Here is a 71,805-nt window from a genome sequence, read left to right as displayed (position 1 = left end):
CTTTTATTGTATAAAGGTTGCAAAATTTTATATTGATGATGGGTAAAGACTTTGAAATAGTTTTAAGGTTCAATTGGATTAACTGAATGAGACATAGATTTATGATATTTTGCCTAAGTAAAAATAGAACAAAAAATCGCTTAGACTCAATTATATTTTCACTCAAGTGAAGGAATTTTCGCTCAAGTGAAAATAGTACTCAAGCTAAGCCTAGAGTCGGCTTTAATTTCGCTCAAGCAAAAATAGTATTGCAACTAAGCCTAATATCCGCCCAATTTTCGCTTACACGAAAGTTGTATTGCAATTGAACCTGGTCTCGACCTTGTTTTCTCTCAAGCCCAAACCATTTTCACTCAAACTAAAAAAAAGACTGTTTGATGGTTGTTTATTGCTTTAATTAAATTATATGTAAACTTTAATTATATATGTATTTAAAGCATTGGTTTATGTGTTTATGTGATTTTTTTTTGGATATTTTCTAATTGTGTTAAAACTCCAAATTTCTATGTGATTAAATGGTATATTGATGTGTGATATAAAATATGAATCATGTGAAAATGTGATCGAGACATAGTATTTTCAAGAAAGGACATATCATATTGATATTGTTAGGATGTGCATTGATTAGAGATTTGTCTACAAGGAGGTATCCTAGTTCTACAGGTATATAGGAATCATATAGATAAAGATTATTAGGTGTTAAGAGTTGAAGGAAGTTCATACGATTCAGTCTGTGATTTTGAAAAAATACTCAGTCTGACATATCATATGAATTAACTCTGTCATATGAGGTGATTTGATTCATATGTACATGTAATTGTGTTTAGAGATATCACAACGGGTAGTAAGACATGTGCAAGTCTCTCAAAATCAAAGCACGAGTCTTATGGATGTAGAGTCAAGTGTATGTGTATGTATGTCAGTGGATTTCTAGTATGAGTGACATTGACTATGACTTATTTGTAGACACTTGATTGCTTAACATAGTGTAATGGATGAAATGTGATGATTCATATGTTTGTAATTGTATTTCTTGAAATCTAAAATTATATAAAAAAAAATTAAAAATTTTAGCGTACCCTACTTTTTGTTTATATATGTTTTAAATTTTGTGATAAAAGTGTTACACGAAATAAAGGATGTTGCCAGTAATAAAACTCCATAATAAACATATGGAGTTTACCTTTTTCTTTTGATATTTTATTTTGTTATATATATATATATATATATTGTTCTTGTCGGTTGACTATCTCACCGGTTGACTCTGGTGACAAGCTTTAACTTCGTCTGTCTCTGTTGGAATCTGCTCTTCTTTTTGTTGCACTGGAGCGTGGCTCCATTGAAACAGAGAGGGCTCTACCTGTTGATTGCACTCTAATGATCAAGTCAGTAAGGGCTTACTAGAATTTAAGAAGCATTCAGTTTCAGCCTCAGAAACAACGTCCCTTAACCCGGGGTCTCAAACCCCTTTTATAGCTTACCTCTTGTAACAACTTCCTCTCATGAGAATCTAATCTCAACTGGAAGCATACTTAGGAGAAACACATTCTGTTTAAGGGCACCTTCTCTCAAGGTTCTACAACAGAACAAAATCTTATCTCCAAGGAGTGCATAAAATAATAACAGAACAACCACCTACCAACAGGACACCAACTCATGCGTCAACATCAGGGGAACATTCTGCTTATATGGGCACCCTACTCGTGGTGCAACATTATCTTTCACTATACATGCAACTTAACCACTACGTTCCCTAAAACACACATACTTAGGTTAAAAGAAAATATTTACTTGACTTAGACACCACATGTACTAAACATACCCCTAGGTTCACAAATACCCTTTACTAGTACCATTATGCTTACGTATAAAAGGTTATTTCAATTATGCCAAGACGGATTTACTAACCAAACTGGGCCCAACCACATGGCCCATTTTATTGGCCCAACAACCGAGCTAAATTGCCTACGCCATGCACTGAGATCCGACCTCCGATCACTGAGCCTTGAGCGCTCTGTTCAGTATACAAGCCCCAGGCTTGAGCTGAGCTTAGCTATGCGAAGAGACTTTTCGAGTGCTCTGGCGGCTTACATGTCAGTCTCACAATGTGCAGGTGTGACACAACACACTAAGCGTTTCTGAGGTGACATTTTACCATACTCAATCGTGAGAGCACACGTGGCACTCCTATCAACGTTGGAAATAGGTTGTCGCTTACCATTCCCATAATCCTTAAGTTAACGTTTAGAATCCCGCTACTATTCACTGTTCATTTCTTCAAGCTCTGCGAACCCTTCGTGCCTTCCTCATACTCTCTACACCTTCTTCGCAAACCTGGGAAACCTCCTTGTCCTCAATCGCTTCTTAAAACAAGGTACTTCTTCTCGCTCAAAGCATTATTCTGTATTTGCATTCTCATTAGTTGAGAGTATTTATTACGAACACATCACTTGAGTTGGGATTCTCTGAATTTACCCTTTACTGCATATACTGATTGTTATATCTGCTAACTACATTGCTCTACTTGAAAATTGTACCGTTGCATGTGGTTGGCCTTGCCTGAATGTGTGTCTGTACTTTGCTTGTGTTTGTAGTTTTAGATATTCAAGCAATGGATTACAAAGCTCTATACCCCTGGGCACCCCAAAACCTTTTAGAAGAGGTCTCTATCTACACCTCGCGTGAAATGATAGTGGCCCTTAGAAAAAGTAAGTGCTCATTTGGGAAAGAAAGTAATATAGCCCTTAGGTTAATCCCCTGTAGAGAAGATGAACCTGTCTACTGTGATGAGGCATCAGATCATGAGGTTCCCTTTTGTTACTTCTATGCCATCGTGTTCAAAAGAATCCTTCTTCGCCTTCCCCTGTTTAACTTTGAGAAAAAGCTATTGACCGAGATTAATGTGGCCCCTGCTCAATTACACCCAAATAACTAACCATTTGTTCGAAGTTTTTTCATTCTTTGCACACAGTTTGGCCTTTTGCCATCTGTTGAAGTCTTTTTATATTTCTTTGAGGCCAAACACCTAGGCCGCCAACTTTGGGTGTCTTTCAATGGAGTGGCTGAGAGAGCATTGTTGTTGCTCTTCCAACAATCTTACAAGGGCTTCAAAGGAAAATTCTTGAAGATACGATGTAATAAGAGGGATCCAACCCTTCTGGATGGATTTCCTCTATACTAGCCCAGAAGCCATGCTTCCAAGGTGCTCGGTGCCTGGAAGATATGCCCCAGCGTGACCAGGAGGTTTGTCTCTTTCTCTTAAGCTTAAAAGTAATATTTGACACCGCCACTCTCATACGCAAAGAGTTCGCTCTAGAGGCTCTAAAAGCTTACATCAATACTTTTCATTCTCTACTCTTGATGATGTTGACCTTATTATTTTTTCTAACTTCCTCTTATCCCCCTTTGTAGATAGCATGCTGGCTCGGATTGACAGGAAGGATCTAGCGGAGAGGGCCAAAAGGATGAGGGTGGCTGCTCAGGCACCCCAGGATCTTAAACTCAAAGCTCCTGTCATAACAGTCTCAACCCTTACCGAGAACGACAAGGAGACAACCTCTGGGCTGGTCTTCAAAAGGAGAAGAAAAACAATACTTGCCCCTACAAAGCATTCACAATCAGATGGGCGCGCTCCTTTCAACCATGCTTCCCCACCAAGCCCAAACCCATCATGCCACCTGATACTAGTGCGAGAGGATGAGGGCACAAACTTCCAGGAAGAGGGATTGTGGGACCAAAACCTGGACGTCCTCTCCTTTCTCGAGAAGGCCCTCCTGCCCAACAAGGCCAAGGAGAAGCTTATGGGCCTCAAGGAGGATCGCCTAGTTCAGGAGACCATGAGGCAACTGGCCAAGGCCCTCCTGACTGAGAAGTCCAAGGAGGCCTTAGGCTCAACTGAGGAGAAAATGAAACTCTTGGCTGAGGTGGAGAGGCTCAAGGAAGAACTGACGCAGAAAGATGATGAACTAGCTAAGGAGAAAGAAGGATGCTGCCAACTCATACCTTGTGGGATTTGAAGACGTTGTCGCACAAGGCTTAGGGATTTATCCTAAGATGGACTTTTCTCAACTTTTCCCTGGCAAGACTGTGGTAGACGGGCAGCTCATGGAAGAGTAACACCCTTTGTATAACTTACCACATTTGGAGCACTTTGAAGAGTTTAACTTATCAACCATTCTTATTTATGTATGCTAGCTATAACTTTTCTTTTGTTGGTTTAGCCTTTAATTTTTGGTAAATTTTGACTAGTGTCATTAATTCATGCTTAGTGAAACACAATTAGCATAAACTTAACACACCAATTTACACTTATGCTAATCCACTTAAGCTAAAGGGATAACAAACTTAAAACCTCCATCAAGCATGAAAAATCACAATGCTTTGGAAAACTAACCTTGGGATGATCCATACCCTCGTGTTGTAAAGAACCTCTTGATTCGCATGAGTGCTCTTCAGCTACTTGAGTAATGAACACATACTTTGATCTTGTTAAACAGGGCCTTTGGTACTCAGAGATTCGCACTTGATCTCTTCTCCCCGTGTTAAGAATGATTTGTTTACAATCTTGACGCGTCTGACTCGAGCATTGGCTTACGCACCAAGTCGATTCCTAAACAATCATCTTTTCTTAAAGCATCTAACTTGAGTGTTGGCTTACTCACCAAGTTAACAATTACCTTTGTTTAGAGCATCTAACCCGAGTGTTGGCTCACACACCAAGTCAACTCTTAAACAATTACCTTGGCTTAGAAAATCTAACTTGAGAGTTGGCTTACACACCAAATTAACAGTTACCTTTGTTTAAAGCATCTAACTCGGGTGTTGGCTTACACACCAAGTCAACTCTTAAACTAACACCTTCATTTAGAGCATCTAACAGGTGTTGGCTTACACACCAAGTCATCTCTTAAACTATCACCTTCGTGGTGTATTACTACCCCATAGAGTTAATCTCAACCTTTATCTGCAGAGCGCCCGAGCTCGGGTGGTTTCACCAACACCGAGGTAGGTCGTATTACCTGCCCAGAGATGAACAATTTTTCCACAAAGCGCTTACTTAGGTATTCTAACCGAGTGAAGTCGTCTTATCTGCTTTTTTCCAAACAATCTTAGTTACAACTAATCATGATTCAGGGTCCCTAAACTCCGAGTCTTACTAAGAACGAGTCGTTCCATTTGAATCACAACGAACTTCAAAACACCTAGACTTGGAATCTTACCAAGGAAAGGTCGCCTCGCTAGATACTACATAATCATTTTCACACATGGTGCTTACTCGGATAATCTCACCGAAAAGTCCTTATCGTGTGCTAACAAAAAAACAATTATAATGCATCGTCTTTCAAGAACAAATTTCCATTGGGTGACCTCGTTAAAAAACCCTCGTAAGGGAAAATAGTGTCCCCTTAATTACCACATTGTTCATAAAGAAAACATTATCAAAATATCTTAACTGAAATAAAATTTAAGGTTTGCCCCATTCCATGTTGGAGGTATAGCTCCCCGTTCGAAGGTTTCATGCATGTAGGCTCCGTTCCCGAGCACCTCCACCATGCGGAATGGGCCAGTTCACTTTGGAGACAACTTATTCCCCAGCTGATAAGGGTGAGCCTTTCGCATACCAAATCGGCAACTCAGAACTGTCGAGGCTTCAACTTGGTCCTTTGCTTCAACTCCACCCTTCTCTTTAAAGCTTCAGAATTGATGCGAGCTTACTCACGCATTTCGTCTAATAGATCCAAGTTCACCTTCCTTCCTTCGTTAGACTCCTTTATCACGAAGTTCTGGAACCGAGGTAAGCTATCTTGGATCTCTACTAGTATCATGGCATCTGACCCATATACCAAATCGAAGGGCGTCTCCTTGGTTGTTGTCTGATGTGAGTTGATTTTAGATTGCTTCATTTTAGATGTGACACTTTACTTAGATTGAGATTTTTTTAGCAATTATAAGGTGATAACCCAAAGATGATCCCCATTGGACACGAACTTAACCAAGTGGTTAAGTAAGTGTGAAGGTTTATTTCTAGAGGACAAAGGAAAAATACAAGAATATGGTGATTGACGATGAAGGGCGAAATGTAAAAGAGCATGGAAGGAAAAACAAGAACATAATGAAAACCAAATTGACAAAGGATGAAAACAAGAACATAAGAACACACAGATTAATGGAATAATGGAAAGAATGGAAGAGGTGAAGGAAAGGAAAAGCTTATGTGATGGAAGAGAGGTGGATCACACCACTTGGAGTGTGGTTTTCCTCCAAGATAAGTGTTGATGGACGCCACTTGAGAGCTCTCAAACACTCAAGATGAGAGCTAAATGCTAAGAGGACACAAGCCTCACTAACACCTCACACAACTTGTGCATGGAAGGAAAAACAAGAACATAATGAAACCAAATTGACAAAGGATGAAAACAAGAACATAAGAACACATAGATTAATGGAATAATGGAAAGAATGGAAGAGGTGAAGGAAAGGAAAAGCTTATGTGATGGAAGAGAGGTGGATCACACCACTTGGAGTGTGGTTTTCCTCCAAGATAAGTGTTGATGGACGCCACTTGAGAGCTCTCAAACACTCAAGATGAGAGCTAAATGCTAAGAGGACACAAGCCTCACTAACACCTCACACAACTTGTGCAGAGTAACTTTTCTCTTCAAATTCAACATGTAAAATACAATGGGTAGGCCTCCTATTTATAGGTGAAGGAGCCTTTGAAAACAAGCAAGAGGAGTAGGATGGGAAAAAGGAAAAAATGGGCAGCCTTAAGGTTTGACTAAGTCAAACTCGCACCCTAGGCTTGTCATTCTAGAAACTAGGTCAAATTACCTTCCTAAAGGGCTAGGAACAAGCTAAAATGATACCTACACCCCCTATTATGCTAAAGACACCTTATTCTAGCCTATCTTTTCTATTTGGACCCCTAAAGTGAGCCCAAATTATTTAGAACATATTTGTATCTTAAAAGAAGACCAAAAGGAAGAATAGTTGGTGTGTTGGTTTATGCTTAGCTCCTCTGATGAGGTCCATGTGATCCTTGGTGGGGTTATGAATTGTTTGCTGAGATGATTGTTCACCATGTGCTTTGTCTTTTGCTTCCTTGGTTATCTTCGTAGCGACTTGAGTAGTATGGTAAGCCCACAAAATTCGAGGAACCTCCTCTGACCAGGTCCCCTTGGCTTTCTCTAACCTTCTCTTCAAACCTCTGAGCAAGATGTTGTTGGCAGAGTTGACGTGACCATTTGTCTGAGGGTGCTACACAGATGCAAATACATGTTTGATGCCGAGCTCCATGCATAGCTTGCATAATTGTTGACTTGCAAACTGGGTACCATTATCAGACACCAAGTGTCTAGGATCCCGAAACGGCAAACAATGTTTTTCCACACGAAGTTCTCAACCTTGTGGGCAGTTATCTGTGCAACTAGTTCAATCTCTATCCATTTTATGAAGTACTCAATGGCTACCACGAGGTACTTCATCTGACGAATTGCCAAAGGAAAATGACCTAAGATGTTTATTCCCCTGGTATGGAAAGGCCAGGGACTTTATATTGATCGCAACTTCTCAAGTGATGCATGATGCCAATCATCATGCTTCTGACACTGTTCGCATTGCTGTGCATGTTTCATACAATCCTCCTTCATAGTTGACCAATAATACCCAACTAGAATGGCCTTTAGCGAGAAAGTTCTACCTTCCACATGATTCCCACAAATGCCTTCATGGAGCTTTGCCATGATACAGGTACATTGATCCCCACTTACGCAAGTGAGAATGGCATGGGTATAGCCATGACGAAACAAATTCCCATCTACAAGGGTGTACTTCCCCGCATTCCTTTTAACCGCCTTCGCCTCTAAAGGTTCTACCGGGAGCAAGCCATCAGCTAGGTAGCGTTGATACGGTGTCATCCAAGTCTCGACCACGTCGACTTGCAAGACCTCCAATGACCCGTCTCCTAATAAGCCATAGGTGCTTATTCTTGGCACTTTCAATGTCTCTTGTGTCAAGACCGGTGCCTCCTCCTTTGTTCTGAGCTCACTACCAAAGCCTTTACATGGCTGACCTTTGTCAACCCCTCCGCAGTGGTTCTAGGCGACCTTAAGGTCTCCTGAATGACAGACCTTTGTCGACCTCCCTTCCCCGAGCTCACCAGTTTAGATAACAAGTCTGCTCGGGAATTCTGTTCTCTAGGAACGTGCACCAGCTCGAACGTGAAGAAAGATGCTTTCAGAAACACAACATACATAAGGTACGAGGTCAACCGTGGGTCTTTAGCTTGGTACTCACATGTGACCTGCTCAGTAACCAACAATGAGTCACTCTTTACCAATAAGTTTCGAGCACCCAACTCTTTAGCCAACAACATCCCAACTATCAAAGCTTCATATTCAGCCTAATTGTTGTTGGCTTTGAAGGAAAACCTCAAGGCCTGCTTGATCAACAATCCACTTGGTCCTTCCAGGATGACCCCAACACCACTCTCTTGTTGGTTTGAAGTCACTACCATCTGGCTGGGTAGCCTCAGATGATTGTTCCGCCACAAAATCAACATATACTTCACCCTTGATGGGCCCACGGGGTTCATACTGCACATCAAACTCAAACAACTTGATTGCCCAACAAACCATATGTCCTGCTATATCGGACTTCTAAAGAACCTTGTGGATGGGCAAATCAGTCATCACTATCATAGTGAAACTTTGGAAATAATGACGAAGCCACCGAACTGCGAATACCACCACCAAGGCGGCCTTTTCAATAGCCCGATATAGTGTCTTTGACCCTTGCAGCACCTTGCTCACAAAGTGTTGATTTTTCTCGGTAAGTGTACCGAATCAACTGTAATATAGTACTCTTTAAAGTACGAATGTCAAACCCACAGGAAACAATTCTAATTAAGATGTTCTGTTATAAAACTCATTAAGTATAGAAAATAATTTTTAGAACATGTTCATAACCAAATTAAAGATTTCACAAGTAACTTAGAGATTTAGAGTTTGCTTCAACCAAAACCAAAACTAAGTTATCAAATATAGAGAAAGATAATTGGGATTGAATTGCGTCTTTCTCAATCATCTGTATTTTTTAATAATACAATATATAATACTCAAAACTACTTATTCTTGGTGCTTAATTTAAAGTCATTCACCTTGATTCCTCACAGATGAAATTCATAAGATAATTTCTCAAACACTGATTCCTCAGATATTTAACAAATTATCCCGCTTTAGGAACAAAATTATGATAATCAATAACCTGGAATCTATTCCTAGCATTACAAGTTATCAAGTATTTTCGTTTATTTCAGATCCTTAAAAGTACTTTCCAGTTAAATTTAAGGATCAAAATCAAGACTCCATTGATCAGATAGAATCAAGCAATAAGCATGAAACGAAAGTACCAAGAACAAGTAGAAAAGAGAATATTATATATATATATATATATATCACCAAGAATACATTTGATAAAAGTATATTACATTCAATCCCAAGTTAGAAAGCACTTAGCCACTCATGACAGCTCCTCCAATCTTCATTCTTATATATATATATATATATATATATATATATATCACCAAGAATACATTTGATAAAAGTAGATTACATTCAATCCCAAGTTAGAAAGCACTTAGCCACTCATGACAGCTCCTCCAATCTTCATTCTTGATCTGGATTGCATAAGAAGGGATGATTTGAGCAAGTTCTTCTCTTAGAATAAAGTCTCCTTTTCTTGTCTCACTAATCTCTCTCTATAAAAATCCAATATTTTTCCACCGCTTCTGTTTTCACTTTGTTCCAAAATTCATATATTGAACTTTAGCTCAAACGAGCCAATTTAGCTTAAGCTAGATCTTTCAGTGCATTTTTAGCTTGAACTAGCAATTCTAGCCTGCGCTACATTAGTACTGCACCTTTAATCAACTCTGGACAGTTTTATCTTGAGCTAAATCGTCTAGCTTGAGCTAATTCTTCTTGTGATCCAATTAAGTTTTTGCTTTCTTTCTTTCAACTGCAATTTACACAAAAATTGAGATTAAATTTCTTCATTTGTTTCTTGGTTCAAAATATATAATCAGGTTCAATAATTCTCAGATTAGGGTAATTTTCTTACATTAAGAAACAATTAAGTTCCAAAGTGTTCAATTTTCTCAATCATAAAAACTACACATTGACACTTATCACAAAGTAGATAGGCTTCTGAACTCGGTCTTGTTCTTGCACAATGACTGAGCTGATTGTCCGATCTGTGACTACAAAGTAAAGACAAAGGGGAGTACCCGACAATGGCTTACAAAGGACAGGTAGGCTGCCAGATACTCCTTTAACCTGATGAAGGCATCTTCACACTCGCGGGTCCACACAAAACGATTATTTTTATTCAAACATTGGAAATAAGGATACCTTATATCTGCACCAACAGACAAAAATCTAGACAAAGCAGCCATACGTCCAGTCAACTGCTGAACCTCCTTTACATTGGCAAAACTCCTCATTCCTATGATTTTTGTACACTTACCTGGGTTCGCTTCTATCCCCCGTTTCGTGAGCAACAATCTGAAGAACTTCCTGCTTCCACCCCAAACACACATTTTTTTTGGGTTTAGCTTCAAGTTATATTGGGCTATCGTGTTGAACAACTCTTCCAGATCAGCAACGTGCTGGTCCTTTTCTTTTGAGGTGACGACCATGTCATCCACATATGCTTGTACATTTCACCTAATCATTGAGGCGAAGATTTTATCCATCAACCTTTGATAGGTCGCACCAGCATTCTTGAGGCCAAAGGGTATGACCTTATAATAATAGTTGGAGAGCTCGGTCATGAAGGCGGTCTTACTCTCATCTCGGGTATGCATAAAGATCTAATTATACCTTGAGAACGCGTCTAAGAAGCTTAGCAATCAACAACCTGAGGCACTGTCCACCAAGGAGTCTATGTTGGGCGGTGGATAAGAGTCCTTGGGACAGGCCTTATTCAAATCGGTAAAGTTAATGCACATTCTCCACTTTCCATTAGCTTTTACGTTTGCCCACCATCATCTCGGGGGTGCATACGGATCTGATTATACCCCGAGAACGCGTCTAAGAAGCTTAGTAGTCGACAACCTGAGGCACTGTCCACCAAGGAGTCTATGTTGGGCAGTGGATAAGAGTCTTTGGGACAGGCCTTATTCAAATCGGTAAAGTCAACGCACATTCTCCACTTCCCATTGGCCTTTTGTACCAACACTACATTTGCCAACCACTCAGGGTATTGAATCTCCCTTATGTGACCAGCTTTCCAAAGCTTTTGCATTTTTTCCCGGATGACTAGGCGCCTTTCCACATTAAACTTCCTCCTTCTCTGTACTACCGGTCTGACCTTCTTGTCCATAGTAAGCCTATGGCACAAGAAGTCTAGATCTATTCTAGACATGTCTGCCGATGACCAAGCAAAAGTGTTCATGTGCTTCGATATCACTTCGACTATCTTGACTTGCAACTCCAGCCATATCGACGTGCCAAGCTTGAATTTCTTTCTCCTGGACCTCACTAGCAAGTCCGGGTCGCCTCTTATTAGCGACTTCAGTCTGCATGATCTTCTCTGGCCCTCGCGCCTGAATAGTGATGGAGCACACTCCCCTCCTTCTTTTCAGGTTGTTCTCATAACACTTCCAGGCTACCTTCTGATCAGACTTGATGAGAATCAATCTTCCCTCAAGGGAGGTCAACTTCAGCTTCATGTGCCTCATTGAGGCCATCACGCCTAACCTGTTCAAAGAGGGCCTCCCCAAAAAGCAAATTATATGCCGAAACAGCATTAACTACTATATACCTGATGTTGATTGTATGAGCCGAGGTGCCATTTGAAAGAGTTGTCCTCAGCTCAACATGTCCACACACTTCCACCTGATCTTCTGCAAAGCCATATAAGCAACCGTCATACGGTCTTAACTGGTCAGGCAATAACCACAAATTGTTGAATGTCACCCAAAACATCACGTCAGTCGAGCTCCCCTGGTCAATGAGAATTCGGTGTACTTTTCTTCCAACAGTGACGACAGATATCACCACTGGATCATTTTCATGTGGGACCACGTCCTCCAAATCAGAGCTTATAAAGCAGAGGGAAATTTCAATTTTTCCACTACCCTTGGAATACTCAGTAGTTCCTTGTAAGTCATTCAGAACTTTGGCCCAAATGCCAAATCTTCCCGTGCTTTTTCCTTGGATGCGTTCTTCCTAGCAGGATATGGTGCTCGCCTTGCGTCTGTCTTATTCTCAATTGCGACTTCGAGGACCCTCAAAGGTCAGGCTCGACTACCTTCTTTGGGCTTAGTCTGCCTTGGATATGTGTCGTTGTGCTTCACAGATACTGCTTCTTCTGCACTGATATGAGCGACAACTCGACGTCGTATTTCAATGAAATCATTGTCAGATTCCTGATCAGTGAGTCACTAAATGGTCGCGCCATGACTCCCTGCCCAAAAGCGTTGACCATCAGGGGCTCGTCATGGGTCTGAAGCTTCACTGTGAACGCCTCGTACCTGTTCAAATAATTTTTTAGAGACTCAGCCTGCCTCTGCTTCACGTTGAAGAGATCAAATGAGACCAATGGTTGGTCCTGGTTGACAATGAATTATTCCCTGAACAACTCAGAAAACTGATAAAAAGAGGTGATGTGGCCGTCAGGAAGGCCACTAAACCATTGCAGGGTTGTACCCGTGAACGTACCCATAAAATTTTTGCAACGGACGGTGTCTATTTCTCCCGAAATAATCATATGGGTGTTGAACGTCGTAAGATGGCTTTTGGGGTCCTCCACACTTGTGAAAACAATCTTAGGTGTTATGTAGTTCGCTGGTACGGGAGCATCGATGATCGCTTGCGAGAATGGCTTGGGATGGGCTCTTGGCTGTGCATTCGGTCCTTGCTCTGTTGTAGAGTGTTGATTGAGTTATTGTAAATTCTTGCGCAATTCCTCGTTGGCCTTGCACAAATCCTCATCGTTTGCTTGCGAAACATCGATCTCCGCTATCAACTGATCTTGTCTGAGCAGCTGCTCAGCTTGGGCTTTCGCCATAAGCCTTTCCTGTTTAGCCTTAGCTTCTGCCTTTGCTTCTACCACTGCTTCTACCATTAGCTTTTCCTTCTCGGCTCTGGCATCTCGATGGATCCACTCTTGCTCTTGCCTATACTGCTCATTGGCCTCTTGAAGAGCTTTCATGGTGTCCATAAGCTTTTGTAGGGTGGCGACGTCATTCCCTTCGGATCCCAGTGGACCTTGTCTCGTGTTCCTCATTACGTCGAAAAACTCAAACACAACTGTGGATGGGATCAAGTTTTATCGGACCCCACGATGGGCGCCAAATGTTCTTGCCAGTTGACTATCTCGTTGGTTGACTCTCGTGACAAGCTCTAGCTCCGTCTATCTCTGCTGGAATCTGCTCTTCCTTTTGTAGCGCTGGAACGTGGCTCCGTTGAAACAGAGGGGACCCTACCTGTTGATTGCACTCTGACGGTCAACTCAGTAAGGGCTTACTAGAATTTAAGAAGTATTCAGTTTCAGTATCAGAAACAATGTACCTTAACCTAGGGTCTCAAGCCCCTTTTATAGCTTACCTCTTGTAATAGTTTTCTCTCACGAGAATCTAATCTCAACTGAAAGCATACTTAGGTGAAACATATTCTGTTTAAGGGCGCCTTCTCTAAAGGTGCTACAACAGAACAAAGTCTTATCTCCAAGGAGTGAATAAAATAATAACAAAACAACCATCTACCAACAGGGAACCAACTCATGTGCCAACATCAAGGGAACATTCTGCTTACATGGGCACCCTACTCGTGGTGCAACATTATCTTTCGCTATACATGCAACTTAACCACTACGTGCCCTAGAACACACATACTTAGGTTAAAAGAAAACATTTACTTGACCTAGACACCACATGTACTAAACGTCCCTAGGTTCACAAATACCCTTTATTAGTAGCCTTATGCTTACATATAAAAGGTTATTTCAATTATGCCAAGACGAATTTACTGACCAAACTAGGCCCAACCAAATGATCAATTTTACTAACCCAACAACCGAGTTGACCTACCTGCACCATGCACCGAGATCCAACCTCCGAGCAGTGAGTCCGCTCTATCCTATATATATATATATATATATATATATATATATATATTAAAATATTAAAATGCAACAGATAGATACCTTTTATAACATTTGATTATGTCGTAAATAATATCAATCATCTTTATCTTTATGATATAACTTTTAGATAATGTAATTAAGGATATAACTTTAGATAATGTAATTAATCATCTTTATGATATAACTTTAGATAATGTAATTAATCATCTTTATGATATAACTTTTCAACAATTATTAATAATAAAAATATAATAAATTTAATTAATACAGACAAAGTTATCTTAAATTCATATATCATCATATTATTCCTCTATTCCTATTTATTATGATTAAGGAAAGTAATTTAGTTTACACAGATAAATTTATCTTAAATTCCTATTTTTTTAAAACTATTTTTATCATCATCATTATTCCTCTCTTCTAATTATACAAACGTTCTCATTCATATCAGTTAAAATATTTCAATCTAAACATAGTTAATAAAAATATTATAATTGAAGAAGAATTAAAAAAAATTAATCAAACTCCAGTTCTAATTTAAGTTTTATAAATAAAAAAAGAAAACACCATATTAACATTTCACCTTATGGAAATATAGCCATCAACATTAATTACTAATAAATAGTGATCTTTTTATGGTCTTATTCAGTTTTGTACAACAATTCAGCATTTTTTTTATTAAATATGTTTGTTTAATATGAGATAAAAAAAATCATATCTAGAATTATTATTCCTAAGTATCTTAAATCTTAATAATTATAATTCATTAGTTAATAAAAAATATGTAATATTTACTTAAATGTTTTGGAAATTTACTAAAAATTCTAATTTAATGTTTCTAAATTTATTTTTAAATGCCATATTTTTTAATTATTTTTTTATATTTATTTAGAAAGAAATTAATAAAATAGAAAATTACATAACTACTTTATAATAATAAAAAATATTGTATTCTTTACTGTTTAAATGACAAAATTAAAAAACAAATAAAAAGAAGAGGAGGAACTACTGCATTAAATGGGTTAACAAGGATAACATGCTGTGTTTTTTTGTCAAAAAATGTTATTTTAATTTGGAAAAGTTAAATTTTTACCCTTTTTATTGAGAATATGTTTGTAGGAAACTTAAGAAAAAATTATTACCGACAAAACGTTCTTAGCCAAAAAAACTCCTAAATTATAGAATATCAATTGAGTATCAAATAAAATCTTATATACCTTTTATTAGAAAAATATTTAAATATATATTTTATATAACTTTTATATCCTTTATAATAATGTTTTATCTAAAACAACATCATGATGTTTTAATAATTTAATTTAAAGAAATGATGTTTTGACATTGATAATTATATATAATTTTTGATGGAATGGATTTAGACATAAATATATATAAAATAATAAATTATATATAATTTTTGATGAAATGGATTTAGACATAAATATATATAAAATAATAAATTTGTAATTAAATGATATAAAAAAATATTAAAATTATAATATTAAAAGTTGTAATATAATTATATAGAAGTAATCTAATTATATAGAAGTAATGTAACCTAACCCTTTTAATTTATTTCCAACAAGCTGTTAAATATTTAATAAACGGACAAAAAATATACGTAAACGGAAATACGGGACAATAAGAGAAAAATTAATAACTAATGGAGGGCAGGTAAGGGCATTAATTGCAATAAAGGTGAAACTGAAGGGGCAAAATGTTACATTGCAACGGATAACGACAAAATGATTGATGGAGAATAGCTATAAAATTGGGTTTCTCAGTGCCACAAAGCAAAAACCGGTCATTCACAAACAAGAAGCAGAGCAATTTTATTTTTTTCTTCTCTCTTCCATTTCAATATAACAATGGGTCAATCCCTTCCATTTTTCTTCTCTCGCAAACACCGAATCGCTCTCTAACATCTTCCATTCCACTGGTTTCTTTTTTCTTTTTCTTTTCCTTCTTCTTCCAACAAAAGGAAAATATATCAACAAAGAGAAAGAAAAAAGAAACGAGATGAGGTTTCTCTTTGAATTCGTTGCATGCTGTGGCTCGCCCATGCAGCGCACGCCGGAGCCAGCCGTTCCGCCGCTGGAGGAGGAGAGATCGCTTGTTCCGGCGGCGCCGGCGGAAGCGGCCGTTTCTGTTCGCCGCCCCGGCCGCAAGAAGCAGAGGACGCGCTCGGCCGAGTGGAGGCCGTCCCTCGGGCCGATATCGGAGGACGGCGCGACACTGCCGAAAGAGAGTCCCCGGAAAGACACGGCGGCGTCCCCCGGGAGCAACGCGAAGAAGAGGAGCACCGCCAAGGTTCGCTACCGCAGTTACAGTGACGGTTACCGGTCAGTGAAATTGATTTTGATTTAACCGAAATTCAATCCCTACCGTTAAAACATAATTTAATATTAATTAATAAAAATTAGGAAACCACATCAGTTAAATTAAATAATATTTAAATGGAGTATATCAACTATTGTGAATAAATATTATCCGTTTGTAACGTATGAAATCAAAGTTTTGAAACTAAAATGACTCCCACACGACTTAGTAGACAAAAATATAGCGATGCCCAAAATAAACAATGATAAAAAGAAATAGCAATGTAGAATAGGAAAATTGAAAAGCTATAAATAATAAGTGTGTGGGCATAACTGATGTGACCTTTCATTAATTATTTTTTTGACAACTATTTATGAAAAATGAATTATTTTGGAGATATAATTAGTGGGCCAGTGGCTGCTATGTTATAACTAAAACATAGGTTGTTTAAAAATAAATAAATTCTAGAAGTAAGTGCTAACCCTTTTTCTTCTAGGCGTTATATATATATGCAGTTGACTTAAAATATATGATTTTTTAATATCATTTTAGTTCCGCGTTATATTTATTTTACGCGTTGAATATATCATTGTTTATAGTTGAGTGTTTAACTAATACTATAGTATCCTCAATTTCACGCCAAATCCATTAATAACTTATGACTTTGTACACTATAAATGTCAATTTACAACTAAGATTAACTAACTAATTCCAATTTGTTAATGCAATCTTCTTTTAAAAGAAAGCACTCACTTTCCACGACAGATAAATACCACTTTTTAAAAAAAATATTTAGAAAAAAATAGACATACATTGTTTACTCAAACGAAGAAGCACAGTTATTTATAAGTTTCCATTTTATCAGTTTTCTTATATAGTTATACTGATTAAATCCATTTTTAATAGTTAAACAACCTTAATAATAATTATTTCATATAAACAATGTATAATAGTTTGTTTAATGGGATTTTAATAATGGAATTTTTTCAGTTAAAGTTGAGTTGTTTATGAGTGACATGAAATTAAATTGGGAACATTTAAGATAGGAAAATGAAATTGAAAAATTCATTCTAATAAAAGGAAAAAGAAAAAAACTGGTAAACCTAGAAACAACTTTTATAAGAATTAATTGTTTAAGATGGTCTAAAATACTGAAATTATTTTTGGTGTAATTTTCAGGTCAGGAGCTTCCATGCCGACGATGATACCAACTTTTTCTCCGACGCCATTTATGTTCTAATCTCTAGGGTTGAATTTGTAGCTGCAAATATATGTATATATTTACGAACTACATGGGTCGAGCTAATAAAAACAAAGCGTGGTAAAAATTTCAATAGTGTAGCTTTTTTATTCTTTCATTGTTTTAAAAATTAATATTTTTTTTCTGGCCTTTTTTTTTCTTCCTTAATAACAAAATTTAAATAAGTGTGATGCAATATTGTTTCACCTAAAATGATTTTGTTAGGCGTAATTCACCCAACTTATTTTAACTTAAATGTAAATTTTAGATTAAAGCTAAAAAATAGAGCATATAAGAAAAAGGAAATCCAATTTATATAAAACAAATGCAAGCCAATTTAAAATTATGTTTTAAAAAAACAAATAAAAAAATGCAATCCACCAGAATCAATGAGAACTTTGACCAATAAAAAATCATATTTCTAAAATTATCTTGATAATAAAAGTAAATAAAAATATAAAACTAGAAGCATTTAAATTTTTAACTTTTATACATATAAAAGAAAAATGCGTTTTTTAACATACTTATAATTATAACGTCAGTTTTTCTTATGTTACTTTTATTTACAACGTCAATTTTCCTTATCTAGATTTTTTCTTTTTCCGGATTTTACCCAATACGATATCTTATGTATTTAATGTACATTAATATATATATATCAATATACAATTTTTAACGAATATTTCTTCAAAAGTTTTTTATACGTTTTTTCATATCTAAAACTTATGATTATGAGAACTATGAATCTTAAAAATTATGATTCTATAAAATGATAGATAATGAAGACATTTCTAATTATTTGGCAAAGGAGTATAAATTATAGAGACAATTATTTTATATATACAATAAAAAAAAAGGTGAATTAGTATTAGATACACGTACATGAAAGAAAAGTACATTTTTTAAAATAAATTGTTACTTTCAATTACAATGTCAATTTTTTTTATCATTATATTAACTAATTTAAATACTATTTTATAAACTAAAAATTATTAATATTTAAAATAATTTCTATTATTAATTGTTAATTGTTAATTTATAAAATATTTTTAGATTAATATCAATAAATTTATTAATTTTAGAATAATATTGAAATAGTTAATATCATTTAAAAATTGATATTTAAAGTAATATTTTAATATTATTTAAATATAAACTTAAATTAATAATAATAAATTAAAAATATTATTTAAATTAAAAAATTTATGAATTAATTTAATTTGAATATGCAAATCTTCGAAGCCTCTGCATCTCTGTGTGAGCATCTACATCTTTGTGTGAGCATATGCATCTCTTCCACTGTTGAGTCTGCATGCTTGTGAAAGACTAAAAATTCTCGTGTGAAAAATTCAGTGAAGATCATTCCAATGGAAAATGTATCATTGTGTATTTTTTTGTGCTTTGCATTCATAGCATCCTTACATCTATTTTATTTGGCAATTGCTTCCTGCACTATATCACTCCAACCAATTTTAGGAGAAAAGACAAAAATCTACTTAAAAATAGGTACATATAAAATATAAAATTACATTCTCGACCATTTTCTGGAACACAATAATCTCTTTTGGATAAATTTTTCTGAAAAGTATTATTTTCAATTTTAGATTATTTTATCCGGAATGGGATTTTGAGTTTTTTTTTTGGATTTTTATATTCAGAACACAATAATCTCTTCCGGATCTACTTTTTTGGAATATATTATTTTCAATTTTGGATTTTCATTTCAGAAATGAAGGGTATTTTTGGAATTTTTGAAATTGTGTTGGGTGCAAGTTCAAAAGTATTGGGTGCAGAAAGCCGTTGCCATTTTATTTTGTTTGAGCCCAAACTCTCTTTCCTTTTGGCAGTTTTCATGCACCCTTACATTTTGTCTTCCTGCACCTTCACAATGTTATGCAAAGATCGAACTGTCCCTATTATTTTTTTAAAAACCCTAAAATACACTTGAATTGTATTTATTTTTTTTGCATTCCGGATTATAGAATCTGGAAAAATTTCGGATTGACACTTCCAGTAAAATTTCGGATCCACCAATCCGTAATTTAAAATATGCATTTTCATTAAGAAAAAAACATTATGTATCCACCAATCCGGAACATAAGTATGCATTCTAGATTCAGAAATCCATAATTCAAAAACAAAAGCATTCCAGATCCACCAATCCGTAACAGAAATATTTATTCTGAGTTCAGAAATTCATAATTAAAAAAAAAAGCATTTCAGATCCACCAATCCATAACAGAAATATGCATTCCAGATTCAGAAATCCATAATTAAAAAAAACATTCCGGATCCACCAATTCGTAACAGAATTAGGCTTCCGGATTCAGCAATCCAAAAATCAATAATTTGTGCAAAATTTGCTTCCAGAACATCCCCTCATCCAGAAAAAAAATGTTTTAATTCCGGATTGATGAATCTGTAGCATACTCCCAGATTTCGATTTTCGGTAACTACGTTGCCCTTTTTCAAATAAAAGGACAAGGTCAGTTTCGGGATTTAGAAAATTGTGGGGGTGCAGGAAGAAAATGTAGGGGTGCAAGAAGAAAAAGCCTTTCCTTTTTCATCTCTTTTTAGTCTTACGGGCCTAATGTTTTTGTCCAATATGTTTTACTTTTTATACCTCTGTAAAACACCTTTTACAAACACGGTGTTAATTTCTCTATTAACAATAATATTCTCTCTTTCTTCTTTCTCTGATTCAAATTGCAAAGCTCTCGTTTTAAGGTTCTTGTTCTTGTTCAAATTCTTCTTGCATTAATTTCTCTATTAACAATAATATTCTCTCTTTCTTCTTTCTCTGATTCAAATTGCAAAGCTCTCGTTTTAAGGTTCTTGTTCTTGTTCAAATTCTTCTTGCACAATCCTTTATCTTCTTTTTAATTTACAATTTCGTGGTTCTTTTTGTAACTATGAAGATTGCATTTATCATATTATGGTATCAAAACTCTTTATTTTGAAGAGCTCTGCTGGATGCTTTGTTCTTGTGTTCTTTCTTTAATCTTTTTCCTACTTGCTCGTTCTTATTTTCCTATTCTTGTTTTTCTCCTAGTTATGATGGAAGAACGAATGGTGAGATCGGCTTCTTCGGATCCATTAACGAATAGTTATCTTTATCTTCACCCTGTTGAGAATCCTGCTGCTCCGCTAGTCTCACTAGTCCTAGATTCGACAAATTACCACTCTTGGAATAGAGCTATCACTACCGCCTTAAGTGCGAAAAACAAAGTGGAATTTGTTTTGGGTTTGCATCCATGCCCATCGAAGAACGACTTTACCTTTTCGGCTTGGACTAGGTGCAATAACATGGTGGTATCATGGTTTTAGTTCACTCAATTTTCCTTCCTATTATAGACAAAGTATAATTTGAATGGATGTGGTTATGGAAATTTGGAATGATTTGAAAACAAGGTATTTCGAGGGTGACCTTTCTAGAATCTTTGATTTACAAATTGAGGTTTTTCCTTTAAATCAAGGTGATTTGTCTATCACAATTATTTTACAAAACTTAGGATTATTTAGGATGAGTTAGATAATTTTAGACCAAATCCTATTTGTGTTTGTCAACATAAATGTTCTTGCTCTGTTGTCTCCACTATAAGTAAAAGAAAAACCGAGGATCAGACTATGCAGTTCTTGTGCATATTAAATGATCAAGTTCATAATATACGGTCCCATGTTCTTCTTATGGAACTTATACCACTGATATCCATAATGTTTTCTCTTATGGCTTAGCAAGAGTATCAAATGGTCAGTAATTTCTTAGTTGCAAATCCAACGCTAACCGTAATTCCCCTATGACCTGTTCTTTTTGTAGAAAAGTTGAATTTCCCAATCAAGATAACAAAATTTTTAGAACTAATAACTAGAGAAAAGTGTGCACCCACTGTGATAGAACTGGTCATACCATTGACACATGTTACATAAAACATGGTTTTCCTCATGGTTTCAGTTTTTCCAATAGTAGAACTAATCAAGTCCATAATATTGTTCTATATGATGAGTTTTTTTCCGAAAATTGTAATCAAGAACATGAACAAGCAGACATTCACCATATAACTTAACAATACCAAATTTTGTCCACCATATTCAAACAAAATATTGGCAACATCAATACTACTCAGCAACAAGTACAAGTGAAGCAAGTGGGTTCCTTTACTATTGATTCCACTCACAATGGTGCAGCACAGTCTCCAACTGGTAATGTTTTTGTCTTAAATACTTTCAATATTGCTAGACGCTTCTGGATTCTAGATTCAGGAACAATTGACCATGTATGTACCTCTTTATTCAATTTTACATTTGTCCTGTTCGGCATGTTCGGTCAACGATCTGATCAGGACATGTCAAGTACGTAGTCTAAACATTTGGGCTCTTGGCTCATCAGTCAGGGGGTACCTGTTGAGCATACTGTAGCTCCAGAAATTGGCCAAAACATGATAAGGCTCAGTGATTCTAAAAAGAGCATCCACTTTTCACTTTTGGTAAAATTAACATGGCCCAAATACCAAGGGAAGACTTTATCTGATTTGAGTTTGTTGTTGGAGAAGGGAGAAAGAGAAGAGACTTAGTCAGAGACGATACTCTGCAACAGATGTACTCCCGAAATATAATGGGTAACAGACTCAGTTATCAATGCTTGACAAATACTATAAAAGGGTCGTGAGACCCTAACCACTAGGTAAGTAGACTCTACAATATTTACACTACATTATAATGTATAAGTGCTCTCACTGACTTGATCATCAGAGTGTAATCAATAGGTGGAACACCCTTCATTGGAATCTGCGGTAAAGACAGAGGGAGATAGTGACCACCGCTACGATCTGATCCAGGTCAACCAGCTAGAGCATTTGGCACCCGTCGTGGGGCAGGTAAAATTGATCCCATTAGCTACCAACACAAGTTCACCAACACCAGTTCACGAGATGAGAAACACGAGGCAAGGAGCTCCGGTGCCCGATGGAGAAGAGGTCCTCATGTTGCAACAAATTATGGAGATGATGAGAGTCCTCCAGCAGGCTAATGAGGATCATCATAGGGAGCAAGATCACCTTCGAGAAGAAGCACAAATCGAGCAAGAGCGTCTCCGGGAGGAGGCTCGTGTCAAACGTGATCAACTTAGAGAAGAGGCTCGAGCTGAGCAGGCGAAGCTGAGGGATGAGGCTCGAGCTGAACAAGAGCAACAGAGAGAAGCCCGAGCCCACCAGGATCCTTTCCTAAGAGAAGTAGAAGCATCTCGTAAGATGATGGAGGAAACCACGTGGGTAAAGGAAGAGCTACAAAAGGCTAATGAAAAGCTGCATAGGACCATGCTCAAACATCAGCAACATCAGCGACAAACTGTTCGAGTTCACTCTTCGGATCCGTCCTCAAGGGATGACTCTCAGCCTTTCTCTAGGCAAATAATGGACGAGCCCATCCCTTCGCATTTTCTTACCATGAAGATGACTCCTTTCTCAGGAGTGGAGGACCCTGAGAATCACTTAAAGGCGTTTAAAGCCCAGATGATCATATCAAGCGGCTCAGATGCTGTTCGTTGCAAGATGCTCATGGGAACGTTCACGGGAACGACCCTCCACTAGTTTAGCAGCATCTCGGATGGACATATAACGTCGTTCCAACAGTTTTCACGAATCTTTAAAGAGCGGTTCTCAGCCAACAAAGTCGAACACCCCCCCCGATCAGACAAAGGGAGGGCGAGTCCTTGAAAGACTATCTAAATCGTTACTACGCATTTTTAGTTCAACTCCTAACACCAAACGAGGAGATGGTTGTCGTTTCTTTCGTAAAAGGCATGTGGGAAAGCCCTTTTAGTGATCCCCTTATTCAAAATCGAGTTGAATCTATGGCTGAGGTCAGGGAGCATACAGTCGCCCACATAGAAGCAGAGGAGGCCATAATAGTAAAAAAAGCAACTCACAGCCTAAGTAGGGGAGGTATAAGAAGAGCAAGCGAGACCATCATCCAAGGAACACCGATTCATCCACGAATTGGTGCTCTGACCAGAGATACGTCCTTTATGTAGCAAAAAAAGGCAATACCAAAGAAGGAACAGAAGGAAAGGTGCTCAAGCCAAGGTTTTGGGTTTCGTACAAATCGTTCATCACCAAAGAAAGTGTGGTGAAGAGTTTGCGTTTTCCTAAGAAGACAAACCAAGTGTTGGGTGGACAAATAGACGATTGGTGTGAGTTCCACCACGCCCGAGGTCATGACACCGAGCAATGCCTCACCTTGGCCTACCAATTAACGAAGTTGGTAAGTGAAGGGCATCTGACCAGGTACATTAATGAAGAGACGGAAAAAAAAAGAAGGGAGACGCGACGAAAGAAAAAGACCATGAGATAACCGATCCTAGTAGATTTCAATACTATTTTTGGGGGATTCTTCGGAAGAGGAACCTCTACATCTAGTCGAAAATGTTACAGCTGAGCTATAATGACCCTGGAAGCTAGGAAGTCTGAGTCTAGCATGGTCCCCTCTCTATGTTTTGCAACCTCAAATTCTGAGGACGTGTTTCCTCACGAGGAAGACCCTATTGTCATATCGGTCATCACCATGGGCCGAACTATGCACAGAGTCCTTGTTGGTCATGGGAGCTTGGCCGATGTGATGTACTGGGAGATGTTTCTGGGATTGCAAGTCCCATTGGGCCAATTGTAGGTCCAAGGTTACGTCAACCTCAAAACAACCTTTTCAGATGAGCATGCAGCCATGACCATTGTAGTAAGGTACATGATAGTTAATGCACCTTCTTTGTATAACCTGCTTCTAGGGCGTCCATCTTGAACAGGTTGGAAGTGATCCCCTCATTCTATCATATGAAAGTAAAACTACCCTCGCCGGAAGGGAAAGTCATCACTATGAAAGTAGACTAGAAGATAGTTATATTACAGAAATGAAATGATAGAGTTATTTACAATAAAATTTTTATTAAAATTAATTAAAATTAGGTTTTAGGGTCACTGTATTGGTGTAGTTTTACACCAAAACGATAACCGTATTCGGTATGTTGTATTGACACTTATCCGTAATCATGGTTCTCGATGAAAAGGGTGTCGCAATTTCTTGTTACTTTCATAATGTTTTGAGTGCAATTTTAAGGTTGGAGGGAGAATTCTTAATTCAACCAAATGGAACAGTTGTAGAACCACACATCCTTAACAACAGTTGATTTGACCCCTACTTTAAAGTTTGTTTATGATAACATTATTTTAAATTATATATAATGTTTTATTTATTTTGTGTTTAATTAAAGCTATGAAATTTGGTTTACATTAGGATTGTTTAGGAGTCATAGATGGGACTCATGTGCGTGTTAAGGTTGCACGTGTGAAACAACTAAAAAAAAATGTAGAAAAACGATTTTGGAGTTGTCCCAAGTACAAGGTAAATTTAATTCAATTAGGTTTGATGCAAACTCACGGCTATTAAACTTATTCATTGTTAAATTCATTCTTTTCTTCAAAACAGATTACAAGTGACATTGTTCTAGGTTGTAATTTTTTCAAATGATGTATTGAAGACGTTGTCGACGAGAGAGATGCAATCATTCTCAGACAACGGAATAAGATATGTCTTCTGGAAACACGTTTGAAAGTCTTCACAAAAAGAATTAAAATGTTATTAGTGGGGATGTGTTTTCTTTTTCTAATTAACCTTATTATGTTTTTAAGTTTTACATTATTTCAAAATTACAAACAAATTAATATGTTTTTATCTCTCTCTAAATCAAATGTAATAACTTTATATATTTTTAAGACTACTTAATGTTCATCACATGTTTTAAATACACATTTACTTTTTAAAATATATTAATTTTATTAATAATAGTAATGAAAATCGTGATTAATAATAATTTTATATAATATATATATATATATATATATATAACATAATATAACTAAATTAATTTTACTAACAAAATTAATTTCAATTAATGAAATTCAAAATCAAAATATTATATTTAAATAATATATTATATTTAATTATTTATTTGAATTTTATATTATTTTTTTCTTTATAATTGAAACTTTCAATTATTTTAATTAACTAAATTATGCATAAAATTAATAGTTATTTGTTTCTTACTTTTTTTTATACACAAGGTAAACTTATACTTGAAATATATATATATATATATATATATATATATATAAAATAATATCATAAAAATTAAATAATATAATAAAATTTATTTAATTAACTAAAATGTCCTTTAAATTAATTAATATTTTTTTTATATATAAGGGTAAATTTGTAATTTTACAATTTACACTATTAAAAATAATTTAAAATACTCTTATAACCATCACATTACTCACGTTTTTTCAATAAACCTTTCTCACACGACTCTAACATATCCCAATCCAAACATTTTCAACTTTTTTCACATTTTTTTCTTATATCTTCACACTTCCACTTTTCTCCACTCTCAACTTTCAACTCTCAAATCCAAACAAATCATAAAGCTTGAAACTATTGGTGAAGAATCATTGATTGATTTGATATCTAAGTGTAAGCAAGTTTTTATATATCATTAGTTAAACAAAATTACCTCTTTCCACTGGACCCACCAACCATTCTTACCCAAATAAAGTTTTCACATGCAAAATATCACAAAACATCACAGAAACAAGAAGCCATAAAAACTGGTATTGCAATAACCAAAACAAGCTCAAAATATACTGGCTGCTGCTAATGGCAAATTTCACACTAGGACTGGACAAAATTTATTTTAAGATTTATAAAGGGTCTGTTTTAGTAAACTTCTTGAATAGTGTTTCTAGGAAACAAAAATAAGAAAAAAAATAAGTAAAATAAGTTTCTCTGTAAATTAAAACTAACTTATATACATAGGTAAAAATATTGTTTTTAAAGAAGTTAATATGAAAGAACTTTTACAAATTCAAATAAAGAAAGCATACCCAAAGACAAGACTAAAAAGAGAAGCAACAAACCCAAAAATAGAGGCTCTAAACCGAAGCTAAAGTAAGCAATAGGCATACGCTTCTTCAAATGAAAGGAAATATTAGACAGTAATGCAAAAAACAATACATCAAATTCCTTTAGTTTCAAGCAAGAAAGTTAACATAAATTGTTATTTGTTAGGAAAGAAAATTCCAAAAACTGTGACAACTCAATTCAATTTACAAACTAAAGTGTATCAGAGTGTGTGATCAAGGATTCAACCAGTATATAACACACCTTTCTGGGTTTTACCGGAATTTGCAAACCCATTTCCTAATTTCAAAGTCTTGCATCCAAGAACCAGTGCAACAACCAGCTGCAAATATGACTGCTTTCTTGTTGTATATTGTGATGCTGGAAGTCTAAACAGCTTTGGCCTCCCCATCGATATCTGCCCTGATCACAAAATGATACAAAGCAGTGAACGAAATTTGTCTCTCGACCACTGTTTTCAGTGTCAAAGTTGTAGTAAATGAGACTTTAAAATACAAACAAAATTGATTTCCCAAGACGTGAGTGATCACCGTCCGTAAGGATTTATTCGCGGTGTATTGCGCAAGTTCCCTAGGATATAACAAAAACTTTACAGAAATTTCTAAGGATCAGAACTAGCAAGTTACTCTTAAAAGAGTAAGAACCCAATAAAACCCAGAAAAATTATTATAAAGTAAAAGAAAATAAAATGGGTGAAGAGAGAAGGAGAGGAAGAGAAGAAGATGAACAATGCACGATGAGATGAAGATGAAGAAGAGAAGAAGCGTGCGTGAGAGATGTGTTTTCTGAAGCAAAGGGATGCGGTATTTATAGATGGAGAAACCCAAAACCGCTGCATCTTCAAACCCTAGTTGAGTGGTCATGGTCGCCGGAAACAGAGCAACTGCCGGAAGAGTGGGGAAGATTGCGGAGAAGAAGGAACACAGTGAAAGTGAAGGGCATGAACCTTCCCTAGACATGCAACCATGATCTTGGGTGTGAACGACAACAATGCGCGTCAAACTTGGAATAGATCCAGTATTCGCACCTCCACAATCTCTTCCAACGACATCGAAAATCACTAGGGTTTTCTACACACACTCTCTTTTTCGTTTTTGTACACACTTTGTTTTTTGTTTTGCAATATACACGGTTCTACAACAATCCCCCACATATTGCAAGAGATAAAATCATAGAGATAAAGAAAGAAAAAATATTTTTGTGTTCATCTAAGATGTAATGCATCAGAGTTGGTATGACAAGCTATATGAACCAGTCTTAGATTGATGAACTTAACACATAGTGTAGTTGGTATCGCTGTTATTGTTGTGTTGCGATTACTAGGCCATGCGCGTTATATTCATGAGTGTTATAGAGATCTCGCCAAGATCTCATGCAAGCAGCCCCACTTGACACTCATATAGGTGATTTCATCAAGTGTATGCTGCAAATCTAACACTTTCACACACACCATAGGAATAGACAAAAATTGATTTTAAATCAATATTGGTGCTAGCAGAACTAACAAGTGACTTGTTTTTACCCATATTGATGTGATTCCACTAGCCATATGGAGAATGATTCTTGACATTCTTAGGAATCACCTTGAGCTGGACATTATTGAGGCACTTTTCTTAGAGTTGGATCATTGTTCTAAGACAAGAACTCACCAAAAACTAGTACCAAATCCCAAACTCATTTGGATGTTCCACATATTGTCAAATTGAACCAAAAGAGATGGATGAAAGGCAAAAACACTAATTAACAACACAAAACAGTAAGGAACCGAATCAAATTGCTGGAATTGAAGAAGAAAAGATGAAAAACAGCCAAGAACACAAATGAACCATAGCTACACAAAACAAGCTGAAATTGCCGAACCAAAACAAATAGGAAACAAGCTAAGACAAGGAAATTAACAAGATAAGAAAGGAAGGAGAAGAGAATGCTCATGAAGATGGAAGAATGGTTGGATGATCACGCCACTAGAAGTATGGATGCTCCTAGATGAGTGTGCAAGCCGCCACTTGAGGAAACCATGATCCTTCAAGATAAGACTAGAGAAAAAGGCTCAAAAGCTCTCCAATGCTCACTCCAATTTTGAGTATAGTTTCTTTAGATAAATTCAAATCTCCAATTTACAAAGAGAGCACCTCTATTTATAACCTAAGGTGCTGAAATGTAAGCTACACAAATTCAAAAACTCCTTCCTAAAAAGCTTCTAGAATTGGCGCCTAAAACAAAGCATGAGGAAGGTGTGACCTCTTCCTTCACTTTGGCACCTCCTTTTCTACTCCTACACCTATCTACTAACACCCCCCCTAAGACTCCTAACTAAAGACTAAAAGATGCTTTAACAATAGAGGTTTCTAATGTTTCCCTCTAAGCACCTTCAAACAATATTCTTTATTATTTAAAACTTGGCCTTGCCCTTCATAGGATGGACTTGGGCTTGGGCTTGGGCTTTGGGCTTGGGCCTCTCTTTATTTAATGTCTTCTTTTAATTTTGAGAAGACTAGAAGGAAGAACTTCAAGTGTGATGGTGAATTGCCTCTTCCTTCATTAATAAAAACCTCCTTTACTTGACTCTCATCACATATGAACCTTATTCATGGGATCTTCAATAAAAAAGGTTGGGTTTCCATCACTTTTGATTGCAAGTGGCTTAAGTCCCATTCCCCTCGATGTTTCTAAAATCAATTTTCTTCCTAGGGGTTTTGTTAGAGGATATTCCAAATTATGTTCTGAGTTGACATGGTCAATAGAAATCAGTCCACTCTTTAGCAGTTGCTTCACTAAATTATGTCCCAACTGTATATGTCTGTTCTTTCCATTATAAGTTTTATTTTTAGTTATAGCTAATGCCGATTGGCAATCACAATGCATAAATAGTAATGAGGTTGGTTTCATTCCTAACGAAATGTTTGCTAAAAAGTTCCCATAACAACAAAACATATTGATTATCTTCTAGGGGTCAATTATAGGTTTTTTTTACTAGAATGACGATTTAAGAGGGTTATTAGTCCATGAATATAGCTGAGATCAAATGAATCTCTTCATGTAATCCCTCTTTCTAGGCGAGGTTTTAGGGTGGTTGTTATATTTTGTTTGATGGTTTCTTTATCGCCCTAATCTCATCACGTGACATTACCTTCGATCATTATCTGACATAGTGGACGTTCAAAATTTGAGATTATCCAATATTCATACCCTGTATGGATTTTTTCCATTTACCCACATAGTCCTGGGTCTTCCGAAATTCTGGATAGGCCCAGGACGACACATAGCCCCCCAGCCTCGAGTCAATGAGGCCAAGAGGTTTACAAGTTTTAGGGTTTATTTTATTTTTATTCTAATATAAACACCTAAGTACATCTTGAATAATCATCAATAAAAGTAACAAAATACTGAAATCCTAAATTAGACTTAATACGACTTGGCTCCAAAATATTAAAGTGAACTAAGGTAAAATGAGATGAAGTGTGTTGTGAGACACTACTAGGAAAAGAACTACGAATGTGTTTTTCTAACTGATACGACTCACACGATAAACTTGATACATTAGACAAACTTGGAACATGCTGCTGCATCTTGGCAAGACTAGGATGACCCAACTGAGCATGAATGAGAGAATCTATAATCGTCCAACATGTGCAAACATCTGTAGTTGATAAAGTTTATGTGACTCACATTTGATGCCAATTCTCCATTCTGAACTCCGGTCCTGTAAAGAAACAAAATCTTGGGTAAAAGAAATAACACGATTAAGGGAACGAGTGAGACGACTAATGGATAATAACTTAAATGGAGACACAGGGACATAAAGAACATTATCAATAAATAAAGAAGGAAAAAGATTAATAGTACCAACACCATGTGATGGTACCCTAGATCCACTGGTCATGGTAACCGAAGGTAAATAACTCATAGTAAATAGGGAAGAGATAAAAAATTTATTATTAGTAATGTGATTGTGTTACAAGAATCTAGAACCTAAGGGCCAAGGGAAGTAAAGTGAGTGAGGCCAACAAAAGATACACCTCAATGTGCAACAAAAGCAGTGGAATCAGAGTTCTGGCGATCCTCATACTATTTAAGAAATTCATTGAAAATAACAGGTTGGTCTGAGGTATCAAATGAAGTATTATCCACATTAGAAGGTTACACATGAGCAGTTTGGGCAACGGCAACAAATCTAGGAGGACGACCATGTAAGGCATAATATCTGTCAATTTTATGACCAAGTTTGCCATAATGGTCACACTTGTTATGCCCTTTGCCCGACTTATGAGGGCGAGTATGATCATTATGTTGATAGACTAAAGTAGAAGAATCATCAACACAAGGCATTATATCAGTGGTGTGTTTACATGACACACACAGAAGGGTAGAACAAGTGGATGTAAAATTGGGCACAATAGGAGATCCCAAAATTTGATCAGAGACATTGAGTATCATTGGTTTATAATATTTTTTCCTATTCCCAAACGTCTGAATATGTCTCGTAGGTCCGGAAAACTTGTTTTAAAGATGAATGAATGGTAGATTTGATAACAATGTATAATTGAGCATCAATTTTCTACCAATGGGAAACCTCGTTTTCAGCAACACTAGGACGAGTAAGATGATCAACATAACCTTGAATCTTAAGCCATAATTTAATATTTGAGGTCCAAGTGTCATAATTGGTTCCATCCAATTTGTCAATGGAGAGATGAACATTGACATAATTAATATAAATAGACGGATCAACCATAGTGTGAGCAAAAGAAGCCATAGAAGACTAAGACAGATCCAGTCACCAGCCAATTGGCGAAAACAACAACGACGGCTCCGACGAGACTCCAGCGTTGGCTTTAGAGAAACTCTAGTGGTGGCTTTGGTGGCGGTTCCCACGTCAAGGAGGTGGTGGGACGGCGACTGCAAAATACATGTGAACAGCGGGTTCACTAAAAAAAATTGAATCCTAACCCTACGCTCTAGATACCATATTAAAATAAAAGAAAAGAATAATAATATAAATCTCTTATGTATATTGAGCACATAGGGTTATGTTTATATAAGAAAAGAAACATATGGGCTAAGCCCATTACATAAATAGAAATATCTAACAATATCTATAATATCTCATAATATATCATAATATGTCATAATATCTAATGATATCTAACACCAACAATTATAATTATTTTTTAACACGTTTCATTCAATAAGCGATTTCACACTACTATTTTCAACCTCTCTAAACTCATAGTCATTTGAAGATAAACCGTTTGAATGACTTTGAGAACCTTCCCAGTTTCCTAGTGTCCTTCGTTGTCCTTCTCTGCAATGCCTTCCCCTTAATCCCTACGCGTTAATAGGTACGTCCTTATCTTATTCTTGTTGTTTCTCTATGATTCATTCTTTTGAAAACTCCTATGGGTTGGGTTTTGTGGGAAATAAATATAAAAAAAAACACTTTACTCCATGGACTATGGCACATTGTACCTAATGGTAGAGCTCCCAGCCACACACAACTACATAATAAGGAGGATGAAAACCTAAAGTTTATTTATGGATTTATGCCACATTTGCACCCAATTATGGATTTAATTGGGCTTTTGTTTATTTTTTAGGCCCAATAAAGAGAGGGCAACTCTTGGATAAAGTAATGTACAAACATATCCAAGAAGACCTCCAAATCATCAAAACATAAACTAGAGCTTTGGTCAGAAGAACACAAGAAGACTGAGTTTTAGTTGACTAGTCAATATTATTTTTGGGCTAAGATTTAGCTTAATAAGTTGTATAAATTTTTTAAGGATTTTATGGGCCATGTATTAGGCCTAATAGCATAAAATAATTGGACCAAATATTTGGGCCAAGTAGCATAAGTTTTTGGGCTTGTATTTGTATCAATAGTAAAATAGGTCTAGTTAGGGTAATAATTGAGCTTCTTTGAGCCCAATATAACCCTAAAACGTAAGGGGTATATTAGAGGATGAAAATTATCTTGGCATGGAGCACATGGACGTCCACATGGCAGCCTAGGAGTGGAGAGGAGTTATCATGGAAGGTGTGAGCTAAACATGGAAAGCATAAGTCCACAAGACACCTTTTCATTGGAGAGTTTTATTTTGAATTTTCAAATTTTGGCTCCAAAATGTTCAGTCCTCTCTCCTATAAATTGAGTTGTTTGGCTCATGAATTAATTGGATCAATTTTATGAGTGTTATGTTGCCAAGTTGCTAGCTCTTGCACTCTTTTCTCTAAAACTCTCTCGGTAAGACACCTTTGGTCTTCTCCTTCACCTCACCAAGTGATATGGCCCAACCAATCATTGTCCCTACTCTTCATGCACCTTCAAGGAATCCATAGCTCCATTGGAGCCATCCTTGTTCCATTCCTTCCATCAATATTTTGCCAATTCCATCAAATTTCCAATAATTCAATTCGACAATGAGGCACACACTATCATTCCATGGGCAATGAGGGATATTTTGCAAGAGACCTCCATGTATACCACCGGTAAAAAACTCAAGGATCTAAGAGAGTTGCAGGCTCTTAGTAAAACTGAAGAAAATTGAAATTGAATCTAGTCGTGCAAGGTAGATGAATCTGTATGTAAGGATGAAATTGTCAATAACCATGGTTTGTTTTGTTTTGTACATGATACTAATTTCATTATGTTAGGGTTACAATTTCCATTAAATTTCTTTAAGAAGAAGATTTTATACGTGATGAATGTTATTTAGCCCAACTACAATCTCAACAGTTGGGCCTTCGTTAGGGTGTTTAGTATCCTTTGCACTCATTTCGGATTTGTCCCCTTGCCAAATGCATTTTTTTTTCTTTTTCTGAGTTTCAGAGTTGTAATCGTCAGTTGTGGATGTCTTTAATTAATTTAAGGGGTTTTCTTACCCTCTTCCAATTATCTTATAAAATTTTAAGGGCTACTTTGAAAAATCCAACTATCTCCATAGTTTGTCACTACCAAATTGCTCGTCAATTAGAAAATTTGGATGCTAGAGAGCGAGGGATATCTGAAATGTTAGAAAAGATGGATGTTACATTTGATACTGCTAAGATTTTAAAGAATAAGTTATGATCTATGGACTTAAAAGCTTATATTGGCACAATCCCCCTTCCTATGTTTTTCCAATTTGTTTATTTGTTTAAACCTATATTTCAGATTTTTGACCAAAATGGTGCATTTTTTTTTCATATTTACGTAAATGGGCAAAAGCAGAAAAAATTACAGAAATGGGTAATTCTTGGTCAAAGTTGCCAATGGTGTAGGCAACATCAATTAAATTTGTTAATCTATCTATTTTTTATTTTTTAATTAAAGTTTCTAACTGGGTTGGCAACTTCAGTTTAAATGAAATTGGATACTGGATTGACAATTTCACTCCATTGAAGTTGCCAATTCGGTTGGCAAGTTCAATTGATTTTTTAAAAAGAAATGACAACAAATATTTTTGGAAATAAAAATATATAGTTAAATTTTTTATTTTAATTATAATATATGAAACTATAAATTATATAATATGTAAAAAGTAATAATATACATGTATTTATGTAAAATAAATGAAAATATTGAATAGAAGTCATTTAAAGAATATGATATTAAAATATTTGATAAGAACAGCATTACAAAGGATGATTCTACTATTTAAATGGACAATTTTCTCTGTTATGAAGAACATTTTTTTGGCTTGTTTTGAATTGGTTAATCCATTTCATTATGCAAACGAGTTGTAATTGGTTGTCCCGAGTTTTTACGTCGCATATGGGGTCAGGTACTTATTTATCATTTTTTAAATATTGTTTAAACGTTACCCTATTTATTTATAACTATATCAACTATAAACGCTATTTCACGAACATAATTTCAATTTTTTAAAAACAACAAAAGTATTTTTAATTTTAACATTATTTAAAAAATACTAAATATTTTACATTTATTACACAACCTATTTTTAATCCAACTTAATTTTGGGTAACTTTGTTTCTTGTGAAAACAAAAATTTAGTTTAAATAGTTTTAATTTAAAAAATTATTATTATATAATTTTTTTAATTTTAAACACAAAAAAAATTATTTAAACAAAAAATCAACTGAACTTGTCAACCGAATTGGCAACTTCAATGTTGTGAAATTGTCAATCCAGTATCCAATTTTATTTAAACTGAAGTTGTCAACCCAATTACAAACTTTAATGAAAAAAATAAAAAGTGAATAGTTTAACAAATTTAATTGATTTGGCCTACACCATTGGCAACTTTGAGCAAAATTGTCCATTTTTGTAATTTTTTCTGTTTTTGCCCATTTACATAAATATGAAAAAAAATGCACCATTTTGATCAAAAACCCCTGTATTTCTTATGGTTTTTATATGCTTTAGATAAGCAAATGACAATAACACGGAAGGAGATGATTCTTCGTAGAGCTTAAGGCCTTAAAAATGACCTCCAGAGATATGGAGGTAAGTAAAACTATTGACCTAAACAAGATCGTTCCCTCAAGCAAGGTTACCGATTCAAGCAAGGTTGTCGACACAAGCAAAAGCAAGGTTGTCGACACAAGCAAAGTCACACTACAAAAAAAAACTGATTTACCTACGGACCAAATCTGTATGTAACAGCAGAAATCCATAGGTAAATCAGCATTACCTACGGATTTCCCACGAAAAAAAATTCGTATGTAATGTTGGCGTCGATTTACCTACGAAATATGAACCGTATGTAACAGCAATCCATGGGCAATACCTACGAACAACAGTCCGTAGGTAATACCCACGAACAATAGTCCGTAGGTAATTCCCACGAACAGTAGTCCATAGGTAATACTGCAGTCCGTAGGTAAAATTTACACACATTACCCACCAACTCTATTCCATGAGTAAAAAATAGATAATCTTACATGCATCAAAATATCCATTCATACGTTTAAATGAATGCATTTTTTTACAGCTGTATAATATTCAACATATGAAATAATTGAACATATATTAATTCAACAATTTATTATCAAACATCATCCAATACATCTTACATAAAATAAAACACATTTAATTTCAAATTCAAATACATCATAGTTGAAGTCTCTCATTCTTTTCCTTATAATTTCGGACATGTTCCTTTAGTCGCAAAAAGTGTTGTGAATCATGACAAAAACTCAAAGCATGAACCATTGATATTGACTAGAGCACCTCTGATCTTGGTTGGGGAAGCTTCATAGATGTATAGAGGGGCAGTCATGGATGCCATTCCAACTCCCAAACCAACTAAAACTCTTACCATAATGATCACCAATGGAACAGGCGCAATAGCCATAACCAAAGCACCAAGAAAGAATGCAACATCAGGCACCAAAATAGATCTCTTTCTCCCTAGCTTGTCATTCATCCACCCTCCAAATGCAACACCAATTATAGTTGTTGCCATAGTCATACTTACAATGGTTTCCTGCAGAATAGTGGATTAAAACAATCAATATTTCCACCCCCATTAGTTTCAAACGGAAGAAAGCAAAACAATCTTAATTTGGAGCCAAGTTCTCTTGTCAACTTGGTCAAATTCATCACGGATGTATAACAAGGCCCTGGAAATCACCCCTGAATGTGAGTAATTTAGTCAAAACAAATGTCATTTAAAGTGATCAAAGCAACGTCTTTCATAACCATTCACTACATGTTTGTTTGTCAAAACTATCTTATAGATTGTCTCAGGTTAAGGAATTATTTTAATTAAAAAAATCAATTTCGTTCAGAATCAAGCTCAATCCAACACATAATAAAGGTGATTTGAACAAGGCTTTTTCTTTTTATGTAACCTGTATCATAACCAAAGAGAAGGCCTCTTATGCCCGGAGATAAAGCAAGGCACATGATGTAAGGTGATTCAATTGTCCTATGCTAGCATTCTTTGAACTCGGTTTTTTCTGCTACTCTTTCCTCCATCACGCTTGAAACATATACAAGTTAGAGATGATGCATGAAAGTGTTGCATGTCAACTCAAAATGGAATATGTAAAACTAGAGAAGAAAAGCATGGTTTTCAAAGGAACTTGATTGATAATTAAGATCATATAAATAAAAGGAGTATAATCGTTTTAACTTTTAGAAACATTTTTTTATTTATTCTTTTTTAAATATCAAGATATTCTTAATTTAATTAATACAAAGAGATAAAATTAATATGTACTTTACACCAAATCCATGTCTTTTTAAGTAAAATTTATGACTATAAAAAATAAAATTATCTAAAGTCAAACACATGGAATAAAACTATCATCCAAGATGATCACGGGATAATATTGAAATGAGACAAAGAAGAAAAAGAATAAATGTATTTAGCATTACAATTCACACCAATTTATTGCACTATAACTACTGCAGTATATACTACAACCCTATGCTCTATACCTTTTAAATTCACTGACCTTATCTATGTCCTCAATTCATTGGCCTTTTCTATGTTCCAGATACACTAGCTCGGTCTTTGTCTTGGATGTATTCTTGGATGTATTGCCCATATTTCCTTATTTATATATACAAGTTTTTTCTATTGTCCCTATGTTAAAAATGAAAGTTGATCCATATTTGTATCTTGGCAAGATCAATTTTAATTAAATTTTATTGACAATTGTTTTCTAAGTGCATACATACCAAAATTCAATTTTAGTGTATATATATAACATTCTCTATTTGTTTATTTTGAAAATTCAAAATAATACAATTTTTTTTTCTATTGTCCCTATGTTAAAAATAAATTTGATCCATATTTGTTAAAAATGAAAGTTAATCCATATTTCCTAAGTACATACATACCGAAATTCAATTTTAGTATCCTCGCAATAATTTTTTTCTAATTTCTGAATTTTAAACTTTAAACTTTAAACTAAGTCACAGTAAGTAGGTGTAGTATTTGTTATTATATGCATATTTATTAGATAACAAAGGAAAGTTTTATATTTTACAGAGCAACAAAACATAACAAAATCCAATATCAAACCATGTGTGGCTAAGTAGATGTAACTCATTAAAAATATAAAAATGGTAAAACTATTGTTATGTTTTCTTGTGTGATTGATAAGTTTTAAGACACTACTAAGCTGTATTTCAAAAATTAATAGCTGAGGGTGTCATTTCCCAAATAAATTTCAAAAGTAAATTTAAGTTTATTACATACATTCTCTTATCTTCTCAAATAACTAACTGCGTACACTTTATAAAATATTCTTTTAGCAAAAAATGACTCAACTTCTTAGGCATAAAAATAATTTTTTGTCATTTTTAAATTTTTTGACCTTTAATACTTGTTAGACACAACCTCCATATCTTTTTATTCCTGTCCAAACTATATAATAGTTCGCCCTCAAATGCATTTGTCTATAAATCAACACCTAACTTGAACTAAACAAAAAAGTTGGACTGCATTTCTTAGCTTATCAGGAACCATCTTGCTTTTAATAGCATACCATAAATCTGGTTGATTGATATCTAGCTAGATTTAACAACAGGCACAACTGATTCTAAAGGTAATTGTTCCAGTATGAAGGCTACAATTGACTTCTCCCATTCCTCATGTGTCCCCAGTCAAAAACACAATGTTCAACAACTGGAATATTGAACCCGTGGTTCACCCTCCAACAGTCATAGAGGAGCATCTGATTCTCAAGTTGCAGGTGACTACATATTTTATAGCCACCGTGACAATTAACCAACCAACTTAACATCTAAAGTATGATTATTCACACATAAAAGCATAATAGATTATGCAAATTGTCTGCAGAAAAATACTCTAAAATTTTGGATTTGTTATGTCATATAAACTTGCAGTACAATAATAAAAATAAAAATTGAAAGTAAACTGCAACAAACCAAACCAAGAATGTTAATATTATTTTAAAAAGGAAAATACCTCTCCATTATCAGTCACATAAATATTGCAATCATGTCTTTCTTGATTCAATATCAACTTTTGCTCCAACTCCTTTACCAATTCCATGTACTCCATCTGCCATTTCAGTCTCTCTTTCTACAGGTACCATCATACAACTCTATATAAGATATTGAGCAAACATTAGAGATGTTACCCCTAAAATGCCTAAAAGTTAGCATATTCGGTGATTAAGTTTTTAATAGAATGGGACATAAAGGTTTTGTACGGATACAAAGTAAAGAAGCATAGACAACCTATATATAAAAATTCAGAGGCATACATCTTCTGAACAAGTTATTTCTTGGTCAACAACAAGAATCAAAAGAAGTTCTACACCAAAATGCAGTTACCCAAGTCAAATGAGTCCACACTACATCACGCACTCCTGTCATTGTTCAAGGTCACACTGAACACATCTCACACCAAGAATCACTGCATGTTCAAAAGGGGATTAGATGGTAAAACTGAAATGGAAAAAGAAAAACTCAAAAACGTTTGATTTAAATCAAATAATCTTACCTCTGATGGTAGGGTTTGACTCGCCAATGGATGCAAAAGTTATTCTCTGCCACTTCATTGTTACGATTTTCGCAGTTAGAGTTTGATTCGAAAACTGTTTTCTCTCAAATGGGGAAGATTCACTCTTGGATGAGCTTCGGGATTTCGCTTTTGTGATTTGGGAACGAGGTTCATAGATTTGATTTGAGAACGAAGTGGAGAGGTTTGATTTGGGAACGTGATTCTTATTTGGGTAAAACTTTTTTATTTCAATGCTTTGGGTTTTCAATGCAGTACACAGTGCACTTTCAGTTTTTGAAACCAAACGTGTTGAAAAATTTCGAACAAAAATTAGGCGCTGCGGTGATTTTTTTTAATTTACCCATGAGTTAAATTATATTACCCATGTCTTATCTTTTCCCATCAACTTTGATTGATTGGTGGGCAGTGAAGGGGAACGATTTCAAAATGTCAACTCCCCTTCCCCTATGGAAGGGCCATGGACTAAGTATGGAGTGCAGCTCCTCAGGAGGAGCTGGAACCTATCTGCGTGCTTTTGGTACTAGTCACATTTCTTGGCGTAGGTCATATTGTCTTCCTTGGCGAATAATATGCGACTCGAATTTCCTTGAGAGAAAGGAATTGACCACCAATGTGACTTCCACACATTTCTTTATGAAGTTCTGCCAGGACCCAGTGTGCTTGGTCTTGATCGATGCAGTTCAGCAGTGGGTGAGAGAACCCATATCGAAAAAGGCACCTGTCAGTCCAAGTGAATTTACTAGCATTTATCTTTAATTCCTTGGCTTCCTGCTGGTGCATAATATGTCATAGGCCATGAAACGAATGTACGGGCTCATCCATGTTTCCTTTCCAAAATTTGCAGGACCTCGATGCACCTGCCTTCGGAGCTGCCAATGGTCACTTGTGATATCTCAAGGTTTCTTGTATTATTGTGCGATGTGAACCTCCCTTGGTGGAACTGGCCAACATAGATAACAAATCAGCCCTGGAATTTTGGTCCTTGGCACATGCACCAAGTCAAATGAGATTAACATTTCCGCCAATGTCTTCACGTACCTGAGGTACAAAGCCAAATGTGGGCTAGATGTGGGTCCTTAGCTTAGAAGCCTCCACTCACCTAGCCCACCACCACCTGCGAGTCACTCTTGGCTGTTAAGTCTTGTTAAGCATATGATAGTATTTCTCTGCATGAGTGTTGAGGTAAATACAAACCCTAAACATTTAAAAGTTGAAGAGTGCCTAGGGAAAGTCATGTCATTCTTGATTCAACCTTTGATTTCAATTACCTGTTTGTGTATTAAAATAGAGGAATTTCCATTCACATTTGTCTTCATTATTTTATTTCTTGAATTTATGTCATGCTTGCCATTATGCATTCTTAGAATTTGTTGTATTCCTTTCTTATTTGTTTGCATTATTTTTCTTTTTTATTTTCTTTTTTGAGTCCATAGAGTGTTTTGCCCATGAGTGCAAAAAGATAAGTGTGGGGGTATTTGATGAGCATAATTTTATTCACACTTAATAGCTTTAATAATATATTCTTGGACTGTAATCATGAATAAATTAATTATTTTAATTAATATTCTTCTAATTGGGTTTATTTAGGCCATAATTATTATTTCTATTACTTCTATATTTTTAACCCAAAATGATTCATTTGAATCAAAACAGGAAACAAAATCTGAGATAAAGAATTAGATAATTAAATATGCAAATATCTCATAAAAAAATTGAAAACAAATCTTCTATAAGGATATTCTCTCATAAATTAAAATTCCTATGCAAAACCCTTCAAAAATAAAGCAAATATACTTTGATGATATTATTCAAGAAAATCTTCTGCGATATCTCTCACAGTAGTTATGGAATCAATTACAATCAATGCGCAAATTTGAGCAAAATTTGGATACAATATATCTAGAAGATAAGCAAGAATAAAATATGATATTATTTGGGAATAAAGATATATGTTTAATAATTTGATACAGGAAAACAAAGATCCGATAATTGTAAAATAATATCATAAGGCAGATTTTTAATCTAATTTTGTGCAAGAAAAATATGATTATTAAAGAGATTTTAGAGGAAGGAAGATGAGAACTTTTGGATCGTGTTTCATAGCCACAAACATGTTCCAAACCTAGTTTCATTTCTTCTTTTGTATTTTTCTTGTTTTGTAACCTCATGGAAGGCTAAAATCTTTTTTGGTTGATTCCATTGTAATTCACCATTGAGTTCTAAGGTTCTGAGCAATAAAAGTTCCATTTTCCAATTCTCTATAGCAGTTGTTTTAATATTCTGATCTCCTGGAAAACTGGTTTTTGTGAGAGGTTGTACTTGAATGCATGATTGAGAGTCGTCCTTGTCTTAAACTTTGGTTTCTTAGTTAGTTCACATTGTTCTGATTAATTTCTTGGGCACATGATTTAAGAGAGAGGAGAGAAAAATCCCATGAGTGCACACATGGATACAAATGGGGTATTAAATACAACAATAGATGCATGTTTTGTTGATAAGATTAGGTTGAATTGGATTAACGCATGTCTGATTTAGTTACTTTGTGTGAGAATTTAAGGGTGATAATCTTTAGATAACTTATGAGGAATTCATTGGTGGAGGAACTTGGAAGTCAACCTAATTCTTTAATGTTTTTAATCTCTACTTTATTTTTTTGCGTAACTATCTCAACCCCCTTTTATCTTTATTGTTATTGCTAACTTTTCTTGTTTGCAAATATATTTTTTGAACAATAATTTACTTATATCACTATTGGTTTCATTGCGAAACAACTTGGGCTCATCTTACCACAACTATATACTATCATCGTTTTGACGTTTGACGGACTATCATTGCATTAGATGGACTACGTTGAAATCATTTTAACTTGGCTGTTAAACAACAACTATCAAATTTGGCGCCATTGTCGAAGAATCCAATTTGAATTTTGATATCAATTATTTTTTCTTGATCTACTTAATTTTTTTATTTCATTTGCATAATTTTATTTTCCACATATCTAACTTTATTTTTTTTTATTGGTTTTATTTATTTATTTATTATAGTGATAAAAAGGGAAAAAAAATAATATTTGGAGATGTATGTGTTTAAGAAGAGCTTTGATGACTCCAAATCTCCATGGATTGCTTGAAGGCTGATTGTAGCTTAGTTGAGTGTGTTCTAGGATAGTTTGAATTTGTTAATTCACTCTTAATTTGAATCCAAAGCTGATTTAATTCAAATCTTTTTGAAAAGAGTGTTTTATGAAGAAGAAAAAAAACCCAGTTATTTTATCCTTTCAATCGGTTGTTTCATACTTAAGGTTTTTGAAACTGGTTTTGTCATATTTGAGTTTGGTTGACTTTGTTGTCAAACCAATTCAATCGGTTATTTCGACAAAACAACCGACTGTTTTTTTTAACTGTCTTAAAAAAATTCTGTTAAGTTGGTTAAATCTGCTTTAAATGATTTGAAACTAATTTGGCTTTTATAATAAATGTTTTCTACTACTAATTGAAGTATATATGTTTTGTTTTACGCTCCTAGCATTAACTTTACAAGATCAGTTTGTGAAATCATGTTTTCTCCAAGATTGCTTAAGGCTTTGGATATTTCTTTAAGAGTGAAGTAGGACTTGTTGTGTACTTTGATTTAATTTGTACCAGGTGTGATGAATCTTATTTCTTTCTTCATTTGTAATTTTGTAAGTACTGGTGTTCACAGAGTCAGAGGGTGTTCTGATCTGTGATGTGATTGTGGTGTGACAAAGGAAGTGTGTGTTCTTGAGGGGATCAAGATCACTTCTTTGGTGGTTATGTGTTTGTAACCTGGTTATTGATTGCATAGTGGATACCCAGAGGTTTCTGGAAACTAGATATAGCTCTTGGTATAAGAGTGAGCCAGTATAAAACTTTTTGTGTGATTCTTTCTCCCTTAACTCTTGTATATCTGTTTTTAGTTGTTTTTATACTCTGCTGATAAAAACATCCGGTTGAATTGCCTAAACAACCGGTTGAATTTCTGGAATTCAACTAAAACTGTTTTATAACTTGTGTTCTTTCATTCCTTTGGCTGTGATTCTTCTTTGACTTTCATTATACCTTCAAAGTTTGCGAAAATCGTTTATAAACAATTCACCCCCCCCTCTTGTTTAAGGCCCTCAATTCTAATAGTATGATGTGCAACTCAACACTACAAAAAAACGTGTATATGGTGGCGATTATAATATGGCGATTATTAAAAACCGCCACAATTTACTGTATAATACGACATTTTCGTAAGCGTCATAATGTTCTCCCGCTTTTCGTTCCCTCCATAACCTTAATCTTTCCCAAAGTTTTCATTTTTCCCTCTTCCATACTCTTGAAAATGTACCTCTTTCACTCAACCTCTAAACCTTCACTCTCACCTTGATCCTCTTTCAGTCTTCACATTCTTCTAAACCTTCTCAACTCCATTTCGTAAACCCTTTCACCCTCACCGTAATCCTTTCTTTCTCAGTCCCATCTCGTAAACCCTTCCTCTCACCCTCACCGCAATCGTAAATCCTTCCTCTCACCCTCACCACAATCGTAAACTCTTCCTTTCACCCTCACCACAAACGTTTCCCAGTTGTATTTCGTAAATCCTCACTCACCGCCTCATTTCGTTATCTCAAATTTCAGACATAAACTGAGAGAGATAATGCAGTGGCGCGCCCAATGGCTTTGGGAATCTCTAATATTCTGCACTGCCCCAAATTGAGTTCTCATAACAATCTCCATCCCAAAATTTCAACCGCTCTCAGGTCATCCATTCTCTCTCTCTCTCTCTCTCTCTCTCTCTCTCTCTCTCTCTCTCTCTCTCTCTCTCTCTCTCTCTCTCTCTCTCTCTCTTTTTTTCGCATAAGGGTTAATAAAATGTAATTCGGTGTCGATTTTAGGTTTCCCTAGACAACAACATGGAGTGATAGAAAGATTATTTGTGTTGCTGCATCTGCGACAGGGAGCTTTAATTCCGATGGTGACTTTAATCCTTATGAGGTAAAGAGTAAAATCTACTCTGTAATTAGTTCACACTTTGAAATTTGAAGTTGTTCGAATTGTATCTTAGTTTATGTGATGTGATGTAGGTGTTAGGTGTAAGCCCTATTGAGAAATTTGACATGGATATGCAAAAAGAAAGAAGGAGGTTGAGATGAATGGCGATGAAGCAACTGCTTCCAGAGTAGGTTGACTTTTTTTTTTTCATTTTGTTTATCGTGTAAAATGGTTTTCATAACTATCGACACATATAATATCTTGGAACAGGCTGCATTGTCATTATTGACATGGCAACTAGTTTCCCAAGTTTGAAATGGGTGAGGTTGATTTCTTGCATTCGTATTTGGAAGTTAAGATCATGTATGAGTTATGCAATATGTATAACATTGTTAAGTTTACTTCTAATCCTTGTCCTCCAAAGTAAAACTTACATATGGGATACAAGAGCTTGATTATTCCTTTATTTTTTAGGTTCTTAGTGATGTGTATTAATATTTGATTTTTTTCCCTCGAATTTTAATGCACTAATGTGTGAGATGTTGTGCGCTGTGAATGTATAATTCAGCTGGAAAAGGCATATGACAAACTCATGATGGCTCAGCTGACTAATCGGAAAAAGGGTGTAACTTTTGGATCATTTAAGGTAATGTAGGGGAATCTATTTTGTTGTGTAGTTATTGTTTAAGTTCCATTTGAGGTTGAAGCTATTTTTGTTAATTTAGTTTTGGATGTGTTTGATGCTTTCAATATTCACTGGACTTCTCTTGCAGGCATATACTTTTATTTTGAACATAAAGTATATTAAGATAGAGTTGTCCACTATCCTCGTGAATGATATGATGTGTGCCCGACGATTTTTTTTCTTTTAAAACATTAGAACATTCTTTATGTGAGTTGTCTTGCTAAATACACTTTATTCCCTATTTGCTTAATGCAGTTAAGAGATGAATGATCACAAGGTTATTGATTTAAAACTTCTTCTCGGTTACACAAGTATTATCTTTTAATACATATGATGTGAAGGGATGGGTTTCTATTGAAGTATGAAATAGTTGTGAACTAGGATAAGGATAGCTAGTTCAGTGCCATGTTTCTTAAATATCATATGAATTTAGATTGGGTTATAAAATAAAATTTACGAAGCACAGGTGATATTAGGAACTTTTCCCCTTGAACAGTTGAAGGTATCAACTAATATTTCGTGAATTCATTATGGTCGATTGTAATTCAAGTGTTAGTTTATCCTTTACAATATAAAATTTCCATGAAGTTAGGTTTTTCATTATCTATATAATTAACATTCATTTTGGTCCTCTAAAGATATATGTGAGCTTAGATTGGTTCTCCAAAGATTGTTGCTTTGATGATAATTAATGGCATTGGTTTTCCTTCAAAAAATAATTTGATGATAAAATGTGAAATTTTAAAACCAATTTAGCTTTTCTTCCTAATGTTTAGCTAAAATTTTGTCTAAAGAGATTTTGAGCAGACTTTCCATGTCTGCTCAAAGTTTGAGCCTCAAACATCCATTTGTTACTTTTGCAACTTGGCATGTTCAACTGTGGCATCCAAGTGCTGATCTAGAAAAATCTATTCTCAAATAATGTAATCTACCCTCACTTTCACTTTCTGTTTCTAATATAAATGACTTTTGCAAGATTTGGGTCTAAACTGAAAATTTGTAAAGTGAGGGAAACTGGACCAACACTTATTTTATTTCTGTGAAGAATAGAGGGTTTCTTGATTACTATTTCGGTGTTTCAGTTTTTAAAAACTTTTTGCTGCTATCTATTATGAAACATTAAGATTTTTTCTTTATTATCAGGAATGAGGCATTTCAGGTTGCTTTTATTCATGCTGATGAAAGTACTTCTGACGCAAATAATTCGAAAGTGTTTTATTCAAAGCTTGTCAAAGCATATATAAATGGAAAAGATCAGGTGGAGAAAAACTATCCATGCTAGTCTGGTATACCATATTCTTGCTTTGTCCATCTATACTACTTTTATTTTATATATTTTAATTTTTACTGTTTTATCTTGTTTTTCTTTTCTCTGACATGTTTTTTATTTTCACCTTGTACATAGGAAATATATTCTATTAAACTTCATGGAGATCCAAAGCTTGGAGAAGGAAAACCCGAAAACCAAAACCATGCCATAATTTTCACTCTTGGTGAAGTTGTTCAAACTATTGACATGAATCAGGTGAAGACAGGTCTCATTATAATATTTTTTCTTGTCCTCGTTGCCATCTTTTATACATTGTGGTATAAGGACAAATAAAAAGGAATTAAGGCAAATAAGCTTTTTTTAGTTCTATGCTTTGTCATGTTGGAAATATATTTTAGTTATATCAGAAATGAAAACTATTGCTATATCAGTGAGTTTGTTTCCCCTCTGTTAGAATTTCACTTATTGCATCATTCATCTATTCTTATGCCTTGCTACTATTCTTTGCTTCTGGGTTACCTTTTGGGATACCTCAGCTAGTTGTCTATTTTTTGGAATCATATATGCCATGATTTTGTGAGTTTTACTGACTTGTAAATAAGAACTTTCAGCTGCTCTCGTAGCTCTTCAATTCGGTGGAATAAAATTTTCTAGAATTTGAGGAGTTTATGATAGACTGTCGCAGGTTAGTTGTTTGTGCAATTATCTGAAATGTAAATTGTGAATAATTATTTCTAGTTAGCTTATCTAAAGTTCCTTTCTAAGAGTAGAATATTTATAATGGATAATGATATATACTACAACAGTTTTTTAATCTGTCTTTTTAGGGTAGAGGTGCTAATCTATATATCTTACAAAATTATGTGCAACATATATCAATTGTATATATCATTCTCATAACCTCTTTCTACTTTCTTTTTAGCTCCATAATTTAAGTATATATATTTTTCTTGTGATATCACTGTACACATGTTTTATTACTATAATTGTGAAGGTGGACAATATTTAAAAAAATGTTTTATTATTATTTTTGTTAGACTGATTTTAGCTTTTTTTTTACCTTTGTCTATTCGAAATTGTTTCTTAGATTTGAATCACATTTTAGGTAATAAATTTATAATTATAATATTTGTTTCACTTTTACTTTTGGCTGGACTATCATGTTTCCCTTGTATTAATAGTGCTACATTTCTAGCAATCATGGTGCATAACTTTTTCATATTTGATATAGTCCATCCATTTGTATAATTTCTTGCACATCTGCCTATCTGCATATTTGTTTTCATTATAGTATTATTTTTATTTATTTTTTAAAAATTAAAAATTAACTTTAAACATATTTTATTTATTTCAGGCACTAGATGTTGGAAGTGATGTTCCATCACCAAACCAAAATATTATAGGATCAAGTGGAGACAACAAGACAAATTAGGATGTGACTTGTAATATGTTTAAATATGAATATTGATATTTTGACAATTTAATGTTATCATTTTGATTTACTTGTATTTTTTATTTCTTTGAAATTATCAACTTTGTTCTCTGAATGAATGAGGTCATTTTTTTTATAGATATGTTTCTATCATTCAATTATTAATATTTATCAAGTTTAATTATATTATGAAATTAATTTGTGTTATGATTTAATTATATTATGAAATTAAATTGTGATAAGAAATTTATTTATAATATAAAGTTTAATTATATTATGAAAAATTCAATTATAAGAACATAATTGAATAAATTATTAAAAATAAAATTAAATATTTAATATTCTAATTATAATAATGGTAATGGTTATTATAAATGTCATATTATACCGTATTAAGTGGCGTTTAAAACTGTCGTTATTTACATTGAAATTGGTTGATCTAGTTTTAAAATTACGACATTTATAACTGACGCTAATTACACGCTTAAAACCGCCACTTTATACAATGCATAATATGGCGTCTGCTACAACGGTTCTCAATTGACCGCCACAATAAACTTTGTGGCGGCAAGAATTCTGGCGGTATGCGGTACCGCCACAGATGTATAATGCAGCGGTTAAAAACGCCAGTTTTTGCGAAAATAACCGCCGCATTATACACATTTTTTTTTTAGTGCAAGGAGATACTTTTTTTAGGCTAAACAATTACAAATGAAGATCATCAGAGTAAAAAGCTCAAAATGAAGACCTCAATATAGTGAAAGTGATGTGGGATGATAAGTCTAGTGATGCAACTTGGGAATTAAAGAAACCATTAGAAAAACCTATCCTTATCTCTTTTCTAGTAAGTCAAATTTTGGGGAAAAAAATTTATTCTTGCTGGGGAGAATATAAGGACCTAGAAAATAGCTTTAGAGAAGAAGTGGTATATTTAAAATGACAAGTGAATATTTTATTATTAAAGTAAAAAGATTATATAAATAGAAAAATCAGTTATTCAGAATTCATTTTAAAAGAATCACCATCTCTCTAAAATTTTCCTTTTTCCTTCCTCTGCCTTCTCTCTAACTCTTTGAACATCTTTTTCATTAGAATGGTGATCAGAGTCTGCCATTGGATTCTTGACAGCGAATACTACAAGATTGTCCGATCAGAGTTTTAGACAAAGTAAGTTCATTTTTGCTCTTTTTTCCTATGAGTCAGTTTTTGAAATGTTAAGTTTGTCTTGGTAGATGTTGTTGCATGTGAGGTTTCTAGCTTCAAGATTAGTTTCTGTTTGCTCAAGGTTCTAGTGATGCAGTTAGATTTTTTTATCAGAACTATGTAGTGCAGGTTAAGCTACCCTTGAGCTTTTGGTAGGTTTGAAACTCTTAATGAGTACCTGCTCAAGCTAGTGTAAGGGAAACTAGTCTTATTCTTCTCAATAGAATCCTAGGTTAGAAGATCTAGATGTGGGGGTGACGTGGTCACCAGTTCCAATTTTTCTTGCAGGATTGTTTGTTTTAGAGTAAAGTAGTAGTATATTGACTTAAATGGTTGATTTTGTATATTATATATTGATTTTTATGTGAACAAGTTATTGAAATTGTTTGTGATTAATATATAGTTAAAGTTAAGAATTTTTTTAGTAATGACTGTTGATTCTCAATGACTTTGATATAGAGATGTTATATATATATATATATATATATATATATATATATATATATATATATATATATATATTTTGATGTGATCCAAAAATATAAGAAGATGACCAAGGATGCTATACTTGAAGGGTCATCTCAACAAGCAAATAAAGACTTCATCAATAGAAGAAATGGACAAGGCCCAAAGCATTTGAAGCTCTTCTTATTAGTCTTCTCAAAATGAGGCTCAAGCCCAATTAATATCTTTTTTGTAATATCTTTAGAATAGATTTAAAATAGAACATAAAAAGGGAAGTATGAATAGGAGTATAGGACTTATGAAGAGTAGTACCAAAAGTCACTTTTTCCATGGAGCATGTAACTTGTTGGGCGACATTTTCATATGCCTTTGCCTTCCCATGCATTTTCATTTTCATATGCCTTTTCATATGACCAGCCCTCTACACTATATAAAGAGGTGCTTGGCTATTGTACACATAAACAATTGATATTGAATTTGAAAGAAAGGTTACTCTCCTCAAAATTGAGTGGGTTTTTGTGAGACTTGTTCTCCTTCTCCTAGTCTTATCTTATGAGTCATTGGGAGCTCTCAAGTGGCGACATTCTTCACTCATCTTGAAGCCATTCATCCTTCAAGTGTCGTGACCATTCCCTTGTCTACAACCACATAATTTTCTCCTTTCATCTTCTTCTTCCATTTCCATTCCATATCAAAACTCTAAAACATGTCTTGTTGTTGTTTCTTGAATTCGATTCGGTAGAACTTGTATAGTTGTTTTTTTTGTTCGGTAGTTTGTGATTGTTTGATGTTCTATTCGGTTATGTGATCTTATTTGAAGTTTCAATAAGTTCATATGTTTCTTTTCAAGATTTCATTCGGTTCATATTCTTGAAATGGGTTTCGTTTTGGTTTGTGTTGTTCTTCATTGTCTTGGCTTGTGTTCTTGAATTGCTTGTAGAATCTTGATCCTAATTCTTGAAAGTTTCTATTCATGAATAATCTCCTAATCAACTCACATTATATATATATATATATATATATATATATATAGATAGAGAGATAGATAGATAGATAGATAGATAGAGAGATAGATAGATAGATAGAGAGATAGATAGATAGATAGATAGATAGATAGATAGATAGATAGATAGATAGAGAGAGAGAGAGAGAGAGAGAGAGAGAGAGAGAGAGAGAGAGAGAGAGAGAGAGAGAGAGAGAGAGAGAGAGATTGATAAAGTAACTATCAAATTATGAGTAGGGAATTGTCAATTTGGGTTTGATATGTTTAAAGGAATTGGGTTGAAAATATGAAATTCAGAAGATTGATGAAGTTTTAATTTGCAACTCTCACTCAAGCGAGAATAGAGTGAATTTTGGGGTGCTCTCAGGCTCAATATTAGTAATAGAAACTATTTTGGATCCCAATATTTTTTTTTAGTTTATAAAATGGTCTATAATTTAGTCAATATAGTAACTAATTATTTTGGTCTCTAAACTTAGTTTTTATTTAATAAGTATATATATATATATATATATAATATCAGAAAAAAAAACATACAAAAAAAGTTTTATAAAATATAATCTAAAAGTTATAATGTCAATCATTTAAAAACTATTATTAGTATAACTAATTAATAAATTTATCATACATGAATATTATTTTAAAATACTTATGTAAACAATTTAACATAAAAGAGGAATAGATAAACTATAACACAAAAAAAATCGTGCTTATCTATATAAAATTACTTTCATATTTAACCTGATTTGTTTAAAGTGTGTGCATCCAAAGTTTAACCCTAAACCAATAGATCCACACTGAGTTAGAGAATTACATCTCATGATTTCATGTTGTACTCCTTTGTGAAGGGAAGAAATGTTTTACCCATGTGCTATCTTGTGAAGGTAGGAAAAATTTTATTTGTCCGGGAATGAGTTGAAATCGTCTGAGGTGGATGAATGAGTTAAGCTTTGATAATGAAGACTGAGTAGTGATCTACCTCTAAAAGATTTTCTGACGCTCAAGTTTAATAAGAAATTAGAGGGATATAATGATATTTAAGTGAGTATATGAGGTTGAGATTGAGTTCTTATTTCGAAGATAATAAAGTGTTTTTTTTTTGGCTCAACAATGAATAAATTGAATAAAAGAGAAACACTTCAAGGGTGTCCCAACCTTTATACATTGAAAGCTCAAGGCCTTTTTCACTTCCACATTTGGCTAATACCTAGCTGCAGATAGGTCATAATATAAGTAAACAAAATAGACTTCACATGCAACCAACAATACAACATTTCCATATTTTTAAATCTATACTTACCAATCTTGTCTCAACAACGTCGTTTTACTCATCTAAGTAAATGTACAAAAAAATATCCTTGCAGTTTAAAGTCAATCTCCATAATTATTCCTGCAAAATCAGCACAGTTACCTCTCTATCCTAGAGGTAGAATTAGTTGTGGCAATCCAAACAATTAAGCCAAACAAAATGTGTTGATCCATGTGTTTGTTGTAGGGCACCTTCCAAAAAAATAATAATAATACTCCTACATTTATATATAAAGTAATACACAATAATAAATAGGTGCATGAATCACGCCCAACTACTTCACTATCACCTCCCAAAAAATAAATAAAAACCTTTTTACCACAACCTATTAATATCTATCTCTCTCACTTCTTTATTATTTTGTGTTGCCCAACTTAACTTAAAAAGCATGAAATGAGCTTTTGCTTCTCAATGATACACCGTACTCTCCCCTATCCACTGGCTACACATGCACCATATCCTCCATGCAACTTTAGAGTTAAAGAAAACATGATTCCCTGTTTCCTCTTCTTCCCCACACATAACACAAACGTTGCTTTCCAAACCTATCCCTCTCTTTTCCTGATTAACCCTTGTTGGGAGTCTATCTGCAAGAATTCTCCAAGCAGTCGTCATCGTAGATGGTAAGACCTTAATGCTCCAGAAAAACTCATAACGATCTTAAGTCCCCCTCTACATCCATCCTTAATCTCTTGTAGGCCGAGTTAACCGTGTATATTAGTTTTTCATCCGCCTTCCATACCCAATGATCCCCTCTTCCTTGTGTTAAGGTTTTGTCATCAATAAGTTGCTTTAAATTATTCTCTCACCCACTTCCCATTCAAATAAAGCCTGTCTCCACTCCATCTTCCAACTCCATTTATTATTGTCCGATCCACTTGTATGAGAAAGATATACTATTTTAGTAAAGAATAAAATTATATTTATTAGTTTTTAAATCTAGTGAAATATTCAATAAAATAGTTATCTTGGAGTATTTAGTTTTTTATCAAATATTTAGTTCATTTATGTTGTAACATAAATTATTTTTCATTTTACATATGGTTTGACCCAATTATGTGATGTAGATATTATATTCTCAATATTTTGGTGGTATTCTCAATATTATTTTAGTATTGGGCATAATAAAAAATAAACTAGAATTCTCAAACTAACAAAATCAATTTAAGAGTAACTTCTGCTATATGCCTCTCTACACAGACCCAAAAAAACTTATCAATCTTGCCACATCGTATTAGTTTAAACCTTTTTTCCAGCATGCAGATACATTAAATAATAAATAATATTAAAACGGTCATTTATATTTTCTTTTTCTTCCTATTTCAAAAATTTCAAAAATTTGCTGTCTTTTATAAACTGGAAAACAATTTCCTTTCTTCCCATAATTTATCATGTAATATCCAATCTGATTTTTATACATTGAATGAATTAATCCCTAAATAGTAACAACAGTATCAAAACTCTTAACACTCTTTTCTGACCAAATAAAACTAACATATAAAGAACAATCAAAATGAAGATTACGATAATTAATCAAAACATCAATAAAGTATAAGAAAAACAAAACGCATACGTAGATTCCAATCGAAACAAAAAATAATGTGACAAAGCACCTTGAAAAAGACAAAACTGTAGTGCCGAAAATCCAAAAATGAAAGCACATCATACAATGGAAGAGGTGACACTATTCTCCTTAGCCAGCATGCCCGCTAACGTATCATAGAGAGGTTGGTTCAGTGTTTCCGGCAGATAAAACGCGAAAAATCCACCACTAATTCCGCATATAGCAAAAATAATAAACGGAAACGACCCACCCATAACGACGACCAGCGGCGCCAGTATCGCACCCATCTGCGCCGCCTGCGTGGCGCACCCTAGCGCGGCGTTCCTTACCACCGTCGGGAACAGCTCCGCTGTGTATATGAACAGCAGATTATAGGTGCCCGCCATTCCGAAAATTCCCAAAATCCCACACATCATTCTCACACCCTTCCACACCCCAACGTTTCTCACCAAACTCCCCGCAAAGCAGAACGCCCCACTGAACCATAACGTCGCTATGGTCAACGGCTTCCTCCCCCACCGGTCCAGCAACAACGCCGTTATCATGAACGCCGGCATCTCCGCCACGGCGTTGAGTATCACGGTGAGGTAGAGGTTGGTTTCGAGGTTGACCACGTTGAGGCTCAAGCCGTAGTACACCACGGAGCACAGGAAATTGATGACCACGGCGAGGATCAACCTCGAACGTGTGATCGGAGAGCGAATCACGTCGAGAAGCGAACCAGCCTCCGCCACTTGGCATGCCGATCCCTTGGCTGAGCCTAGAAGGATAGAATCAGAGACTAATTTCTCGAGATTTTGGGATTCGTTTAAGGAGTTGACGTCTGATAATACCTGTTCTTGAAGGCTGTTGCATGATAAGGATGATAGTGGTGGTGGAAATTGTGCTGATTGATGGTCTAGGGTTAGAAAAACTCCTTCTGGGATGTGGTTACCGTTGGTAGTAGCCATGGCAGTGATGACTTTCATTGCTTCGGATTTTCTTCCTCTAACGAGGTACCATCTTGGGGACTCTGAGATGAAGGGGAGGATGAAGAGGAGGAAGAGGAGGGAGGGGATGGAAGAGGCTATATAGAGTTTTCGCCACGTGGAGAAGATGTAGGCAATGGCAGATAAGATGGCGATGCCGGAGGAGAAGAAGTAGAAGGTGGACATGCCGGTGGTGCCGCGGTTTGTGGGACCCACTGGCTCGGTTGCGAGGACAAAGGCGCAGAGGCCCACGCCGCCGGTGCTGCAACCAGTGAGGAAGCGGAAGAGGATGTAGAAGGCGTAGTTGGGAGAGAAGGCTGTCAAGGTGCCAAAAATGGTGTTTAGGGCACAAACCACTGTGAGAGACCCTTTTCTTCCGAGGACTGAGTCTGAGAGGTGACCGAATGTTCCAGCACCTGAAATTGTTGCAACAAAAATTATATTTATGTAAAGAACATTAATTGTTTATGACAGAAACAGATGTTACATTTTATGTAAATGTAATTAATACCATGGAAATATAAGATTTTATGTGTTGCATTTTCCTACCTTCTATTTAGAATTATGTTTTTTAAACTTTAAAACTCCGATATTTTTCATTTAATTTTTATAAAATGTTATTTGCTTTTAGTTCTCATATTTAAGAAAAATAATATCTTTAATTATTTTCCAATTAGAAGCCAAAATTACATATTTCTTGACTATCATAAACAAATATTTTTATATAAAAATTGAATTAAGACCTAAGACTCTATTTAAGTCTAAATATAATAATTCGAAATGAACTTGATTATGTAGCCAGAATGGCTATTTTGTCTCTGTTCTTACATTATACTTGCATAGCTAACGTATTTGTAATAGAGTGGATTAGTAAAATAAAGCTTAATGTATGAAGTGAAATGATTAGGGAGGGAAACACAAATCTCTCCAAGCAATTATTTTAATGTTTGATAATTATTACAAACATGCAAAGAAAATCTTAAAAATATTATAACAAACACTACGACGTTTTATTAAATTTATTTGTACTGTGTTTTTCCTACTTCAAGAATGCAACCTTACGATTTTATTTTTAAATAATATATACATTATTTTAAAGTAAATACCACAGTCTCTGTGAAGAATATTTGTTGCTAAAGAATATTTGTTGCCGAAGAATATTTGTTGCCGAAGAATTTGGCGGCGACAGTGCTTCACCAGAACAGCTTGTCGTAGCGTGTAAATTTACCTACGATATGTTATGGCCTTTTGCTGCTCTTTCCTGGGATGAATTTGTAGTTTTTTGTTTCTAAATTTCAGATATTAATAAAAGTTAAGATGTTTTTAAGAAAATATTATGAAATAAAATAAAAGCAGTTAAATGTATTTATATTTAAAGAAAATATATTTTTCTTCTAAATAAATGGGAATAAAAAAAGTAGTTATCCATACGTACTTAATTTTTCAAGAAATAATAATAAAACTTAATAAAATTACGATATGTCATGTATGGTGCCGAGACCATAGACCTGATGTGATTAAAGAAAAATAGTTTTAACTCAAAGTAATATACTGTTATTTTTGACAATTGCAAAGTGATTTAACTAATATAAATTATTTTCTTATGATCTGATAAGTTAATATATTTTTCTTTAAAAATAAAAGCTATATCACTGTAAAATTAGTGAACTTATTTTTAATCTATTACTTAATATATATAAGACTTATTTGTAGACAATTTTTCTTTTCTTTACTATGTGGGTTTGAAGTTACTCTATATCCTTATCTATTTGTTTTGTCATTACAATTGTGTTGGAAGTGTTAAAGATTCGAACCCTACCTATATGCATGAAGAAAACAAATATAAGAATAGCACAACGAACTGCTGCACGTACAGAGGACAGTGTGAGAACATAATAAAAGACAAATGCGTTAAATTCTGTCGCAAATGATTATGTGTTAGCAAGTACCTTATTATTATATATCACTACATTTCTCCTCACCCAGTTGTTAAGAGTTTAATTTTTATATACTATTAATATAAAATGCTTATATATTTTTAATTAATTAATCCAAATTCAAAATAAAAAATACCGTTTAGGCATTACTATAGAATTACTTCTTATTATTCCAATCTCATTGTTTTGAGGAAACTATTCATAAGAAAGGACATTTTTTAGTTCTTTCACCTTAACATATAATGTTTCTACACTTACTATCTTATGTATTTATGTTGGGTTTTCAAGGATTTAGATATTTTATTGGAACATATATATAAAAAGGTATTGGTATTGAAGACTGGAAGAAAATGCAAGGTTTCAGTGTTTCATAATGATAAAAATGAGCATTAGTTTTTTTAGAGAATTGGGAAATATTTAAGACCTTTATTTATATATTATCCAATTAACCTCTTTTAATCAAGTGGTAGAGTGAGTCTATTTAAACCTATGATAAAATCCAAACCTTGCTTAAAGAACCTAAATATCTAACAAGTGGAATAAAAGTAATTAACATTATTTGTGATTTACTGTATTTATGTCTAGTGAAATTATAGTAAATATGGCATAAGATGCATCTCACCTAACAGTTGAGAGAGAAACAGTAAACAGTGAGAGAAAACTAACCGATCATACAGCCGCCGAAGAAGACGGCCTGAACCAGCCCGACCTTAAACTTGTCCGCGCAAAACAGCCCCCACTCCACAACGGTCGAGTCCCCTACCCACTCCCACGAACCCGGTTCGAACCGGCACACGCTTTTCGCGGCTGGGTTGCACCCCGAACCGGCCGCGCCGTCGAGGCACCGCCACTCCGGTTCGCGATCGGCGAAAATCATGACCATCGTGTGGAAGGCTTCCAAGGCCCAAGCCAGACTTGTGAGAACGAAGTGCCTCAGCTGCCACCGCCCAAACTCGCCGCAATACTTCTGCAGCATCTCGTCGATGCAGAGCTTCTCAGACGAAGCTCCGGTGCGCTCCTCCTCCGCCCAAATGAGAGGCGCGGCGCCTTGATCTTTGGAATCAGTGGGCGACTTGGTGGCCATTTGGAAGTTTCTCCTTCCTCTTGAACAAGAGAGTGTTAAAAGGGGCTGTTAATGATTGCATTGCTTTCTTTTAAATGTCCTTGAATTTTTATTTTATTTTCTAATTTGAAAATGAATGGGATTTGTAAAGCATGTAAAAGTTCTATTCTTAGATTTTATGTAACAAAAAAACTTACTTTAACCAATTATAATAATATAATAATATTTTAAATTAAAAAATAACTATATGTTTGAGTATATTTAGAATTGAAACGGTTTATATACATTTTCTTTCCTTAACTTATCGATATATCTTTTAAAGATAAAATTATCACAAAATTTTGAGTTTAAAAGTGAAAAACATCTTAATTGTGGTGATTGACTCTTACCATACTATCTCAATGACCTAAAATCAGAACATTGACATTGTCTATAGAAATGAAACAAAGTTTAAAAAATGAACACTCATTCCCTAACCTCAATTAGAACAAATATGTTTTTTAGACATCGATTGAAAGACTTAATTCGGTATGTCTAATAATCCTACATCACTTAATTAGAAGTCGAAGTCAAATATAATTTATATACTTTCCTTCCTTAACTCAAATAATTATTAAATGAATATCTTCTATTGTAGGTTTGGTTGAATTCTATTTAATTGCACGCACAAGAATTAAAGAAAAATCATTTATCTTTTGTTGGAAGAGTTACTTTGATAAAATCTATTATTTTTCACTACAAGAAAAAACGCGAATTACATACGGATCAAAATTCGTATGTAAAATCAACATTACATACGGATTTTTACATACGGATTAAATTCCGTATGTAAACATGTATTACATACGGATTTTTTTCGTATGTAATTACATACGAATTATATCCGTATGTAATTTTTGGCGCCAAGGAGCGGGAATCAAAATCCGTATGTAAACAGGTTTACATACGGATTTTTTCCGTATGTAATTACATACGGATATAATCTTCCTTCAGCAATCCTTCAGCAACCAAGTAAAACTTAACCACTACACCAAGCAAATTCTTTAGTTTTATTATGATTTTTATTATACTTATTATTATTAATAATACTAACAATATTAATAATACTAACAATATTAATAATATTAATAATAGTAACAATATTAATAATATTAATAATACTAACAATATTAATAATACTAACAATATTAATAATACTAACAATAATAATAATACTAACAATATTAATGATACTAACAATATTAACATATGAATCACATTTAATTTATCTATAATCTACTTGAATCTAAACATAATTTATTATATTATCTATTAGTATGAATTAAATTTAATCTATGTCATACTCATAGTCATCATATTACCTATTACATTAAAATCAACTATCATATTAATTATTATTTTACGATCATATTGACTTAATTAAGTTCATTATAGGTAGTTGATTTTACTTGTGTGTTATAGTAAAGAATATTGTCAACAAACAATATTATCTTTTAACATAAAATGATGACTTTTACATTAACTATTAATTAAATCTCTAATACAGATTACTAGTTAACATATCATTATAGTTTAAACTATATTAATTATTCCATAAATCTATGTAAAAAGTTGTTACTAAATAACCCTTTCTACTAATATATAAATCATAATGACAAAGTGATTAAATAATTTATAATTTAAAATATTTTAAAAATTATACATTATATCAATTTTAATCTATGTAAGTAAATATTTGAAAATAATATTTTTTTTATCGACAAAGAATAAAAAAAAGTAAACAAAACATTTTAAGGATATTTCAATCCTTATACAAGAATCTCAAATCAGAAAAGAAGTGTAAGATACAAGCACCTATATAGCCATCTAACAAAAACTTCACAACTACCTATAATAACCTATATTTGAAAATAAGATATCAAATAATTTTATATTAATATATATATATATATATATATATATATATATAATATGAAAGTAAATTTAAATTTAACCATGAGTTTTAAAAAATTAATGATTAAATAAAGAAATATATTAATCAATATATATGTATTTATAGTATTAAAGTTATATTAATATTATATAATTTCTTCCTTTTTCTCTCTATCTATCTATATCCGGATAAAAGTAATATTACTCAAGTCAAATAAAACTACTATACACACACAATAAATATCTAAATGTATATTTATATCAAAATTAATATTAATAATATGAATATAATATTGATAATATGAATATAATATTAATAATATGAATATAATATTAATAATATGAATATTAATACTAATAATATTAATAATAATATTAATAATAATATTAATAAATATTAATAATATGAATATAATGTTAATAATAATATTAATTATAACATTAATAAATATTAATATGAATAATATTAATAAATATTAATAATATGAATATAATGTTAATAATAATATTAATTATAACATTAATAAATATTAATAATATGAATAATATTAATAAATATTAATAATATAAATATAATTTATTTTATTATTATTATTATTATTATTATTATTATTAATAATTATATTAATATGTATAAGTATAATAAAAATGATAATATGACCAAAGAACTTGTCTGGTCTAGTGGTCAATGCTTCCCCTGACCATTGGAAAGAACTTTTCTTGTAGTGTTTGTTGTGTCTCTATATTACTTATCTATGTTCAAAATGTGCACAGAAGTTGGGAAATTAATTACAAGATTACAAAGATATTTTTTATGGGGATGGGGAAGTGATAAAAGGAAGATAGTCTGGATTAAATGGGAATTCCTATGTCAATCCAATTTGGAATGAGGACTAGGAATTAAGGATGTAAATCTGTTTAATATGACTCTTTTTGGGAAATGGAAATGGAGACTTGGTAGTGAAAAATCAGGACTTTGGAAACAGGTTTTGAAATCAAAATATGGTTCTTGGGGAAGGTTATGATAGTGTTGTGTCAAATACTGAATTTTGGTGTGGAGAGATATCAAGAAGGTGTGGGGAGGAAATTTAAATTCTTGGTTTGATAACCAAAGAGGGTGGAAGGTTGTAGGGAGTAATATTCTGTTTTGGATGTAGGGAATGATACTCTGAAAAATAGATATACCATAATTCTTTCAAACTCAATGCTTAAAAAGGGTTATGTAAATAAATACGGGGTATGACATGAAAACCAGTGGGTATGGCAAAAAGAATGGAGAAGAGAGTGGTTTTTATGGGAAACTGAAATATAAATGCATTTATGAATGAATTAAAGGCTGTTAAAATAGATGCTTGTAGAAATGATAAGTGGATGTGGATAGGTGATACCTCAAATTCTCTTACTGTTAATAGTACTTATAAAATTCTTTGGCACCAAAATATTTTGCAGCCACATTCATTCTCTACAATCAATTTTGATTCTTTTTGGAGCCTAAAAGCTCTTCCATCAGCACATTATTTTTCCTGACGTGTTTTAGTTGGTAAGATTGCAACATATGATAATTCAATACATAGAGGAATTTAGGCTGGAGGGGGGATGTGTGTCATGTGTGGGTCTCAGCTTGAAACAATAAATCATCTTTTTTTCACATGTAAAGTTTCTTCTAAAGTGTGGTATATATGTCTGATGTTTGGGCTGGTAGAGATTTTGTACATTGTGATAATGTTATTCAACAATTTGAACAAATAGGTTTTACAGATCTAAATTACTCTGGAAATTGTGTTTGGAAATGTATGTGGATTGCCATTATTTGGGGAATTTGGAACCACAAGAGTAGGATAATTTTCAATAATGCAATGGTGGATCCTGTTAAAATTTTTGCTTTTGCTCAAGTAAAGACATGAGCATGGGTAAGTTATAAATTTCCAAAGTCAAATTTCTATTTTTCTGATTGGTGTATTAATTAATGTATATGAATGCTTAAAATCACTACATTGGTGATTAACGTCTCTTTTCTGCTTTTTGGATGACTTCTCAGTCTGCATGAGAGGACTTTCCTTTGGATACAACTATAATCACAATTGATGCTTGGGAAACTACAACAGATAGCAAGGAGGCAAAGTAATTCCTTTGTTGGGTATTTTGACAAATAACTTGTTTTATTATGTATTGATGTACTGATATTTTGTTAAGAGGTTTAAGCTTATAAGATTTATATGTGCAAAATATATATGACTATATTTTGACAATTTTTATCTGGAAACCTCATTTTTCTATTGTAGAGGATTTTTGTACATGAGTTGGAATATTTCTAGTACTCCTATTTATAAAATTTTTATTGTTAATTAAAAAAAAAATTAAAGAAAAATATATAAAAGTGTATTTTTGTTTTACACCGACTCATTGAAATTTACTCAAGATAAACAATAAATTAATATATGATCAATTAATTTTATATAATAAATTATATATGTTATGAAAAGAAAGCTTGTATAAAGGTGTTATGATCAAAATTAAAAATCAGAATAATATAATTTCAAAGGAAATGTTATCAATTTTACTTTTTAGTTAGTGAAAACGTATAATTGTTCGTATTTACAAAATTTTACATAAATAATTAAAGTTATTATTAAATATTATAATTAACAAGTTATAAAAAATATTTTTAAAATTATATTTTTATTTATTTGTTATATATATTAAAAAATAGTTAGTATAATTTTAGTAGTTAATGTGTTATATATAGAGTGAGAGAGAGAGGAAATAATAGTATATAAGAATAATTTAAAAAAATATTTATGTGTGCAACAATTCTTATTATATTGTAAAAAATATTGATATTTATTCAATAATTATAAAAGCAAAAATAATTTATAAATATTTTTTATTTGTAACTTGTCAAAATAAACTTTTAATAACATAATAAGGTCATAAATATCAAAATAAATAATGTCTTGATGTAAGAACTGTAACCATGTTAATAAACTTAAACTCTTAATAATATATGTAATTTAAATTTTTATATTATAAATTAGAGTATGAGTGAGTTATTCGTTTCTTTTTTTAAGTAGATATGCATGTTGGCATGAGTATATATGTATTTATTTATTTTTAAATTAAAATTTTCTTTTCAGTCTTGGTTTCTTTTTACTCTCCTTGTATCTTAAGCACGGGAGTATGAATTAAGGGGGAGCTCATATAACACGGAGGAGTTATTTGTTATGCCTTTGTACTAGTGTGATGTGAAGAATCGAATGAAGCTTTTTAGTATCATCTACAACATATATGTGTGGAGATTACGTAATAATGAGAGAGAAGCGTCGGGGAAGGTGGGGGTTGAGAGAGGAGCATTGGAGGAGGTGGACGTATCAGAACAACCAATTCACGTTCTTCTTCTCAAATTTCTCAAGTACACATGGGGAGCATGATATGTTTAAAATTTTTTAAAGATGGATAAGGGTAAAGAAAGTTTTCATATCTCACCGTCTCAATAGATGGGAAGAAGATTTGAATTTGTGAGGTTCTTTGAAGTTGAAAATATGGTGGTTAGACTGGAAAAGGAACTCGATCACATCTACATTGGAAACATGAAACTCCATGTAAACATCCAAATCGTTTAAATTGTGTAAAATTGATATTAAACGGTGGAACATCCAAGTAAACACAAAATTCACCGATTAAAATGAAGAAAATAGCAATAACCAGTAAGAATAGTAACGAATATAGAGGTTTGCAGCAAAATTGAAGGAAAATTGTTTGATGAATGTGTGAACAAAAATAATTGGTGAAAACTGAATTTAATCAGTGGAAAACAAGAAACAAACGGTGGAAAACAAGATTTAATCAATGGAAACAAGAAATAAACGGTGGAAACACAAGAATTATGGTCAAACAGCCAATAACAAGTATGAAATGTGAAGAACAACACTTGACAGAAGAAAAAAAATTGAGTGAATGTATTTAGCTTGGCCGAAGGATCTTACGTGCTCTGATCCACCTAATGTGAATCATGGTTCATACTTATGAGAATGAGGATTGAGGAATGAGAGGCAGCAAAAATTGTGATTGAAGTATGAAGGAAACCGAAGAGATGAACAAGTGTTGGCAATGGTGTATGCGTGAAGAGAAAGTTGGTGAGGCCAACCTTCCAAGTGTTTACTAGGCCTTCTAGGCTTGCAAACAAGAAGAGATTTGAGAGAGGATGATTTCTGTATTCAGAAAACTTCATTCATAATTATATCAAATATGATTACAAAATGTATATGGTTGGTATCACTACAAGAAAATCATGAAATAGAAACCAATTTTTAGAGACCAAAATAATTAGTTGCAATAGTAACTAAATTAGATACCATTTTAGAAACTAAAAAAATTGATCCTGTCGGCAACTTGAACGTGGGTGAATCGCTTCGTAACACTTTCTGCCCTGCCTTCGCGACTGCGTCTCCTGAAGAATCACCTTCTGAACTCTCTCTCTCAGATGGCTTCAAGATGTGACCTGCAAAATACACAGACGGCGCCTCTAGCGGCCGTTTGCACTCCGACGATCAAGTTAGTTCAACAGAACCACCAGAAACTGGAACTTAGTAAAAAATGTGTGTGTGAGAAAAACTTGCACTCTGTTTTTCCTCTCTCTCCTCACTCTCACTCTGATTCTGCCTTTTATCTCTCTTTCCCTGCTTCTGGGCATAACAGAATTCTGTTATGCTTTTCTGGCATGTGTCAGAACCCTGTCATGCTTTTCAGAGAAAGCGTACCTTCAGAATCAGCAATGGGGAGCGTGAGAGTCTGCGCATGTCTGCGCTTGGCTGCGCCTGTCTGTACCTTTAGCGGTACGGAGTGCTCTTTTGTCTGGACCGCACCCCTCTCAGATGGTGACACGTGGAGGCCTGCAACTCACATCTAACCACACACGTGTCACTTACTGGAAGGGCTCTAGCGCCTCTCTTTGTTCGCCTAAGCTACGCCCTTGCGGAGTAACTTAGGATGCTTCTCTCATCTGGGTAAATTGCACACTCTTAGGAGTGGTCGTCGGGTGTGGCTGGTCTAGGCGCACTCACCGAACGTTACTCTCTGTGTAGGCGACTTACCCTTCTGGATGACACGCACGTAATGGGTTGAGGGAATCACCAATCACTGACTGGCTTACTAGTTCCCTCAGGCCACTCTCGTGCATGATTCCTTGAGGTGTGCTCATGCGAGGTCCATGCGTAACGCTCTCGCTGGGAACCTTAGTCCCAGTTTAACTGCGTGTAACACGAGACCCCGATGACAATACACCCGATGACTGATCAGTGTTTATTCGCTACTCGCGCTCTGCCTCCAGGCGCGAGTCTGGGAACTGGTCTGCTGGTGGTCACTTGGCTACTGACCACCGATCACCATTCTGGGTGATCTATCCCCCGACCTCTCTGCCGCCTGATCTGTCGGTGGTAACTTGGTTACTGACCACCGATCACCTCTCTTGGCGATCGTCCCCCTACCTCTCTGCCACCTGGTCCACGTGTCACCCTGCGAGTGGTCCACGTGGTTCTCTGATGCTGACGTCATCGACTACCGATGACCGATCGGATCACAAGCCCCCCAGTCTCGAGTCGAGAACTTGTTCTCAGCGAAGAGACTAAGTGGTCGTGCCCTCAGTCCACGTGGCAAGTGGGGCCGCCTCACGTGCCACCTCATGTGCTGCTTCTTTAACGTTTGGACTTCCTTTCTTAATCTCGCGACACGTGGCCCCATCAACGGCCAGCGCTGTGCATCGCTAGCGCTTCTTTCATTCAAATTGGCGCGCCCTTCCACTGTTCCTTCATCTTCTTCATTTGACTCCCAGACTCTCTGCGAACCTCTCTTCTGCGCACCCATCTTTCTTCAAATTCTCTGTGATCCTAAACTCTTACGATCATTCAAAGGTATGGTTTTTCTTTTCCCTGGCCCCTTTTTGGTCATCTTGTCCGATTGCATTTATCATTCTAGTTATCATGCATCCATCTTCCCTGTTTTTCTTCTTCTCAACCCGCGCTAGGGTTTTTCTCATGTTTCCGCTTTGACTTCTGCCTCCCCTTCTTTCTCCTTTACCTGGGCATTTCTTCCTCATTCCCTCTCTCTGTTTTTCACCGAACCATCCATCACTCTCTCCCTTTCTATTTCTGACCCTTCGTTTTCCTCCATTGCAGCTATCTCTCGATGGCTCGCTTGAAGCAGACCGCTCGTGTCATTGCCTCTTCTTCTGGTGCACAGCCCTCCGCGAGTGCACCAGCTTCGCCACCGCCTGTTGTCACCTCATTCCATGACAACGCCAAGGTCTATGACTGGGCCCCTCTGGCGTTGCTATCTGAAACGTCCATCTTGCTACCTGAGGACCATCTTAACTCACTTCTGAGCCACGACCCGGACGAACCCTCGTGTTCCATAGACAGGGAAAACGACTTCCACATCCGAGTCCGCATCCTTCCCCGAGGGATGCCCATTTGCGCTGACGACAGGGCCACCAATGGGGTGCCCTTCGTTTTTGTTTACTCCGCGATCTTCAAAAGGTTGAAGCTGCGACTCCCCTTCACCTTCTTCGAGAAAGAGCTGATGATGGAGTTGAACGTCGCGCCCTGCCAACTCCACCCCAACGCCTGGGCCTTCATCCGGGCGTTTCAGATCCTGTGCAACCACTTTGGGCACAACGCCTCGGTGGAGGTGTTCCTTTACTTCTTTGAGGCGAAGAAACCAGGGGATAGGTTTTGGGTCAGCCTGAACGGGGTTGCTGGACGGGTGCTTCTGGGCCTGTACCAGCAGTCCTTCAAAGACTGGAAGGGCAGATTTTATATGATATCCGCCACCCCACAAAGCCCTCATCTGCTCGAGGGGTACCCCCTCTACTGGGTCCCCCAGGTTCAATTCAAAAAACCCAAGGACCTCGAGACCATGGCCCCCTACGAGCGCGAGCTGTGTGGGCTGCTCCTGGGGGCTAAGTATGACTCCGCTCGCCTCATCAAGGATGAGTTTGATGTGGTTTCCCTGAAGAAATATATAGGTAGTTCTTTCTCTGCCGCCCCTTAGGACATTTATACCTCCTCATGCATGCTCTTATACCTTTCACCTTGCTTGCGTCTCTTAGCTGTCTAATTTTCCTCTTTCTTGCCTATGCAGATTCAATGTCAGGGAAAGATAGGAGGTTGGCGGTGTTGGAGCTCGCTAAACGCCGAGCGGCCAAAGGGACTGGCTCTTCCTCTTCCACCACTGAGCCAATCGAAGCCCCTCCGCTCTCGGTCGCGCCAGCCGAAGGCCCCGAGCAAGGGAAGAAAAGGAAAAGACTGGTGAAGGCTTCCTCGCTGGTACCTGCTGCTGTTGCTGCCTCAGTGGAAGAGGAAAGCTCAGGCTCCCCCCTCATTCACCGCCAGAGGAAGAAAGCAGTGGTTGAGGGGGTCTCGTCTCTCCAGCCTGGAGGGATAGAGGTGGTAGAGGTAGAGGAAGGTTCACCACCTCCCTCTCCCTCTACCCGACCTGCCCCAGAGCCCGCATGCCCACCTTCTCCTGGCCAAAAATCGCCCCCAATCTCTCAACCGCCAACTTCCCCCCCAGCAGGCCAATCACCTGGTCCATCCGCTCACCCTGCTGGGGGTGTTTCTGCTCAAAATGAGTGTGCCCCGCCTCCAATAACAATCTCCACCGCCAATGCTGAACATGGTGGGTCTGGCTCGCGCCCAAGCAACACTGGAGCCAACCATGAGAACTTCAGCAGAGTTATCTCCATGGTGCGACAACACATCAGCAATGGGGAGCTCGTCGACTGGAGCGGGGAGGAGATAGACGCACACCTTGCCAAGCAGGTGGTGCTCTCGCTGGAGTTCTCCACCCAGCATCGCAAGCAGAAAGCCCTGGAGAAAAGGGTGAAGGAACTTGAGCACGACAATGAGTCGCTGCACAGTGACCTTGAAGCCGCTCAGGGGTCAGTCGAGCTGATGCGAGGCATGGTGGAGAAGGCCAGGAGGGAGTACTTGCTGCAGGTCCAGGAGACCATCAAGATGGAGATCTTGATGGGGCAGACTGTTGGCCCTCTGGACTGCAAGGTGGCAGAGCTACAGGCTGAGAATTCTTCTTTGCTTGAACGGAGTCGGATGGTGGAGGAGTTACAGGCTGAGAACGCCTCCCTACGCCAACAGGATTCTCAGCGGGTGGAGATGCTCAAGGCCGCCAAGGAGGCAACTGCTGCTGCCGAAAAGAAGCTTGAGGAGGTAGTGGGCAAGCTGTCTGAGGCTGCCTCCTCCCTTGCTACCCTTACCACGCAGAGGGATGCTGCAGAGGCTTTGAGGCGAAGTCTGGAGGCGGAGAAAGAGGACTTGATGAACGTGGGCGCCGATTCCCTCATTGACGGATTCGAGCTGGCGCTCGAGCAAGTCCGCTGCGTCCTCCCAGAACTGGACCTTGCACAATTCAGCATTCATCACTCGGTGGTAGATGGAAAACTTAGGCCTCCTACTCCCTGAATCTCTTCTTTTTTTGTAATTCTGACTTCTTCTGTACAAAGTTTCATTCTGTAACTTTATGTTTCTGCACCATTCAACTCTTTGTAACTGACAATTGTATGAACATCTCTGGTGATATACCTTGGTTTCAATTGCTCAATTTCTCTTTGTATTTTCCTTGGACTCCACTTATCTTTATGTGCGCGACTAACTGTTAGCTAGTTTAAGTTCAGCGCGATCTTGGGCTTTACCTTTCCTTTCGCACACGACTAAGTGTTAACCAGCTTAGGCTTAGCGCGATCTGCTTCTCTTACTCTATGCGCGCGACTAAGTGTTAACCAACTCAGGCTTAGCGCGATCTGCTTCTCTTACTCTATGCGCGCGACTAAGTGTTAACCAACTCAGGCTTAGCGCGATCTGCTTGATCTCGACTGGCTATTCCCTCAGCTTGGTGTTTAACGGTCCTCGTGCGCTGCTTGGTACTACTAGCCAATTACCGACAACTCATCAGTGATCGCTCTTTAGTCCTTACTTAGCTTCTCTGTCGCTCTAGCGCTAAGTGCTTAAAGGACCTTGACATCGACTGCTCAAAGTGAGGTCTCATATTGGGAAAAGGAAGTGTTTCTCGCTAACCCCTTTCCCTTTCCCCGAGGTCATCACCCTTTGGCGGGTTGAGTTGCTCACTCCCTGTCTCACTCCTGGGGTGAGAAAGGTTTTCTGACTGAGAGTCTTACTGGGCCAATATTGGTGCGTGCCAAGTGGGTAAGGACGTTTTGTCAAAACCTTTCCTTTCCCTCTCTTGGTCTTACTAGCACCCCTGGCTTTTCAAACCTTTCTGCTTGCGCTCACACCTGGGGTGAGGAAGACTTAGGTCGGTGCCAGTACTTGCGCCTAGGGCAAGTAGGGCCTAACCAATCACCTGCACCTGGGGCAAGGAGGATTTTAACTTTAATACTTGAGCACACTTTATATGCTGGAAATTTTTCTTTAATTGGGTGGCCTCGTTAAAAACCCTCTTTAGGGAAAAGAGTGCCCCCTTGTCTGTTCAACTGTTTCCACCACAAACAAAGCATGTGCCTTTTAGCGTGAGAACGCCATTACTGTACAATTTTAACTGAAATAAAATTTTAAATGGGTGGCGTTCCACGTTCTGGGGATTGCTCCTCCTTCCAAAGTCTCCAGGCGATAGGCTCCGTTCTCTAATGTCTCCACCACTCTGTACGGGCCTGTCCACTTCGGGGATAACTTATTCTGCATGTCATTCTGATGCGCCTTTCTCATCACCAGATCACCTTCCTGGAAGCGCCTGGGCCTCACTTTAGAGTTGTGCCTCCGCTCTACTCTTCTCTTCACGGCTTCAGCACTGACTCTGGCCTCCTCTCGCACTTCGTCTAGCAAATCTAGATTCACCTTACGCTCTTCATTGGACTCTTCAGCAACGAAGTTCAAAAATCTGGGGGAGCTCTCCTGTATCTCTACAGGAATCATGGCGTCTGTCCCATAGACAAGGCTGAAGGGTGTCTCATGGGTGCTGGACTGTGGGGTGGTGTGGTAAGACCACACAATCCTGGGGACCTCCTCTGCCCAGCCTCCTTTGGCCTTGTCTAGCCTTCGCTTCAGCCCCCTGAGCAGCACTCGATTTGCTGACTCCACCTGCCCATTTGTTTGTGGGTGCTCCACTGAAGCGAAAACCTGTTGTATCTTTAACTCTTCACACATCTTCCTCAACTGATGACTGGTGAACTGGGTGCCATTGTCGGAGACCAGCCTCTTGGGTATCCCGAAGCGGCAGACAATATTCTTCCAGACGAAGTGTTCGACTTTCTGTGCGGTGATGTGTGCAACTGGCTCTGCCTCCACCCACTTAGTGAAATATTCGATGGCCACAATGAGGAACTTCATCTGCCTTGTCGCCAGGGGAAAAGGTCATAGGATGTCAATCCCCCATGTATGGAATGGCCACGGGCTATGGATGGACCTCAACTCCTCAGGGGGTGCCTTGTGCCAATCTGCATGCAGCTGACATTGTTTGCATCGCTGAGCAAACCTTATGCAATCTTCCTTCAGCTTTGGCCAGTAGTACCCCGCACGGAGTACTCTACTTGCCAAAGCGCGACCACCCACATGGCTTCCGCACACCCCCTCGTGCAGCTCAGACATGAGTCTGGTGCATTGCTCACCGTGTACACAGATCTGCACAGGGTGAGAAAATCCAAATCTAAATAAGCTTCCATCTATGAGAGTAAACTTACTTGAACCCCTCTTTATTCTTTTTGCCTCTGCCAGATCGAGCGGGAGTACACCGTCTTCTAAGTATAGCCGGTATGGCGTCATCCAGGTGTGGGGCTCCTTCTCCGCGCGGACTTCCATCGACTCACCGATCTTTGAGGGTCGCGATCTCACCCTCGGCGCTCTCAGCGTCTCTTGAGTCAACGACCGATGACCGATCGTTAGACGCTCCATCGACTTGTATACATGAAGCACCTGGTTGTCTGATACAAACGCGCGCGGCACCTTCAGGGTCTCCTGAATGACAGTCCTCTGCTTCCCCCCTTTGCCTGAGCTGGCCAGCTTGGCAAGCAGGTCTGCTCGGGCGTTCTGCTCTCTTGGTACATGCACTAACTCAAACTCGGCGAAAGACGTCTTCAGGAGCTGCACATACTCCAGGTAGGCTGCCATCTGGGGGTCCTTTGCTTGGAACTCCCCGGTAACCTGCCCGGTGACCAGCAACGAATCGCTCTTGGCCAGCAGATTTCTTGCTCCCATTTCCCTTGCTAGCAACATTCCCGCGATCAGGGCCTCGTACTCCGCCTGATTGTTGCTAGCTTTGAAGGCGAAACGGAGGGATTGCTCGATCAGTACTCCGTTTGGTCCTTCCAGGATGACTCCAGCGCCGCTTCCCTGCTGATTAGAGGAGCCATCCACCGATAACACCCATCGAAAATCTAGCCCTTCCGCAGGTGTCGCGATGGATGATAGCTCGACTACGAAGTCCGCGAACACCTGCCCCTTGATCGGTCCTCGGGGCTCGTATTGAATATCGAATTCCGACAATTCTACTGCCCACTTGACCATCCTTCCTGCCACATCAGGTTTCTTCAATACATTCTGGATAGGCAGATCAGTCATCACCACCACTGTGAAGCTGTGGAAATAATGTCTGAGTCTTCTGGCTGAGAATACCACCGCTAGAGCAGCCTTCTCGAGGGCCTGGTACCTGGTTTCAGGGCCTTGCAGCACCTTACTCACGAAGTAAACAGGCCTCTGGGCCTGGTCCTGCTCTTGCACCAGGACTGAACTGACTGCCCTCTCCGTAACAGCAAAGTATAGACGGAGAGGAATGCCTACCTGGGGCTTTCGCAAGACTGGTGGGCTTGCCAGATATCCCTTCAACTTAATGAAGGCCTCCTCGCACTCCTGCGTCCAGAGAAATCTGCTGTTGCGCTTGAGACACTGGAAGTATGGGTGACCTTTCTCCCCACCAGCAGACATAAACCGGGACAGTGCTGCCAAGCGACCGGTGAGCTGCTGCACCTCCTTCACCGTCGTTGGGCTCCTCATCGCCACGATCGCCGCACACTTCTCCGGGTTAGCTTCGATTCCTCGCTCTATCAAGAGGAAACCCAAGAACTTCCCAGCCTCTACACCGAATATGCATTTCTCAGGGTTGAGCTTCAGCCTATACTTGGCAATGGTGGTGAATAGCTCTTCCAGATCAGCTGCATGATGCTTCTTCTCTTGCGACGTAACCACCATGTCATCTACATAGGCGTGTACGTTTCTTCCCAGCATGGGCGAGAGCACCCTATCCATGAGCCGCTGGTAGGTAGCCCCCGCATTCTTCAACCCAAATGGCATGACCTTGTAGCAGTAGCAAGACCGTTCCGTCATAAACGCGGTCTTGCATTCGTCCATTGGGTGCATCCTGATCTGATTATACCCTGAGAAAGCGTCCAAGAAGCTGAGTAGCTTTCCCCCTGAGGCGTTATCGACTAGAGCATCTATACTGGGTAAGGGGTAAGAATCCTTGGGGCACGCCTTATTGAGGTCAGTGAAGTCCACACACATTCTCCACTTGCCGCTTGCCTTCCGCATCAGTACCACATTCGCTAACCACTCGGGGTACTGGATTTCTCTGATATGCCCTGCGTCAAGGAGCTTCTGCGCTTCGTCGCGGATCACCTTCCTCTTCTCCTCGTTGAATTTCCTTCTTCTCTGTCGCACCGGTCGAACCATGGGGTCCATTGATAGACGATGGCAGAGGAAATCGGGGTCGATTCCTGGCATATCGGATGATGACCATGCAAAGGCATTCATGTGCTTCTCAATCACACCCATGATCAGCCTTCGCTCTTCTTCAATGAGGGATCCCCCCAACTTGAATTTTCTTCCCCTGATGTCCACCTC

At 36.0% G+C, this 71,805-nt stretch overlaps 5 protein-coding genes across 15 annotated transcripts; 2 read left to right on the top strand and 3 right to left on the bottom strand.

Annotated features, from left to right (window-relative positions):
* Positions 1 to 7,550: 7,550 nt before the first annotated feature.
* On the bottom strand, positions 7,551 to 11,304 carry LOC137806864 (uncharacterized). The gene is made up of 5 exons (XM_068607206.1): positions 11,115 to 11,304; positions 10,286 to 10,416; positions 8,430 to 8,594; positions 8,130 to 8,302; positions 7,551 to 8,037 (listed from the first exon to the last, which is right to left on the bottom strand). The coding sequence occupies exons 1-5, from the start codon at positions 11,302 to 11,304 to the stop codon at positions 7,551 to 7,553; spliced, it is 1,146 nt and encodes a 381-aa protein (XP_068463307.1).
* A 4,646-nt stretch (positions 11,305 to 15,950) lies between these two features.
* LOC137829489 (uncharacterized) lies at positions 15,951 to 17,801 on the top strand. The gene is made up of 2 exons (XM_090297682.1): positions 15,951 to 16,490; positions 17,647 to 17,801. The coding sequence occupies exons 1-2, from the start codon at positions 16,168 to 16,170 to the stop codon at positions 17,705 to 17,707; spliced, it is 384 nt and encodes a 127-aa protein (XP_090153808.1). The 5' UTR covers positions 15,951 to 16,167; the 3' UTR covers positions 17,708 to 17,801.
* Positions 17,802 to 35,612: 17,811 nt separating this feature from the next.
* On the bottom strand, positions 35,613 to 39,424 carry LOC137825719 (inositol transporter 4-like). 6 transcript variants are annotated; one of them, XR_016517126.1, is made up of 5 exons: positions 39,100 to 39,424; positions 38,931 to 39,012; positions 38,560 to 38,698; positions 36,503 to 36,600; positions 35,613 to 36,102 (listed from the first exon to the last, which is right to left on the bottom strand). XR_016517126.1 is itself a non-coding variant. In XM_090296892.1 (4 exons), the coding sequence occupies exons 3-4, from the start codon at positions 38,653 to 38,655 to the stop codon at positions 35,800 to 35,802; spliced, it is 399 nt and encodes a 132-aa protein (XP_090153018.1). In that variant the 5' UTR covers positions 38,656 to 38,698; positions 38,931 to 39,012; positions 39,100 to 39,424; the 3' UTR covers positions 35,613 to 35,799. The 6 variants fall into 6 exon arrangements, 3 of the variants coding, with proteins under 3 accessions (XP_090153018.1, XP_090153017.1, XP_090153019.1); XR_016517125.1 differs by having other exon boundaries at positions 38,560 to 38,676; positions 39,100 to 39,422; XR_011083333.2 differs by having other exon boundaries at positions 36,470 to 36,600; positions 38,560 to 38,676; positions 39,100 to 39,421.
* Positions 39,425 to 43,789: 4,365 nt separating this feature from the next.
* Positions 43,790 to 47,642, top strand: LOC137805522 (callose synthase 10-like). 5 transcript variants are annotated; one of them, XR_016517160.1, is made up of 8 exons: positions 43,790 to 43,885; positions 44,021 to 44,120; positions 44,210 to 44,304; positions 44,686 to 44,763; positions 45,953 to 46,060; positions 46,208 to 46,327; positions 46,684 to 46,757; positions 47,427 to 47,642. XR_016517160.1 is itself a non-coding variant. In XM_068605464.2 (7 exons), exons 3-7 carry the CDS (start codon positions 44,275 to 44,277, stop codon positions 47,502 to 47,504), a joined length of 414 nt encoding a protein of 137 aa, XP_068461565.1. In that variant the 5' UTR covers positions 43,790 to 43,885; positions 44,021 to 44,120; positions 44,210 to 44,274; the 3' UTR covers positions 47,505 to 47,642. The 5 variants fall into 5 exon arrangements, 1 of the variants encoding a protein (XP_068461565.1); XR_016517159.1 differs by having other exon boundaries at positions 45,962 to 46,060; positions 46,208 to 46,757; XR_011080219.2 differs by having other exon boundaries at positions 45,962 to 46,088; positions 46,208 to 46,757.
* Positions 47,643 to 52,982: 5,340 nt separating this feature from the next.
* Positions 52,983 to 57,087, bottom strand: LOC137832606 (organic cation/carnitine transporter 4). 2 transcript variants are annotated; one of them, XM_090296897.1, is made up of 3 exons: positions 56,620 to 57,087; positions 53,882 to 54,432; positions 53,613 to 53,808 (listed from the first exon to the last, which is right to left on the bottom strand). In XM_090296897.1, the coding sequence occupies exons 1-3, from the start codon at positions 57,035 to 57,037 to the stop codon at positions 53,752 to 53,754; spliced, it is 1,026 nt and encodes a 341-aa protein (XP_090153023.1). In that variant the 5' UTR covers positions 57,038 to 57,087; the 3' UTR covers positions 53,613 to 53,751. The 2 variants fall into 2 exon arrangements, with proteins under 2 accessions (XP_068496956.1, XP_090153023.1); XM_068640855.2 differs by having other exon boundaries at positions 52,983 to 54,432.
* Positions 57,088 to 71,805: the final 14,718 nt, after the last annotated feature.

This window comes from Phaseolus vulgaris, chromosome 11, assembly GCF_051622355.1.
Source record: "Phaseolus vulgaris cultivar YP4 chromosome 11, ASM5162235v1, whole genome shotgun sequence".
NCBI classification, from domain to species: Eukaryota; Viridiplantae; Streptophyta; class Magnoliopsida; order Fabales; family Fabaceae; genus Phaseolus; species Phaseolus vulgaris.
Note: the sequence above shows the minus strand (reverse complement) of the source record. Positions and strands in the feature narration are given on the sequence as shown.

Bases quoted from the DNA above. Each gene is read 5' to 3' on its own strand.
- LOC137806864 (XM_068607206.1), bottom strand. From the start codon at position 11,304: ATGCAAAAGCTTTGGAAAGCTGGTCACATAAGGGAGATTCAATACCCT. The intron at 10,417-11,114 runs GTTGTCGACTAC...CTGTTGGTGCAG, and splicing joins CTTGGTGGACAGTGCCTCAG to ATATAAGGTATCCTTATTTC. The intron at 8,038-8,129 runs GTCTGTCATTCA...TAGTGAGCTCAG, and splicing joins GGGAAGGGAGGTCGACAAAG to AACAAAGGAGGAGGCACCGG.
- LOC137832606 (XM_068640855.2), bottom strand. From the start codon at position 57,037: ATGGCCACCAAGTCGCCCACTGATTCCAAAGATCAAGGCGCCGCGCCT. The intron at 54,433-56,619 runs GTTAGTTTTCTC...CAACAATTTCAG, and splicing joins CTTCGGCGGCTGTATGATCG to GTGCTGGAACATTCGGTCAC.
- LOC137829489 (XM_090297682.1), top strand. From the start codon at position 16,168: ATGAGGTTTCTCTTTGAATTCGTTGCATGCTGTGGCTCGCCCATGCAG. The intron at 16,491-17,646 runs GTCAGTGAAATT...TGTAATTTTCAG, and splicing joins AGTTACAGTGACGGTTACCG to GTCAGGAGCTTCCATGCCGA.
- LOC137805522 (XM_068605464.2), top strand. From the start codon at position 44,275: ATGAATGGCGATGAAGCAACTGCTTCCAGA. The intron at 46,061-46,207 runs GTGGAGAAAAAC...CCTTGTACATAG, and splicing joins ATATAAATGGAAAAGATCAG to GAAATATATTCTATTAAACT. The intron at 46,328-47,426 runs GTGAAGACAGGT...TATTTATTTCAG, and splicing joins AAACTATTGACATGAATCAG to GCACTAGATGTTGGAAGTGA.
- LOC137825719 (XM_090296891.1), bottom strand. From the start codon at position 38,972: ATGACAGGAGTGCGTGATGTAGTGTGGACTCATTTGACTTGG. The intron at 38,677-38,930 runs GTAACTGCATTT...TGGTACCTGTAG, and splicing joins TGTGGACTCATTTGACTTGG to AAAGAGAGACTGAAATGGCA. The intron at 36,103-38,559 runs GTATTTTCCTTT...ACTATTCTGCAG, and splicing joins ATGTGACTGATAATGGAGAG to GAAACCATTGTAAGTATGAC.